General features: G+C 44.4%; 3 protein-coding genes across 9 annotated transcripts in view; 2 read left to right on the forward strand and 1 right to left on the reverse strand.

The window, feature by feature from the left end:
* Nucleotides 1-2802: 2802 nt before the first annotated feature.
* On the reverse strand, nucleotides 2803-31577 carry CDK12 (cyclin dependent kinase 12). 4 transcript variants are annotated; one of them, XM_062595633.1, is made up of 15 exons: nucleotides 30446-31577; nucleotides 23381-24265; nucleotides 19047-19223; nucleotides 17401-17540; nucleotides 16561-16731; nucleotides 15703-15892; nucleotides 14738-14794; nucleotides 14093-14194; nucleotides 12743-12820; nucleotides 12146-12262; nucleotides 11426-11557; nucleotides 10433-10647; nucleotides 8106-8555; nucleotides 4866-5566; nucleotides 2803-3474 (listed from the first exon to the last, which is right to left on the reverse strand). In XM_062595633.1, the coding sequence occupies exons 1-14, from the start codon at nucleotides 31495-31497 to the stop codon at nucleotides 4881-4883; spliced, it is 4452 nt and encodes a 1483-aa protein (XP_062451617.1). In that variant the 5' UTR covers nucleotides 31498-31577; the 3' UTR covers nucleotides 2803-3474; nucleotides 4866-4880. The 4 variants fall into 4 exon arrangements, with proteins under 4 accessions (XP_062451617.1, XP_062451618.1, XP_062451616.1 ...); XM_062595634.1 differs by lacking the exon at nucleotides 2803-3474 and having other exon boundaries at nucleotides 3874-5539; XM_062595632.1 differs by lacking the exon at nucleotides 2803-3474 and having other exon boundaries at nucleotides 3874-5566.
* A 1499-nt stretch (nucleotides 31578-33076) lies between these two features.
* Nucleotides 33077-50099, forward strand: MED1 (mediator complex subunit 1). Of its 2 annotated transcripts, none has more exons than XM_062595755.1 (17): nucleotides 33077-33116; nucleotides 34699-34805; nucleotides 35643-35721; nucleotides 36178-36232; nucleotides 36361-36493; nucleotides 37276-37304; nucleotides 37680-37751; nucleotides 38032-38106; nucleotides 38674-38747; nucleotides 39138-39227; nucleotides 39923-40034; nucleotides 40358-40482; nucleotides 40695-40813; nucleotides 41416-41617; nucleotides 41816-41911; nucleotides 42019-42124; nucleotides 43660-50099. In XM_062595755.1, exons 1-17 carry the CDS (start codon nucleotides 33089-33091, stop codon nucleotides 46904-46906), a joined length of 4749 nt encoding a protein of 1582 aa, XP_062451739.1. In that variant the 5' UTR covers nucleotides 33077-33088; the 3' UTR covers nucleotides 46907-50099. The 2 variants fall into 2 exon arrangements, with proteins under 2 accessions (XP_062451739.1, XP_062451740.1); XM_062595756.1 differs by lacking the exon at nucleotides 33077-33116 and adding an exon at nucleotides 33474-33532.
* A 459-nt stretch (nucleotides 50100-50558) lies between these two features.
* Nucleotides 50559-70250, forward strand: part of FBXL20 (F-box and leucine rich repeat protein 20) — a 46074-nt gene continuing 26382 nt past the window's right edge. For 2 of the 3 annotated variants that reach the window (XM_062595840.1, XM_062595842.1), the window contains exons 1-2: nucleotides 50880-51057; nucleotides 67121-67182. In XM_062595840.1, the coding sequence (XP_062451824.1) occupies nucleotides 51016-51057; nucleotides 67121-67182 (104 nt within the window). In that variant the 5' untranslated portion in view covers nucleotides 50880-51015. Of the gene's footprint in view, nucleotides 50654-50879; nucleotides 51058-67120; nucleotides 67183-70250 lie in introns of those variants that run through there. The other variant, XM_062595841.1, reaches the window with a different exon arrangement.

The raw sequence follows: 70250 nt of genomic DNA on the forward strand, positions 1-70250 counted from the left end.
CGCTCGCCGCCCGGGCTCGCCCCAAGCCGGCAGGACTCCGGGCCGGCCCCGGCCGCCGCCGCCCGACCCTGCGCCTTCTCCAGGCCCTCTTCTCCCCCCGCGCCTCCCCGTCCCTTTACCCCCCCCCAAATGCCAGTGAAAGGTGTTAACGGGTTTTGGAAGGAATCGTCCGAGCTGCGAGCGAACCTTCCCTGCCGGCAGCCGGAGCACCTGGAGGACGGGTAGAGCCGGGAGACGCGGGGAGCGGGAACGGCCGCGCTCGCGGCGTGGGCAGCGGGAGCCGCTGGCTGTGCAGAGAGCGACACCTGGTGACCGGCGCACACGCGTGTGCGCACACGCCGGCACACGCGTGTGCACGCATGCGGCCACGCCTGGGCGCATGGGCGTGGGCACGCACACGCGTTGTGCGCGCTCACCCGCGCCTGCGTGCAGCTCGCACACATGCACACGTGCGCGTACAAGCAGATGTGCCTGTGCGCATGCTCACATGCCTGCACACGCGTGTGCATACGTGCGCCCCTGCCTGCGTGCGTGCTCATGTGCACACGTGCATACGTGCCCCCATGCTTTCGTGCATGCTCACACGCCGCATGCGTGCACGTGTGCGCACACACCTGCATGCATGCTCACGTGCACACGCCTTGGCCGCTGGGGAAACTGAGGCACGAGGGCGTCCGCTGCCCTCCTCGGCCCCGGGCATGCGCGGCCCGGCTGCCGCCAGCGGCCCTGGGGATCGGGATCCGCTGGAGCGGCGGCACCGTCACCGTCACCAGGGCCGGGCCTGGACCGCACGGGCTGCGGGACTGAGCGCAGCCAGGCGCCTGCGGCACCGGGACCGGCGAAACCCCCAAAGCGTCGGCGCGGGCCGGGGCAGGACGGGCCGGGGCCGCGGGGCCGGCGGGCGCCGGCAGCCTCGAGCGCGGCCGAGCGCGGGAACGGGAAGATTTACGGCGCCGGCCCCGCTCTGCCCGCGCCGCACGGCCCCGAGCCGTTCGGCGCGGCAGCTGCCGTGGAGGAAGTTCAATGCAAAAAATAAATTAAATAGAATAAAACGCCGTGGTCACCTTGGGATGAGGCCTGGCGGGCTCGGCCGGCGCGGCGCGCCCGGGCACCGAGCCGGGCCGGCTCCCAGGGGGCAGCGCTGGTTTTTCAGGCTCCCTCCCGCGGCCCGTGCACGTGGCCCGCGTCTCAGCGCCCAACGCCGCGGTGCCCGAGCCGCCCGGACGCCGGCGGCCGTCGTCCGCTCCCCGCCGCCGCTCGGCCCCGCGCGGGCACGGGGGCCGCCGGGCCGGCAGCCTCCCCCGCGCCGGCCCCGGCCACGATCCGCAGGGCGATTCCCGGCTCCCAGCTGCCCCGCTAATAAATCAGGCGGCGGCGGCGGCGGCTCCGGCTGCACACGAGCTCCCTGCGCTCGCGCCGGCGCGGCGCGGCCGCCTCCGCGCTCCCCGCCATCTGCGCGCCCGTGTATTTTAGGACGTGTCGGCGGCGGGGACGCTAAACCGGGTGAAAGCTGAGCAGGGAAGCTGGGCGCAGAGCAGCGGCGCAGCCGGGCCCCCGCCGGGCCGCGAGGCTCCGGGCAGCCGCCCGGGAAGCGGGCCGGAGGCCGGCCGCGCGGGCGCACCGCGGCTCCAGCTCCCCGCTCCGCCGCCAGCCCCCTTTGCTGCCCGAAAGCAGCTCGTTGCCCCAGCTGCCCGTCACCCCCCAGGGCCGGAGCCCTGCGCTTTCCTCCGTTCCCGCCTCTCCGCCCCGGCAGCCTCCGCCGCGGCCCCGGGCTGCTCGGGGGTCCCACAGCCACTGGCCGTGGCCCCGGCTCCCGCGCGGCGCCGCCGGCCCCGGCTTGCGGCGGGGACCCCGGCCGGGGTCGAGCTGCAGCCCGGGGAAGGGACACGGGGGCGGGAGGGGGGAAAACCCATCAGCGCGCCGGGAAGCACAATAACGCAATGGAGCCAAAGGCAATACAGTAACAGGAAATATTTAATTTTCCAATCTCCACTTTCCATTTTTATAAACTGAAAAGAAAAAAAAAATTGAATATATTACAAAATATCTGTACAGAGACAAAGGTACAACCAGAAAAAGCGCGCTCAGTCTCGAAAGGAAACTCGGGAGAGGTACAGCGAGAGCCTGGTCAGACGCTCCTCCGGCGGCAGCAGGGGCTACAGCTCCTTAGACCCCGGCGCTAACCCACACGCGAGCCGTGCTCGGGAAGAAAGGAAGGGTGAATTGCCATCTACCGCTTCATCTGCAACCCGCACCGCGTTTCAGATCTGTTTGATGCATGTGTGCCCCCCCCCAGTAAATCCTTTTGTCTTCTTTGTACAGAGCCCCTTAAAAAGCAAACAAAAAAAAGGGGGAGGAAAAAGGAAGAAAACAAAGGAAAAGGAAGGAAAAGGACACTGGCAGCGACAGGGAGGAGGGGAGCAGGTCCGGCGGCTTCCCCGCCGCGGCGAGGGGCGCGTGCCGGGCAGCTCGGCCCCGCGGCCACCTGCGGCTCCCGCGGCCGGCTCGAGGAGAGGCGCTGCCGGCGGAGCGCCCGGGCCCGGCCATCTGCCGCGCGGCGCGGCGCCTTCCCCCGGGTGCCGCCGGCGCGGGCGAGAGCAGAGCAGAGGAGCGGAGCAGAGCGGAGCGAGCCCCCCGGGCTCCCCCGGCCCCGCGCCGCCCCGGCGAGCTGCCGCCGCAGGAAGGCCGAACAGGAGGCAGCAGCGGGCGACGCGCGGCGGCCGGCGGGGGCCCAAGCCCGCCCGCCGAGCGCCCGCTCCCGCCGAGCGCCCGCTCCCGCCGAGCCCCTCGGCCCGTTGGGGGACGCGCTGCGAGGGGGAAGGCGCCGGCGCAGCCCCGCACGCCCCCTCCTTGCCCGGCTTTTGGGGGCCCCGCCGGGGCCGGGCCAGCCTAGAGGCCGCTACTTTCTCGCCAGCCTTAGCTGCGGCTTTGCCAGTTTGGAAAGATAATAAATAGGCGTCCGCTTCCTACGAGGATTCAGCACGGTAACACAATTCCTCCCTCCAGAGTGGATGGGCTCAGGAAGAAAAGCCAGAATAGCAACAGCAAAAACTCCAACACATACCAGAGCTGGCAGCTGCATGTTGAAAAGAAATTTTTATATATATAAATTAAAAAACTCTGAAGAGGCGACTGGTTTATTTAGTGCACTCTGCATCTTACAGAACTTCTTTTTTTTTTTTTTTTTGTTTTGTTTTTGCACATCAGGCAGGCATGAACTGGCAATTAAAAAAAATTTACACTTGGAATTTTGCAAACTGTGTCACTCGTCTTTGCTGAATCAACAATACCAGAGTTGCTCTTCTTTTTATTCACACAGGGGGCCTTGCACATTACAGGCAATATATATTCCTTCCTCTCCTTCCTCCCTTGGCAAAGCTATTTCTTACGCAGTCACTTGTCTTTCTGTATAAGGCAGATTTTCCCTGTTAGAGAAGCACCACCTACTCAGGTGCATTTTTTGAATTTGTATCTCTGTATAAAAAGAAATAAAATCAAATTCTGTTAGTCTCCCGGCCTCACCCATTCCAATCCGTTTAACACTTCAGAACACTCTCAGCTCTAAAATTAAAAGAACAACTGCATGTTTTCCATAGGAAAGGCCTATGCGGGGAAAAAAGGTCATAAATATGTACCTTTCTTTTACTCATTTCTTTTAAGTCTTATTGAAATGGACAACACTGCAATGCTCTGCAGGAGGGAAAATCCATTGTAAATACTTCCTCGACAACAACAAAAATATATTCGCTTATAGAAACGATGCATTAATGCCTGTTAATCCTCAAAGTACCGAGATGCTGCTTAGAGAACCCGACCGAAAACTGCGTGCGGCAGCATCGGCCCCGAAGCACGAACGGCGCTGACAAGAGACACTCCCAGCTGGTGGAGCTTCCCCACCAGGAACATTTTTCTTTAATTCTTAAGATGTTTTGGAATTTACGAATTACAAAGAGAATACAGGTAAGTGAGGTGTTCTCTTCGGCTCTTAAGCATCTTAAAAAAAAAAAAAAAAAAAAAAGAAAGAAAAAACAGAAAAAAACCATTCCCACTGCAAACGTGCGGTGGAAGAGAGATACAAAACCCAAAGAGACCCTTCACAAAAGCCAATTTACTAAGGCTACCATCAAAACATAAATGATCGGGAGTCTGGGAGCCATCAGGGTGGGATTCGCAGCCTCCCAGGCAGCTCAAAGACTTGACATGGAATGGAGAAAGAGGAAAGGGACGGGGCCAGACGCTCGACGGAAAGAAAGCGCTGTTAAATAAATTCTGAGTACAAGCCAGTGCCACATCCTGGGTCTCCAAATCCAGGACAACTGATCCAGGTACCCCTGCATCAACATTTTCCCATTTCCTTTTTATTTTCTTTTTTTTTTCCTCTCTCTAAAAAGAGGATTGGAAAACAAAAAACAAAACAAAACAAAACCCTGCTTTGGGAAAGACTCTCCCTTAGCCCTACCTGAACACCGCCCCGTGCTCCCCTTTCCGAGGAGCTCTAGTGCCCAGATTGTAAAACATTCTTATTTCCTTCTTCCAATGTGGTCGGTTTGTTTCATTCCTATTTTTAAACAATCCCCCACCATCTGCTGGCTCAGGGCAGAAAGCTCACCGCATTTTTTTTTTTTTTTTTTTTTTTTTGTCACTAACCAAGCGCGAGAGGTTTGGCTAGCGAGACACCCAAGTTGGGACCCTACAGCACTTCACCGGGTGCCGGCCAGCAGCCTAGCGAGCAAGGAGCACAGAGAGCTTTGCAGCAGCTGAAATGCGGACGAGGCCTTGCTCCGGCGAGAGATGGGGGGAGGGAAAAAAAAAAAAAAAAAAAATCATTTCACTAAAGGTTGAGAGGCAAGGGAGGGAAAGATCACCGTGAAACGAGAGTCTTAGTAGGGGACGCCTCTCCCTCTTCCCCCTCTCGGAGGCACTCTGCCAGGCCCGCGATAGGCCTTCCCGTAAGCGGCAGCCTGCGTCGGGGCGCCCCAGCTGGGACCCGTCCCTGCCCCGCTGGAGCCAGCGGTCCCCGGCGCCAGCTCGCTGTAGTTTTGAATTTTGGCCTCTGGATGTACCAGCGTGTTGTTGCTCCCCTCGGCTTTCGTAAAGGATTGCCCAACAGCCGAGTGTATCGCCACGGGGACTCTCGCGAAGCGGAGGTCCTGGTCCCCTGGAAACTGGACAGATCCTGTGCCCTGGTAGCTGCTCGTCTCTCCAAGGTGGCTCACGGAGCCCAAAAAGGTCCTGCTTTTCCCCAGAGTCTGGGCAGAGGGTTCTAGTAGAGTTTGGCCAGAATTCAGCTCCTCGGCACCAAATCCCCCCTCTGAGCCCTCGGTGCTGTAAGTCCTGGACGCGTGGGACCTGACGTAGTCCGCAGGTCTCGAGGCCTGATGCTCGTGCGTCGCGTGGCTCAGCGACTCCGCCTCTTGCTGAGAAAAAAGCTGCAGCAGAGCAGCCGTCACGGCTGGGTTCAACTCCTGTGCTGCACCGGAGAGATCTCCTTCAGACAGAGGAGGCGGTGGCGGTCCGGGGGGCTCAGGGGGTCTCTTCTCTGGTGGGAGAATGCGAGGAGGACATGCTGTGGAAGGGTTACTTCTTTTAAACACCATCGTAAAAATCACGTGAACAGATATAAACACATTTACACAAAAAGAAACCCAAACAGCCTACCGAGACGGTCGGCTCTCTAGGATGCACTGGAAAGGAGGCGGAGAATTTTAAAGGCTGGCATTCCTTGCGAGATCAACGCACGTGTTCATTAACGTCTTCCCTGTACTCGTCCCATCCCCACACTCCCAACTAGTCAGCAACAGCTGTCCTAACACATGGGCATCCGTGGAGAGAATTCCTGCTCCCGGATCAAAGGCTAACGCGGAGAGGGAGACAGATGTGGAGCCACATGACAGAGCGTGTTCCTTGAAAGCGGTGCCTCCTGCCGCAGAGGGACACTGTGCCTTACTGCTCCATTAATACGCTCGCTGGCAGCCACACGGCTCACCGTACCGCTGAAGCGTGGCCCCGATGTATTTGTTTAAAAAACAAAACAAAGACCCACCCTCCCCTGCAGACGTCAGCTCCGGAGCGTACCCAGCCGAGGGCTGGAGGGAATGGGTATACCCTGCTGTGCCCCTTATCTGCTTCTCAGGAAATCCAATTCTTATCGGAGGCTTCCTTGCCTTGCCTGTTTTATGACCTTCTTAAGGAGTACATTTCTAGAGTACGGTCGAAAATAATCTCAACCCACAACTATTTGCATCCTATGTACAGATTGTCCTGAAGCATGTGAAAAATCACTTTTTTTTTTTTTTTTTTTTAATCAGACCTGAAGTAACAAGGATTTCTGTTTCCAAAGGATCTCTCCTAATGAGAACAAAAGCATCCTTCATAGCACACCCTCACAACCACCACGCTGTTACTTCGTATTACTGCTTCTGAGCCAGCAGCCAGAACAAAGCAGTCTGCTTGGGGAGTGTGAAGAGGCAAGAGCAGATCTCTGGCCCTCCCCCGTTAAGGCAGGGTCATCGCTAAAGGCGACAATACGCAGAGCAGAGAATGCAACTTCCTGCAGGACATCATCTGTTCCCTCGTGTCTCGCGTGCGGACTTCGCTAGCCAAACCCGTTCTGACTCCTGCAGAGCAACACACCTGAACTGACTTTGTCTCATTCATCAACAAAAGGATCAGCTACATTGCAATTAAAATTATTACTGGCGATGACGTAAGAGGCCACGAACACCTTAGTTGAATCAGATCCTCAAATCATTTGCAAAACTGGTTATTAAAAAGGTCAAACTTTATTGTGAAAACCAGTAGTCTTCCAGGACCACCCCTCCACCCATATCAGTCAGTCCACTTTAAAACTAGATTGTGTTTAAATCCAGAAAACAATCTTCAGGTAATTTTAAAGCCAAGCTGATTTGGGGACAGTATATCATTTAAAATAATTATAACAGAACAATGTTATTTAATTGAATCTGCTCTACAATAACCTAATTATTTTCCAGTTCTAGGGCAAAAAAGCACGATCACAACTGGCTTGTGGTGGGCGGGTGTGTTGAAGGCACGAGAACACAGCACGTTCAGCTACATTGCAGAGGAGTTGTATATCGGGCCAAAAGAGGCTCCCTGGAGAGTTTGAGACATACTCAGGAGGCGCTTCTAGAATTTGGTGAGGTCGTCACAGGATGTTGCTAATAATTCAAAAAATCAACAGAAACAAAAGACATGGAGACATTTACACTCACCTTTGAAAAGGAAATCCAAGAGTTCACTGATACAATCAGGTCTTTTAAACATGCCTCTTACTTGCCCTACCTGAGCCAATCATCTGGCTCAACTTCAGAAGTTGCTGAGTTTAGGACTCATGAAAATCAACTCTACATAGAGTTTAGGCACACTAAAGCCAGATGAAAAGGTTTCATGTACATATTTGCCACTGTCCCTCCCTTTTAGCACTCTCCATTCGTTCTCATGTTCTTTGCAATCTTGTCTGCACTTTCTTTTTGAGGGGCCAGAATAGGAGGAAGGGAACGGTGAAAAAGGTAATTGTGACAAATAGACTGGAAGAACTGTGTAACTGCAGAGATCATGTCCTGTGCAAAAAAAATCTACCCAAATGTGTAAACCCAACATGACATTAGTTGTGACTAATGACAGGGTGCAGATTACCAATTTTGGGGAATGTCAGAGCAAGAACAGAACCCTGCAAGTTTCCAGCTTATGTCTGGGGAAAAATGGAGCCATTAATCTTCACTGACCCATTCACAATGGAGCATTACAGCATTTTGTATGTTTTAGAGATGTGAAGCAGTTTAGTGTTTTGGCTTTGTTGTACTGGGAAAAGCCTCCTGAGCAGTTCAGCACTTACCACAAGGAGTGGGTCAGTGTTTTTCCCCCATCTTGAAATCTAACGCTTGACCACATTTAGCTCCCAGCTCCTTCCCTCCTCCCATCCACTCCCCTCTGCCCAACTTCACAAGCCTCCCTCTGTTACAATACTCAAATGTCTTAGTTCCTCCTGGCCGCAGTTAAACTAGAGGCACTTGTATGGAAGGCTTTAATTGCTCAAACAGGTGAATGACATCCAAGATATACAAGCAATGGTCACAATTATTTACCTGTACTTTCCTCTGGATGCAATGTAGGGGTTTTCCTTGGCCCCCGTTGCTCAGTGCTCTTCTCCCCATTGCTTTCCTCCAAGGTTATAACAGGCTCCTGGCTTTTCATCAGCTGACTTAGCAGAACGGCCAGCACGTTCTGCATATCTCCCTGAGTGCTGGCTGCTTCTGGAGTCACCTGCTCCTCTGGTGGCTGGGCCTCCGTGGGTGGCTCTTCTATGGCTTCCTCTGCTGCTGCTGCCGCCTGAGACTCATGTTGCTGAGTCGTGGCTTCTGTCAGAGCATTAATGGACTGGTTGAGAGCCTCCAGCTGCTGCTGCATCTCTGGGTTAGAGTGTACATTCAACAGCTGGGCCATCTGTGGGACACTCAGATCAGTCTGGCTCTGCAGCAAGTTCAGTAAAACAGCTAGTTCACTCTGATTCAGCTGCTGGGTGATTTCTCCAAGGCCTGTAGAAAACACAAGAATCATCACAGAAAGGTTAGGGAAAGCTACATCAGACTAGTTTGTAATTATGATCCTAACATACACCAACAAACACCTTCACCATGTTCCAGGGCCTGAAGAAGGCGGGGAGGCTTTAGGAGAAGGATTCCAGGAGAGTTCGCTCAGATTTCAGCTATCAGCTTGCCCCTTCCAGACTATGATCAGATCTAAGCAGCACTGCAGCAGCACCCCGTGGTACTGCTTACACACTGCACTCACCCAAGACTACAGTCAGACACTGCACAGTTAGCAGCAGAGGGAAGCTTTGTCACTGCCCTCTCCAATCTGCCATGGTAACTGCACACGCAGCTGTTCATTAAGTCAGCTCAGTTAAACCCAACGTCTCCACTCTCGGGGCAGTTAACTCATCCAGGGCATCCCAAGAACTGGGGTGGTGAACAACTACACAAGGAGTTATGCCAGCAAGTCTGAGGACGAGTGAGAAAATCAAAACCCTTCAGCCCAGCTCAGTGGTACTGACAGCAGCAGGTCTGACAGCAACTCAGCACCTTTCCAAGGTCTCTGTAGCACTTTGTGGATCAAAAGTCTCCCCTGTGCACTGAAAAACATGTTCCCCAGGATAGATTTAAGCTGCTGCTTGGAATGAAGGAAGTGTTCCACTAATACGGCAAAAGAAATTAGGCCAAGTAGAATGCAGTTCTGTGCTGAAAGCTGGCCTGAGATCACACAGGGCTCTGTCCCAACCTGCAGGTACGCAGGTTAGTCTGAAATACAACCCTTGAATGGCATCATCTCCTCCCGTGCCATGCTGGTGCAAAGTCTCCCTAGTGAGGGTGACAAGGGTGTCACTTTGCACTGACCTTGCCGGTCATGCAAACTCCTTGGGAGTCATGGTGCACAGGTTTGGTTTTGGAAGCTTAAAAATAAGCTCCCCTTGCTAATAGGCAACCAATAAATGTGATATACTCTTTTCTCAGCTGTTTGCTCATCTGACTACCACCTTTTGTCCATCTGCCATGTTTCACTGAACACATGGATTGTGCATTCCCTGGAGCAAGAGCTGTCTTACTTGTTATTTGTCTGTTCAGCATTTGACAAAGGAAGCTTCAGCCTGCATCTGGGTTTTTACAGATCTTCCACAGAACAATTAGCCTGGTCTAGGTAACTTTGTGTACCTCTACGTTACCAGGAAGCAAAATATGTCTCCTCAAGCTATTTCCTAGACACCAGAAGGTTGATCAGAGTGTTGGGAACAATGCACAAGTCCTGGTCCAGCAAGTCATTATGACCAAGTAATTTTTTTCTGCAAGAAGCTTTGTGCAAAGATTTACATTTCTGCCCACTGGTCACTAGTCTGTTACATCACATGCCTTACATGCCTCACCTTTATATAATCTGATCAATAAGATCATGAACTTTTGCTCATTTGCACACCCTTTACATGGCAGTTCCCTTCAGCCTATTATTTGTTACTCTGCTGGTCTAAGTGACTCAAGAATTCCTTTCATCATCATCCTCCATGAAAGCATGTTTAGGAACCAGTAATGTAAATCATACAGTGAATTTATAGTCAGCTATTCAGAGACTCCCAAAGATCATCCAGAATTCTGTGTAGCCACTAATTTTCAGAGTAGAAAGAAAGAAAGAAAGAAAGAAAGAAAGAAAGAAAAAAGGAAATAAAATGGAGGAAAAGAGAAAAATCACCACAAAACAAAACACAACTCCCCCATCCCAAACAGGAAGAGTCTGGTAGGCTGTTTCTGTAGAAGAATCACACTAGCTTAAAAAGAGGCATAAGCTTCTGCACCCAGTTCAGACTGAGACAGCAGAGATGCAAGTTATCAGTAGGACCTTTTTACAGACCAGACTAAGCACTAACCTACTGCATCTCCAACACTAGGCTCTGTTTTGAGCTGGGCAGGCTGTGGGTGCACAGGACTGCTGTTGTTTTTGACAGTGTCTGTGCTTGTAACAGAGGTAGTTTCTTTCCGAGAAACTTTTGATAACGGTGGCTCCTCCACTGGAATTCCACTCTGCCGCTGCCGTCGGCGTTTCTTGCTCCACAGCTCATGACAATCCTGCCAATGAGGAAGGCTGGAAGAGAACAACAACTCTTAATAGCTAAGAAAGCCAGCAAGAATATTAATTTTATCCTTGAAGACCACAGAAAATCATTTGTGCTGTAAAGAGAAGCACAGATATCCCCTGACTGCAATCATAATTTTAAACTCAGAAGGGCTGAGTCCTAGAACCGGGAAGGGTACATCAATGGCATGTGAAGCATTTAATTTGCACTAGGACCTTACTGCTGTAAGGGCTGGTTACTACAATGCACACAACCTGCCATAACTGTAAGCCCGTTAAGCTTTGAAAGTACAGTGGCTTTCAGTCAGCAGCTGCCATCAGGAACTCTGAAGGAAACAGGAATCTTAAAAGCTATCACTGTACTTGCATGCAAGGAACCTGGAGTTTCATGATCTGCTTGAGGCGGGAGAAGAGAGCTATGGTGCAACACTGCTCAACAGTCACTACTCTAGCTGATAAACAACGAGGTCTAGCCAGTCCTCCATGGCACAGCAGACAGGGATTTTCTACAAGTTACTCCTCTGCTCTAACACTGCTGGAAGATGTTGAGCCTTAACAGCATCAAAAAACCTGAGTTTTAGAAAACCACCATTAATTATGAGGCAGTAGGGAAGCACAGGAAGAGCTATTTGCTCAGCCGTATGATAAAATACTGGGGCATACAAGAGAAAAGAGGCCAGAAATCTTGACTCATTTTCTGTCTGAAAACAAAGCCAAATCACGGCTCCTTCCCCAAGCTCACTTAGCAGAGAGCCCACTGTGGTGGCAGATGCCAGCTAGAACTTACTCCGGAGGTGCCATCTTGCTGAGGTCAACATCCTTAAGGAAGTCACTCTGCAGGGCCTGTTCTGCTGTGCAGCGCTTACTGGGGTCCAGCGTCAGCATGTGATCCAGCAGATCAAGAGCAGATAAAGGAATGCTGCACAGAGATTTGGAAACATGGCTGAATTAAGAGGTTATTCTGAACAGATGGAGAAGCCCACTTTCAGAGAGTCCACCTCAGACCTAGAAGTAAATTTTGACTGCATAGGTTTCTGTTAAGTAACGCAGCAGCTCAGAGACATCATCAGAATAGGCATCAGATTTGTAGTATTTTCAGTCTAATTTTTGCCATTTATAAAGAGCAGCACTGCTACAAATCCCAAGAGATTATCACACAATTATACTCTGCCTCCAGAGAACACATCTGTGAAGTCAGACAGCCTCAGCACTGTGCAAATGCCATCCTGTGAAGTTTCTAAGTACAGACTGACAAGGCAGACTCTAGCTAGAAGTGTCACAAGTACAAGAGGCAGGAAACCTCTTCAGGAGGCACCTGTGGCAGACCAGATATTTAGAAAGGTGACAGTAACCACATTCCGGCCTTCCACAGATGGGAGAAGCCTCTTCCTGGAAAGGGCTGCAGGGAAGCAGAAACACTGCTTCATCCTGCCAGGTAGACTAGAGCCAAAAGATGGCATATCAGTCATACAATATCCCTATGCACCTCTCTCCTACTGAAACTCACAAGGAGAACTCCTCACGCAGGCGCCTTCGGTATTGCTTCTTCGGTTTCATAGTGTTGAAGTAGGGCAACTTGATGACATCTGGCCACACTGCTGGACAGGGGCTCCCACAGAGTCGGCTGAGAATCAGAAAAGCAGATTACTATCAGCACGTGAAACGCATCTAGAAGGAGAACAGTCACTAGCCAAGTGAAAACATTTCGTTTTAAGCAACTTAGCATATCAACAGCCTAGGGATGTGCACACTTTTACAAGGATTAGATGAACAAGGAAATATCAAGGACAGAAGAAAAAGCTTATTTCGAGTTTACAGCCACCTAACAAACTGAATGTTCAGTGGTGAGATCTAATTTAAGGTCAGGATTTTTGCATTCAGCTAATAGTACCAGTTTACTGAGGTTGCATACATTAACAGACACATACTTGACTGCAGGCGTGGACATCTAGAGGCCTAACCACTCACATTTGCAGTTCTAGTCATTTACTGGTCCTAATTTGCAGAAAGATTAGAGGAAGAGGACTCTTATAATATACAGAGTATGTGCCTGAGCAGTTTCTGCAGTACCTCTTCTCATAGGCATGCATGTGCAATGCTTTACCTGATTAATTCAAGCTGAGCCAGTTCCAGATTGGCTTGGAAAATAGGCTTCTTTGTAAACAGTTCCCCGAGGATACAGCTGGAAAGAGGAAAAGCAAGAGGTCATGACAGTAAACTCTTGGGATGATTGTTTGAACACTGCAGCATTTCTGTTCAGAAGGAGGTTTGCCTAAGGAGAGTTATTTGCGTCAGAGCTTGCAGTTGAGAAGCGACAAACTAACCTATGTGTAAAGAGCCACCAGTTCTAGGCAGCTGGGAAATAAGATTTACTAGTAGGCTGGTTAACACATCACAGGCTTAACGCTCTAACTCTTTGTGGGGAAAATGGGAAGTGTCAATATCATGATGAGAAGAACAGTCAGTCATCCTCTGCTGCCAGTAGCCTACCATTTATCATTGCCAGGTACACAACACTTACATACATGTCAGTGCACACAGTATTTTTTAATAGTTGGAAGACAATGAGGGAGGGGAGAGCTCTGACTCATTCAGTCCTTAACATCTATGCTTAAGCCTTGACAGGAATGACAATCGGCACCAAATATAGCTGTGGCCTGATACAGGCACCTGTCTGCTGGAACAGGACTAACCCTACTCATTTGGCACAGGACAGTGAACAGCAACTGGACCTTCACAGCCAGAATTTCCACAAGTAATCAGCATGGCCTGCCTTTTACAAAGTCTCTGCGGCTTGTGTACTAAACTTCGCTGAGAGTTTACCCATGGGTATCACAATAGGAAACACACTTTGGACAATCCAGTCCCACTTCTAAACGCTGAATACTCAGAACTCTGGTTCTGAGCTGCTTGGAGAAACATCTATCTTTGCTGCTGAATTGCCCAGAGTCCTCCTGTTCACAAGATTCCCTACACTACTGGGGATCCAAGGTCTCCACTTCAAAATTCTCAGATTTAGCTAAAGAACCCAAATTAACAGAGCTACCAAAGAGGTTACACAAAAAACACTCTATTAGGTCATGAAAATCCCACACCAAAGCTATGACCAGCAGAGTAAGAATGAAACACGGAAACTGTCTGTCCTCCCTCCTGATCTTACTAACATATAAGCATCAAAGATTGGATAGTTAAATTTTTAAAGACTGAGAAACACTAAAATATTAAGTAGATACGTTTTATGCTCGTCTGTGTCAATATTAAAACATATCTTGTTCTAGGAGCTCTCATTAAATGGTTTAGCTTTTGTTAGCTGACAGAAACCTCTCTCTTTAAAGCACAGAATTTGAAAGGATTCCAATACTACTGGAACATTCTTTGTCAATAGCTAAAACAGATACAGTCACAGAAAACAGCAGAAGTCAGATTATGCAAGAGACACAAACCAGGTACTTACCCGCAGCTCCATACATCTATGGCTGGTGTGTAACGCTCCTCACCTAGCAGCAATTCTGGAGGTCGATACCATAATGTAATGACTTTATTTGTGTATGGACGGCTGTAATGCAAGATACATATAAGTAAATTGAAATTAAGAGCCACAGAATGCTTAAAACTTTAATTACTACTTCCAAACTGTAGCGTTAGGCATTTAAGTAGAAGTGGTAGGCTTTCAGGTACCTATACTTCCATCACACCTGCCTTTGCTAACAAAGCAGGAGGTTATATGTGCTCAAGATTGAAAAATCCTGACCTGCAACAGACTGTCACTACTGAACAGTGATTGGTGTCATCCATTTGGAGCAAAATGTGCAAACTCCCCTGCAATACCACAGGAAATTCAGGGAAGGTCCATGGCAAGTAGAGAAGATGTTTCAGTTCCTTATCAGCTGGTTGGTCTAATGAGATGCTATTAACACTAGCCAGGAGGATGTGTTTCCAACAGCTGGAGCAGTGTTATATCTCTTATACTATATTGGAGCTCATTACTCGGGTAGTGCTGGGACTCCCCAAGTAACAGGGCTATGGGGATATTAAGAACAAAGGAGCTCATTCCACTTATGTTAGACTTTCTCCCTTCTTTCATCCCACCATGCCTTACCTCTCCTCGGAACTGTAGAGTCGGGCAAGTCCAAAATCTGCAAGTTTGATTTGCCCACTGAAAGACAAAAGCGATTACTAGTCTGAATCACAGTAGAGATTACACGCTGAAAGCAGTAGAATGTAAGAAAACTCCCCCACACAGTAGGAAGCCCTAGCAAAGCAATGTTTGCAGTAATTATTTTGGCTAAACCAGTCTTAGTTTTCCAGATCCTGCTTAATCCTTCAAAGAAATGAAAATACACGCAACAACTCAGGCTCATCCCTATCATAAAACCTACCTAATGGATCATTGTCCCAGTGAAGTCTTCTACATGTATATCAACATGTGGATGCAATTATGTGCAGTATTATTCTCACTAGCTCAAACTTTTCTTATGGATATTCAGATAAAGACTTGAGAATTAACAGCAAAAGCCAAACTAATTTATCCTATGATGAACTATGTTACAATCAAACAGTGCTATCTAAAAAAGAGTGAGAATTCATGGAGAACTGCTACTTCCTACTTTAACCTTCAATGCTTTCTCTGCATATAAGCACTTAAAATAAACAGTATTTTTGCCAAAATGCCTTGGAGGCAGAGTACACTGAGACCTGTTTAAGTCAACAGGAAAGCAGCACAACTGTAAGGAACTGCAAATCTGAGCAGAGGGTCTCACATGGAGAAACTACTACCAGCAGAAATTTAAACGTTAGAGCATTGTTAGAACTGTTTCCCTTTGCAGCAGGAGCTATGTTCCTAGATAGTGGCAGCACCCAGGAGACCTACTGCTTAATTAGAATCATCTGTCACACCACTGGCAGAAACACGCAAGACTGTATTCCTTCAGTGGATCAAAACCTTCTACTCCTAAGTGTATTCAAGGTGAAGATGACAACTGTAGGCTCTCTACTTAAATTTACTGAACCCCCATGAGCACAGGGAAGTCAGTCTGGACAAAACTGTATCTAGCCCTAAGTTACCTGTTGTTCAGTAAGATGTTGGAGCACTTGATATCTCGATGAAGGAAATTCTTTTTGTGACAATAATCCAGGCCCTCCATTAACTGTTTCATGAAGGACTTGATATGGTCCTCTGAGAAATGTACCAAGCCAGATTCTAGCAGCCCCATTAGGTCATGGTCCATGTACTCAAACACAAGGTAAAAGGCACCTGGCAAAACACAGCAAGAAATCACTTAAAACTAGAAAGACAAGGGAAAGGGAAGAATACAAGTAGATCAACTAATTGTTGAGATATTCTTTTTTTGGCATAGTTAGTTGTGTTCTGTTGGTGCATTTTTTTTAAAATATAGTCTTGTGGTATGTAGGGTTTACTGCACCCCAGAAGGAGTTTTACCCAATGGGAAAACAAACAAAAAGCCCAAGTAGCCCCTCTAATGTATCAGGCTGAATACCTGAAATCAAAGCACATCCCCCCAAAAATGAAAGAAAAACCCCAAACTAAAAAGCTAGTGGGATGCTAGAACACCCTTCTTCCACACTGATGGAAGATCGAAGACTTCTCACGCTATCAGGTATTTTATCAGCACTAATCAGTGCTACAAGTGACTCTGCAAGAATAAATGCAATGCATCCATGTGCACAGGCACAAGCCTGCATCCATCCCTCCCATGCAGCGCAACAACTCATGTTAATTGGAACCTATTATTTGATGAAAGACCAAAACCAGATGACAAAGTTGGCTGGAACTGTTGCATCAAGAAGGAACACAAAAAAGAAAATTTACATAAACCAAAACTTAGATTTCTAGTTTTACACTATGAATAAGTTGTGTCACCTCTTTGGCTAATTGAAACCACACCCTGCAGCAAATAATACCTTTGTCCTTCTTGAAATCCAGTGCATCTTGTTTGTCTGTGACAATTTCCTTCATGTTAACAACACTGCGATGGATCAACTGCCGAAGGATTTTGATCTCACGGATGGCTGTAATGGGGAAGCCTTCCTTTTCATTGTCCAGTCGCACCTTCTTTAGGGCTACCAATTCACCTGCCGGAACAAGCCAGTGTCAAAGCATCCACACATATCACTGCTAACAACTCTGTGGGTTTCCAGGAGGAAGTTAAAAGTACCTATGGGCACAATCAACATCCACTAAGAAAAAGCAGAGTCAACTTGAGTTACCACCCTACTTTTTGTTAACACTGCTCTATCAGAGGTTATGACACATGCAACTCATTACGATAAATGACACCAGCATTCCTGCTCTGCTTCAGCGGAAAATGGCACAGGTAAAACTTCAGCTTACCCTGGAAACCACTCCAGCCCTTTCCACAAGCTCTGCTACTCTAACATCTGACAAAGGCACACTTAAAAAGCAGGGTTCAGGGAAGGTCTGTGGCTGCCATAGCTATGCCTATGATGACTATCTGACCAGGTACCAAGTTGTACCTCAAACTTCAGAATGCAGCTTGGCACCAGTTCACCAGTAACAGGATTTCAGAGCCTCTGTGTTTTGCCCTCTCCTTTTTTTTAAGCCCATTTTGAAAGCACCTGCTGTAAATGTTCATTCCAGGGCTAGAGACATTTCTGGTTCTACAGGTATTTGTCTTTAACTGTCACCACCACTAAGCCAGCAAATGGCTTTAAGTACACCCACAGTAACAGAGCAAGGCCATAAAGAAGCAGAGTCAATCTGAAGTCACTTGGCATCTTTACCTGTATCCTTGTCCTTGGCTTTGTATACCTGCCCGTATGTCCCTTCTCCAATAATCCCAATGATATCAAATTTGTCCACACAACGCTTTCCCCAGTCGCTTTCTGTCTGTCTCCTTTCCCCATATCGAGGGCAACAGATTCTGAAAGAGGGAAGAGGAATGTTAGACTCTTGAGCACTCTATCTTGCCCACAATCATGCAACAAATGCTAATTCCACTGTTTTAAGTTATGCCCCAAGAACAAATGCACAGTTCAGGCACCTTGCCCTTACACTCCTAGCAACTGTGCGCTTATTTAATAGTGTTCAGATAATCTCAGCTACTCCAGATACAAGAACTACTATGTAGAAATGTTATCCTTTACTTCAGTCAGATACTAAACCACCCCAGTAAAAACACTATATCACTATCGGATATTTCCCATCAGTTATGTATTTATAAGCTGTACATGGCTAATGAGCGACAGCTTTCTTCTACTAGGAAAATAAGGAAAACAAATCAGACTGGGGAAGACAAGCAAAGGGATATTATGCCACCTCACATCCACAGGCTTTGATATGGCAAAATCATTTTGTTATAGCCTCTCTGGGGCATGCAAACACCTATATAGATTTCTACAAAGACCTCACTACAACACAAAGTAGTTTGAAGAATTACATTACAGTAGGGCAAAAACACGTGTTTGAAGTCTTTTGCACAAACACAGGACATTTGATCTTTCTGTCTTTAAATAAAGCAAAGTGCAGCTAACAATATCTGTAAAAAAAAATAAAAAACAAAACCCACTACACATGCAAGAGTTTACTAACTCCTGAGAAATGTATGAATTTTGCTATCAAGGGAGGCTGCATATGCCTCGCAACATAACTGATAACATAACTTCAATTGTGCACAAAGAAGAGGGATGACTCCTTTCCTACATAATCTCTTCCTAAAAGCACTAGGCGCTTTATATAGGGACACTCATCAGGAGATTTATTTAGTAGTAGTTTCTAGGCCAAAGAAAAAGATGAAAGAACTCTCAGGGTAGATGTGGCTGAAGACTGAACGTAACACACTCCAGCAATTCCTACCATTGAAAGGATCAAGGAGAAGGACAACAGAATCTGTCACAACTTTGACATTAACTCTGAACTCTAGCTTCCGTTTGATGCACAACCTCTTCTTCCCAAACTGTAGCTACTGTAGTCTTAATTCTCAAAATTGGTGGCAAGTGGTCTTCAACTGTGAGTGGTCCAAATACAAAACACACCACCAGAAATGGATAAACTAAGTTCCTTTTTGTTCTGATAATGGATTATCTAAATACTAATCCACGGACATCAGATTTTCAATAAAACAGAAATGGCTGAAGATTTATAAATAAATGCACATTAAGCGTTATCCTCATCCTAGAAATGGTGGGGAAGATGCTAAGTGCAGGCAAAGCAGCTGCCAGATTCAGTTTTTTTAAAAAATGACTGCATTTTCAACAGTGCCATTTCCACACAAAGCATGGGGGCATACAGTCAGCTCTTGGTCTTTTAAAAGTGATATGGTACACACTGAAAACCTCCTCAAGCTCAAACAAGTCAGACTGACATTCGTGTGAAGAAACAGAAAACCTAACAATTCAAAAAAAGCCAAAAAAAAGTAAACCAGCCTTACTTTGGTCTCTTTTTGAACGGTTGCTGAGGTGGTGTGGCTGCCTTTGGTTCTGGGGAGTCAGGAGGAGATGGATCCCCTCCAGGGAGTTCTGGAGGAAGCGGGAGGTCCGTAAGTAAGTGTCGTGGTCTCTGCTCTCTATCTTTCTTCACAGGTTTCGGAGGAAGAATCTCTTTTGGACTAAACTCCGAAAAGTTAATATGATACAAAGGTCAGACTTAACAGCCAATTAAAAACAAAAACATCACTATTGCAGGCCAGAAGCTCTATGTTTGAGCACAAAGTTAAGAGCCAAGTTTAAGTGGCAAAATTAACATAGCCAAGTATAAAACAAAGAATAGTTAATTTTTTTTTACACAGCTAATAAATCAGTGGAGGAAAGCTAAGTTTGGATGCACTGTCTTCAAACACACTGCTCTTTGCAGCTAGAACTCTCAGTTTACGCAAATAAGTAGTTTTTCTGAAGTTCCTAGAGTGCACAGAATTCGGATTATCATCGGGTTACCACTTGCTGACTCTTACTTCTTCTATCTCATCCATTTATTATAAAGTAATTAAATGCATGACCTGTTAAGGACCACCATAAACACACACACTCAGAATTAAGTCTCTACATAACTTGCTTTTAAATTCTCAGCAAGGACTAAAACATCACTCTGACTTCTGCATATTGCTGAGAAACCAAGAATTTTTTGTTTTGTTTTTAATTTAATTATCAATGGCATCGGAAGCTTGGTTCAGACTAGCAAAAGTCTCATAAGCAGAACCTAATTTCTCCCTTCTTTTTGCATGTGGCAAGGAGAATTCCTAGGTCTGAATAGTCAGTAATTCTTCTCCATGAAAATCTGTTTTAACAGAACAAGAAACTGATTCAGAGATATGAACAACCTTTCAAAGTTCATTCTTAGGGCAGCCAGCAGGGGTTTGCTCTTTGTCAGCATCAGCAAGTCTCACGATCATCAGCACAGAGAAACTCAGCATAAACAAACTGATGGAAGTAGGTCATTTTCCCAATTTTCTTATTAGACACTGCTCAAACTACCTGAAAATCTGTTGTGCAATACAGTTAAGACACAAGCAACACGAAAGAAACACTCTGGAGCCAAGCTGTGACATCTTCTGTACAGAAAGCAGGGAGCAGTCTCGTCCTGCTGCTAGTGGTCACAGGACTAACCCAAAGTCATGCTACTGTAGCAAACACGCTCTGATAGGCACTACCATGAGCAGTATGTATCCTAGAAATAATAAAAGTAAGAGAGCCGCAGGGGCTGAAGCTCAGCCCCCACTAACTGTACATCTTTCATTAAGGTGCAGAATGATATCCAGGCAGCTCACTTTGGCAAAGCAGAAGTCACATCTCAAACCGTCACATAGGACAAATGCCTCACTCTGCTCCAAAAGAGTGCATCAGTTCAGTTTTGCTTTCATTACACCTCTCGTACATATACTTGAAACACTGTGATCCACCATCCAGTTATTACAGACTGTAGTAAATTCATGACAACAAGATTTTTAAACCAACTTGCTGTTCAATCCACTTTTAACCTGCAGATAATTTGTTCCTGATAGTATGTAGATATCTAATAGTATATACTAAACCTTGTCTTCACAGCTCTGTCAAAAAGCCTCTGCCTTCACACATCAAAAGCAGATTTCTTTGAAAGGCTTTCTTGGGAAGTGCAAAGGTGCGTCCATAGCGTTAACGCGCAGATGCCCAGCTTCCCAGGAGTTCCCTTCTCTCCCTCTCAAATAATCCTTCTCTTGCTGGTAACACTGTTACCTTTGTTTAGTTATTTACAGCTGCTTAGTTAATCTATTTGTACGTTAGCATTAGTGCTACTAGATGTTACTCCTATTTTAATTACCGCCAGAACACTCAGACACTTCACTAGGCTTTTTTTTTTAATGGGAAAGCTAAACAAAGACTCCAGAGCTGCCCAAGCATAAAAATGACAAACTGCAATCACGAAGTGTCTGACAAAGACTCCCAGAAGCTACCTGCCTTCTCTCCCTCCCCTAAAATAGAGGGTACACGATCAATCAGCTCGCTATTTTTAAACTGTGTCAGTGCTATGAACTAGCAACCGGATGTTCCCAGAAACCTATGCAAGCTTTGGGATTTCTGAGCACAACATCCATCAAATACGTACAAAGCTTGTACCACTTGACTCTAAACATCTTTTTCCCCTCCCTCCGCTATGCTTCCAGCTAGGGGAAGCAACCACAGCACATCTTGATTTCTGAAATGTCTAAAAGCATTACAGACCAAAGATAACTCAAAAGTTTGGCCAGCATGAAGAAAGGCCAATGAGTGAGTCTCTCTAGTCAAGTGAGATGCTTCGTACTTGGACATTTCAAAGCATATTTTCAAATCTCATGCTTACCATGGTCTTAGACCTCTGCAGGAATGTTTTCCTAGTCTCAGTATAGCAAGGAAAAAAAATCTACTTAAAAAAAAATTTGTTCATAAATATGGAGTCAGTTTGTTAAGAGTGAGCTTCCGTGTATGGTCAGTGCCATTTGAAACTAACACTAGACTCAGCAGATGAAGTGGGATTTCCCCTATTTTTATTGGGAAAACGTCACTGTAAACTCTAGCAACCAGCTGTTCTATTATCCACATTTCCAAGTTTATAGTGATGGCAAAGATGGAACAAAGACTTTTACATAATCAAGCCACACCTACGTGGAAAATAAAAGTTCTAGATGTGACTGGCTGAAAAATACAGTATTTGCAGTACTATTTCTATGGTTGGAGATGGATGAAAATAGAAGAAAGAATCTTGCTTAAACTGGCACTTGAATGGGGGGAAAAAAACCTACAATCTCTTAAAAGCTACTGTTCATCCCAAATACATTAAAACTAAATAGATACTTGCTGAATAACATTAAACAGCTTGAGAAGGACAAAATAAACATGTGCAAGTTTAACTTATATGATGATCACAGTGACAGCATTGCCCTGATTTACATCAATACCAGGGTAACCCATGAAAATCAATTAAGTGAATCAGAGAATATATAACATACTGTTTGTTTAGACAGTAGGGTAATTAAATCATAACTCTCATGTAAAATATTTTGTTAAAAAACATACTTTACTAACAACAGAGACACCTAATACATCTTTAGCGAGGGCTAGAAAGAGACAGAAGTTGTAAGGGAACTACGGCTATTCAGATCAAGTAGGAAAAATACCAGTGATTATCTTATAATAATATACTAACAGCTACAAAGGGGGGGGGAACCCCAACTTTTTCCTCTTTTACACTTCTGCTTCTGATATTCTGTAGTGTGCCCCCTGACAAACACCCCAAAAAGAAGAAAAAAAAACAGTCTATTCCTTCAGAGTTTGTGTTAGAAGTCGAGCAGAAGACCAGCTATGTAAGGTAGATCCAGAGTAGCTGTGAGAACTACAGTTCACAGGAATGCATTAACTCTGCAAGTTCCAATTAGAAATGATAAGAGAAAGGATTTCCTTGCACTTTACGGCTACACAGCAGCACAACTACACCGGCAGTATGCAGTACAAATAAAGGACATGCTGCGTGTGAAAGAGGAAGGCACGTTAGTCACTCATGTAATCATTAGATCTATAACTTCAGGTCTAATCACCTTCTCAGACCAGCTCTTTGACAACAAAAAGAGTAACTTCTATTTTTTAAAGCTCAGAATATTGAAGTAGGTGCACTTTTACTCCCAACATTGATATGTTTCCATTTTCAAAGAAGTAACACCTACTTTTTAAGCAAGAAGTATTATGAATCATTGAATAATTTAATACTAATAATTTAAGTTAATTCAATATTTAACTTAAAATAGTGCCTTTTTCCCCCCCTCCATGTAGGCATGGCTTGCATGCTCAATGATTTTGAAACAGAAATAGCTGTTTTAGGTTCTTGTATTCAAGTTGTTAACTGTTACTTTAAAGATAAATTTAGGAGCATTAAATAATCAATTTCAAAATAAGCTTTTGCAAATGACTGCAATGCAAAGGGTGTAGGATTCTGGATCCTCACGTCATTACTATAACAAACACGAATTAAGTGTGATTTGAAATTTCTAGTAACCAGCATTTAAACAGTACCCAAACTACTCTTCCTTACTGAGACGAGATGAACCTATCAGCACAGGATCATAAAACTCTCCATGTAGAGCTGAAAGGCCAAACCTAGAAATGGCTGTACAACAAGATATTTATTATACAACAGCATGGTCTTCACCATATTCTGCTGGATAAGTTAGCAACTATCAAACTAATCAAAATAAGTTTGCTGTTCCTTTCAGTGTTTTGCTTTCAAATACAAACAAAAAGACGCTGTTTCATGTGATCTTACCTATCCAAGTCATCTTCCCCAACTAAAATAGGGGGAAGTGGGAGCGGAGGCAACGTCGAAGTTTTCAGGTGTGGGATAGCAGCCGTCATGGACACTTGTGTTTTTGTAGCGACTTGGACAGAAGACTGAGAGTTCACCTGAGAGGATAAAGTAGACGTCCTTGGGTGGGAAGAAGATGGCAAAGATGTTGGGACTGAAGTAGGAACCTGAACAGGAGTCAGCTGGGATGGTGGCAAAGGTGGAACAGCAGGTGATGGAGGCAAAGGTGGCAACGGTGGAGTTGGAGGTGGTGGTGTGGTTGTCGGCAGAGGTGGAGGAGGTGATTTTATTGAGGGTAATGGGGGCGGAATCTCCTTCTCTGCTGTATCTGTCTCTTTTGGAGATAGAAGCTCCTCTTTCACTACTACAGGCTTTAAGTCTTTTGTTCCCGTCTGTTTTGAATCTTTAACTGGAACAGGATGTTTCCTTTCAGAGTTCTCGTCCGCCTTGATTTTTGTTGTGTCTGCAGATGCTTTAGTCTCTGCATTAGTATATAGTAAATTAACTAATTCTGTATCTGAAGATGATTTTTCAGATTTAACAGTTTTGGTGATCTTTTTAGACTCTGTTCCAGACTCCTTAAGTTCAGCTGAGCTGTTCTCCTTTCTAGATAGGAAAACAGGTGAGCCCTTTGCCTCTTTTCCATCCACCTTTGCTGCAGCTGCTGCTGCTGCAGCTCTTTCCTTTTTCTTCCTGCTGAGTTCTGCTCCTAGACTAGAATTCAGTGGTAGCCTGGTAGGCGATATACTGGAATGGCGACTACGTGACCCAGACCTCTGCTTCTTACTGTGAGATGATGAGTGTCTTGAATACCCAGGACTTCGACTTCGGGATTTCACAGACTTCCTATGGAGAGGACAGGAAGAAGGTAAGTGACAAGAAGCATCTCAACCTCTGAGCTACTCACCAACATTATTAGCTCTCTCAGAAAATAATTCTAATTCATTATTTGTCAACTAAGATTAAAGAGTCCATAACAACTGTCAGGAGAGATTCCAGTTACTAGAACTGCTTTGAGACCTGAAACTTACTACATTAGTCAAGATCTAGTTTCCAGCATTAAGACTGTCCTTACAATCATACAGTTAAAATAGAAGTGAAGGCTCAAGATTGGACAAGCCTCAAGGTAATGATGAGATCACAGATGCATGCACTAAGCAGATGACTTTAGTTAAGAGAATGAGCCAGCAGTTTACAAATCTTCCACAGTAATTACGTACAGCTTTAGAGAAAGCAACAGATAAAACAGGACTGCCCTGATGGGAATCCCACCTAAGAAAACATCTCACTTCAAGCTAATTTTTCCCCTGGTTCCCTTGCTATCATCAGAACTTAAATTTGCATATTGTGATTCAGGGAAAAAAAAACAGGAATTTTAATTGTGTTGAGGTATATTCAGAAGGTCTCAGTCTTCACCTACAATAAACAGCCTCTAAATTAGTAATACATGCAGGGGGGAAAAATAAATAAATAAAACAGAAAAAGCCACTCTTACTGAAAAACCTGTACTGCAATATGAGCAACAGGCAAGGCAGGAAGCGCCTCACACTATCAGCGTTCGCACCATAAACACAAGATGATCCTAGTCAGAAAACTGCAGTAACTGCAAGTTCACTAGAGACTGATTTGGAAACAAATAAAAAAAAATAGAATTAGAAACTTCTGCTTTGGCATATTTATATTGGCATATAATTTTGATATATATGTTGGAAATAGAAGAGTCCTGTTTCCTCTACTTCAGGAGGAAGCAGGTTACAAGATAGCATACTTTACCTGTATGCATGATAGACTTCACTGGATTATAAAAGCTGTGTTTGCCCACAGAAAAAAGTGAGGGGGGGAAAAATTAAAGATATACCCCATAGAGGCTATAATAGAAACTATGCTCAAAGTTGATTTATTAATGATTAATAAATAAATCATGCCATAACTAATTTTGAAGATGTAGAATTCTTTTAAAACAGTCACACTGTGTTAGAAAAAAAAATGACTAGTTAGAAAAGCCCGCTAACACCAAGTATGTTTGAATGCAGTAGATGCTTGGCTCACTCATAACAGTAACCAGAATGTAGTAAGAGAGAAAGATGTAAGTTTTTTATACTGGTACACAAATTAGTTCTATCCCAAGAGACTATAACCACTTAGAAAATCAACTGGAGAACTGAGACTAATGCAAATTACCTTACCAGTCCCCACTACCTTCAAGGACAGGCACAGTTGTGACTGCATGGGCAGGTGAGGAGTCTCACTGCAACCTGGCATGGAGTTCGAGCTGAACAGAGCCCCATTCCCGCACTCCCCCAGGCACACACATTGTCTCCATCAATAGTAAATACAACCCCAAACTTCATGATAATAGTGGTCAAAGAGCAGGATGAGTGGTCATCTTTAGACATAAAAAAAAAAAAGACGCCAAAAGGAGGAGTCTTCTGAAGTCACTCAACTATTTTTCCCTCTTCAGTAAATTAGTCTTTGATGGGAATGCTACCTCAAGATCCTGCCTTTTTCCAAGGGTTCTAGTTAATGAGTTTATTTCTCAAACAGTTTACCATTCAGATAGCAATTCACTTGCCTCATCCCAGCACAAAGTTGCCAGAAGCTGAAAAAGCCACAGCAGGTTGTAGCTTACTGCCACCACAAATAGTTTAAGAGCTACCATTCCCTATCACAATTCTTTCAAGATAGTATTGGAACATCTGAAACAGAATCTAAGTTCCCTGTCTTCTATCCTTCTTCCTGAAGATAATCTCTTCCCAGTTATATCAATTCAACTGGCTGCACAGCTGCATTCTAAACAAGATCACTCAGCAGATTTGGTGTAAGAAAACTTCTCCAAAACCACATATTTACTTTATTTGTAATAGTGCTAGTTTATAAATACAGCCACAAAAACCACCTGCATGGACACAGTCAAGGAAAAGGTATTGCTGGAGGAAATGGGGGGACGCATGGACATCAGCCTCTCACACAGGGGCTGCTGCAGAAGGAGTTGCATCACAGAGCCACCACTTCAGACCTGTACACGACTCCCTCCCTTTCCACCACCAAATATATGGGCACCTCTGCTCCACCAGGAACAAATCTGCCTCCTGTTTTGTACTAATAGTCTCTTCTGCTCTACAGGCACTACTCACTCTTTTTGTCTTAAGTTGTTTATAGCTATTACATAAAGTGCCATTGTTTCTAAGCCCACTTTTCAGCTTAGTGTTTACGGCTTGTTACACCTGAAGGCACTACATCCAGAAACTTGTCTGCTTTGCCAGCTACATCAACTAAGCCAGTAAGAGAGACTGTTCTACAACAAATTTTACCTCTTATATCATTAGACCATCAAAAGCCTCAACATCAGTGCTCACTGAGGGGCAATCTTCCACAGCACCTGCTTTTATCACTGCTGAAAAACTCAAAAAGATGCAATAAGAGAGAAAATGCACAGGCAGATTTTGCTTTTAAAGAAACTCTTCCCCTCCAGAATGATCCTTTCATGGCTTTACCTGCAGCCAGTCAGTCAGTACTTTTACCCCTTCCTCACCCTTACATGAGCTAACAGCACCCAACAGCTTACTTGATTTGCTTTAATTAACAGGAACTTGGAAGAAGAGAAGACTGTCAGGCCTACTCACCTTTCTTTCTGGATAAAAGTGCCCCGGGTTAAAAAAAAAACAACAACAAAAAACCACCTCATTGTCTAACACTGGCAACTAGAAATCCAAAATATTAACCATGATGTCTGTCAATTAACATGGAGGAAATCAAAGATGATGGCTCATTTAAAAATTCAAATCAAAAAGCATTATTAAATTACCTGATATAATTAGAGAATTAGAATGGTCTTCAGAGGAGGAACTGCTGGAACTCTCCAGACCTCTTCACGCTGAGAAAGAGGCTATTGCCAATAACTGTTGGCAGAGGTGACCCTGAATCAGTCCACACTTATGGACTTCCACATTATCCACTATACAAGCTCTTAAGATCATCTATCAACATTAAAATATTATACCTCAATGGAAGTGAGGGGTAAAGGATAGACTAGTATCTGGGAAGCTTAACTGCACACCCCATGCTGTAATCGCTCAGGGAAAGCCCAAACAGAAGGCTACTGTTTCTTATTTATGAATGCCTGATGACCTTGCATGGATCTGCATAACAGCAGCCACTATTACAGCACGTGCACACTCACTTAGATGCTTTACTTACTACAGAGCACAACACACCTTCAGCAAGTTGAATGACTCTAGAATTTCTTCTAGTTTTAGCTGCAACAACAACATTTGCTACAAGGAATGGCAAGTCACATCTGTTATTTTCCCTACTGACCAAATCATCCCTATTTCCTCCTAAATTGAAAGCAAGTTGCTTGGTACAACCATTTAAAATGCAAGCATTCTGTATTCCCTCTAATCAGCACAGCATGTTGATTTAGTTCCCTAGAACTGTATTATGGACATATAGATTAAAGAAAAAGAAGAATGTACTTGGAAGAAAAAAAAGAAATCAGGCAGTGGAAATAACTTAGTGTCCCAGAAAAGCCTAAATTACCTCCTCCGAAGAATTTAAGCTGTAGTCAGATGTTCATGCAGAATTGAGGGTACCCGTTTAAGATGATTCATCTCCCAAACCGTTTGTTACTGCCCCTCTGCAGGAGCCAGTGGAACATATCATGCAGTCACTCCATGGCTACCCTGGTGCAAAGTCAGCTGCCTCCATTTAATGCTCATCTGCAGCAAGTCAACCAAAGCTGACTTTTCAGTGGAGCAGGTGGAGGAGTGCTCAGCTGATCAGTTCCTTCAGGTGAGTTCTTGGACAGCCTTCAGCAGAGGGGTAGTACCACACAGCTGGGGGACATCTCTGGCCTCTGGAGCAGAGGTTTGACCATAAATGGAAATTGACTTCCACACTGCACCGACTGCAAGCTTAATGAAGCAAAGCCAACATATTAATTACAACTTAAAATTTGCCTAATATATGGAAGACATTAAATTCTCTCCCTCCTCTTAACAAAATCACCTAAGGCAGATGTTTTCTGAAGGCATAATCCACGCTTTATGTTCTGCTCTAAAAAAAATATACATCAAAGCCATTAAGTTATCTTTCAAGAAAGGAGAGAAGAGTGACAGGTTATCAACTGAAGTCACAGATTCAAAGACTCTAGTACAAGCAGAGTGTAAACAATAAGTAACCTTTGAAATCTATTTTGGTTTGGGTCTAGCTTTTTGTCAGTGAGTCAAAGATGCCTTTAAAAAGTTTCCTACGTGGGTATGTAAGTTCAGGGAAGCACAAAATGCTTCAGAGTTGCTCCCATAGTTAGGGGAGAAAGCGCTTGATTCCTCCGGTCAGGAGCAACTGGCTATTCAGAAAGATACAACTTCAGATCTGCTTGGGAAATAAGGCAACAGGGGATGTGCATGCACGGCAAAGACCACCTTTTAGCATACCACTTCACTTCCCAAGTGGTTTCTCCCTGGTTACAGCTGAGCACAGACACTTAGCAGATCTCATGTGCACTCTTACCTCACATAACATACAGAAGTTTCTACCATTTCGTTCTTACTCTTGCACAAAGCATTACCAACTAACCTGTAAGAGCAGAGCCATCAAGGCAAAAAGAATTGAGGGGAGGGCAAAGAAAGCCATCAAGGATTCTCTCTCAACATCTCTCAGGTATACATACAGAAAATAGGGAGGGGGAGAAATAAGCCTGGCGTCAGCTGGGTGAAGACGAGACAGGGTAACTTTTGCTCATTTCTACTACAATTTTACACAGTAGACTTTAAATAACAGCTTCCAGGATAATACACAGTGCATTTCTCTTACAGCGAGGAGAAAGGCGATGTTTCAGCCCCAGAACAGAACAGAGTAGTCTCTGAAGTTGAGAGAGGAGATCTAGTAACAAAAGCCAAATTCCAAAGTCACCAAGTTCTCTGGCAACTACTGATCACATAACTAAGTTCTGGAGGCAGACTCTTCTCTCACAGCTCCTATTTGGACCAAAGGATGCAGCACTGCCAACACAGTACAGAGCATTTCAATAGTTATTACATTCCAGGTCAGATCTTAATTGCCATGGAGCTACAACCAAAGCTCCACAGCACACACAGCAACAACTGGGAACTCGCTCAACCTAAACTGAAGCTAGAAAGAAGAATCAACATTAGACTATGTATTCGTGCACATAACAGAATAGTTAATGAACATCTGAAATAAAACACAGTTAGCACCACTTTCAAGTAATAGTTTTGTTCTGTAGCAGTATTTCTGCCGGGGGTGGAAGGGGGAGGAAAAGGAAAGAGAAAAAATATAATTAAGCCAAAACACAACTGCTTACTACTTGCTCTTCCAGAATGCCCTGATTTCAGAATATAGAAGCAAGTAACTCTATTACTGAGAAAGTTTAGGCTAGAAAGATGCAGTTTACACGTGGTCATCTCTAATTCAAGGAAAGAAAAAAAAAATAGTCAGTTTAGAAAGAGCAAGATACACTCAAAACAAAAGCCACCCTCCTGAAAAGTGCGAGCAAGTTTCCACATCTAGCAAAAAGATAAAGGATTCCAGAAATAGGTGAAAACATTCCTAACTGAAATTCAGGCCAGTGAAGTGCCTCAGGAGCGGAAAGGCTCTGTCTCCCACGGACATGCAGCTCCCTGCTCCCCTTCGCTCTCTTCTGTGAGGGGCCACCTCTAGAGGTGAGTGTAATTTAATCCTGAGAGCTCATTCAGTCCTAGGCCTCTCTGCTGAGAGCCAACATGGACGCTGCATAGTGCCAGTTAGGGAGGTGTTTTCTGAAGTGTGAACACCATATTAAAGAGAACTGCAGTGAACCTCACCAAAGTAATTCCACACAGGTCACCCTGTGGCCAATTAATGCAGCCGTGGGACAGAGTGATCTGGGTCAGATCTAGATTACAAAGGGGGTTAATTTCCACATCCCCAGAGCCACCTCAACCACCCCTAGATACTTCCTCCTTTCCCCTTCCACTTTTCCTTCCCCATTGCCCAGCCAACAAAAGCAACACGGAGGTCACGCACCTGGCTATCGGACTTCGGCTCACAGACCGCTTCGCCACAAAAGGGCTGCTTGAGCGCCTTCGGCCATACGGGCTGGGTGACCTCCCGCTGTATGACCCACTTCCTCTCTCGTAGCTTGAGGAGCGCCTCCTGTTATAGGGGCTTATAGACCTCTGTCTCCGGCTGTAAGGGCTGGGAGACCGAGTGTTCGACTGGTAGGCCACAGGCTCCTTGTAGGGCGGGCTGATCGACTGCCTGCGTGACGAGCCACCAGGGCTCTTCTTGTAAGAATCATAGTTACTGGATGTATGAGACCGGGGAGGGCTGATATCATACTCCTGGATGTAGGAGGCTCCTGAAGGGCTGTCATCCAATTTAGGGCTGTCAGACCATTTTCTGTGGGGACTTCTGGATTTCCGCTTCGGACTGTCAATTGTTTTATAACTTTTTGGAGCATCCCTTTTCCGGTGGCTTTTACTGCGCTCCTTGTGACTGGATTTGAGCTCCCGATCCTTCCTGGATTTCTCCTTGTGCGCTTTGGCTGATCGGGACTCCTTGTTGCTACTCTTTGAGGACAGCGACTTAGGGCGCTCCTCATCACTGAGGAGTCTCTTGGAGGATCCTGATATTCTGTCCTTGGTGGACCCTGACCTGCTAGAAGCCTCCAGGCTTTTTTCTAACTTCCTCTCCTTCTCTGCCTGCTTACTCTTCATCAGCTCACGAATGCGCTTGTGCTGGTGGTGACGGTGCTTCTGTACCCTTTCACTCCTGTCCGTTTTCCTTTCCTCGTTCTCCCTCCTGTCCAGCTTGAGAGCCACATCATCAGAGAAGGTATCCGAATCTGAACTGATGTCGTCGTACTCCACCAGCGGCTTGATCATTGCGCCCAAGGGTGCTGTGGTCTCTTGGGCTGCCAGCGGTGACTCCTTGGAGTGCCTGGACTTATGCCTCTTGTGCCTGGAGGCCAGACGATGCCTCTCCTTGCTGTTCGAACTGCCGCTGCCAGGCGCGTGCTGCGAGGACCCCCCACCGCCCCCATCCTTCTTGCCCCCATGTCTCTCCGGATTTGGCATTCCTCCTCCACTGTGCTTGAAAGAGGGGAGGGGGGGAATCCTCCAAAACCCCCAAACTTTAAACTCCCTCAGCACCCAGTTCCCTCCCCTCCCACCATTCACAGCAGCGTCGCCCCCTGCCTCGACCCTCCCTGCCGCCAACACCCCCCTGTCCTACATGGGGAGCGGGCCGAGGAGCTCGGCCCCGCGGCGGCGGCGGCGGCGGAAGGGAGGCAGGAACCGGCAGGGGCGGCGGAAGGGCACCGGCCTCACCGCCTCATCCGAGGGGCCCAGGCCCGGAGGGCAGCGCCGCCGCCGCGGGGGCGCCCCGGGAAGGCGGGGCCTGGGCCCAGGATCCCTCCTCCCCCGCCCCCACCCTCCCCCCTCAGCCCCGGGCCCCGCCGCGCCGGCCCCTCGCCTCGCCCTGCCGCCGAGGCAGAAGGCCCGCCGGGCGCCGCCGCCGCCGCCCCGCCGCCGCCGCCGCGTGCCCGGCCCGGCCCGCCGCGCCCCCCGCTCACTTCCCAAAGCGAAACGGCACCGCGTCCGAGGGGGGCCCCCGCCAACTCTCGCGAGAGCGCGCCGCCTCTCGCGAGAACGCCGCCGCCCTCCGCCCCGCCGCCGCCGATCCCGCGAGAGCTGCCGGGAGGGGAAGGGGGGGGGCTAAAGGAAGGGAACCGGGGCGCGCGCCTCCTCTCGCGAGAGCTCGGCCCGCCTCCGCGCGAGGCTGCTGATGACGCGTTCGCCGGCGTCGAATGAAACTTTATTCGGGCCCCAGGAGCGGACAATTCCCCCTCCCTTTTCCCGCCGCGCGCCCTCAACAAAACTTTATAAGGGCGCGCAGGGCGGCCAGCCCGCCGCCTCCCGCCGGGCGGCGGCCCCAGGCACCGGCTCGGCCCCGGAACACTCTGATGGTGCAGCAGGCCCCTCCCGGGGCTGGCGCTGAGGCCTGGCCGCCCCGGGGGTGGGGGGGGAGACGGCCGGGCCCTCGCTCTGCAGTTGGCTCGGAACTCAGGGGAGAGGTTTCACAGCAGTCCCGCGGTTTCTTAACACCCGCCCCCGTTTGGCTGGTCACAGGCGGGGGTTTCTTCGCCCGGCACTGAAGTGACCGGGCTTAACGCGGCGCTATCGCCCCGCTTCCCCGCACGGGCAGCCGCTGCCGCGGGAAGATGCGGGCACGGCGGCCACCCGCCGGCCCGGGCGCGCGGAGCCGCCGCGGCCTGGGGGTGAGGCAGCCAGCTCCACCGCCCGGCAGGTAGATCTCCCAGAGGGAGCCGTCAAGGCGGGTCACCGAGCAGGGGACCGCGGCGCCGGGCCCGGCCGGGCAGCGCCGCGGGGGGACGCCGCGCTCCCCGGGCCACCCCTTCCACCCCGCCCTCCGATCTCGCGAGATCTCGGCGGTGCGCGCATACCGTGGCTCTCGCGAGAGGACGCGGCGGCGGTCTCGCGAGAGGTCGGGCAGCGCCGCGCGCCCGCCTCGCAGCTGCGGCCGTTGGGATGGCGGCGGCCGCCGCCGAGTGAGGCCGGCGCGGAGGGCCCGGCCGCCGCCGCCGCCCGCCCAGCCGCCTGCCCGACGCGAGGCCGCCGCCCCGGGCCGCCCGTCCCCGCCCGCGCCATGAAGGCGGCGCCGGGCGGCGCCGAGGGTGAGTGCCGCCTGAGGGGCGCGGCTGCGGCGCCGGGCCGGCCCTGTGAGGAGCCGCGGGGCTCGGCCGCCCGGCGAGGGGCTCCCGGTGTCTCCACGGTGCGGGGGTCGGGGTGGCGGCCCCGCCGTCGTGGATCTAACGCACCGCTCGGGGCTCCCCGTGCCGGGCCGCCTGGGCCTTCGTGCCGGCTGCAGGGCTTGTTCCATTTTTGAAGAAAATAAAGGCAAATACCCAAGTGAAACTCTAACTACGCTGAAGTCTGGCAAAAATCCCCGTCTCTAATGCAGCTGAGATGTATAAAGTGCCGGGAAACATCTAACAAGCATTTAGTTATGTTTTACACTGGGGTGGGTCAGTACTAATTCAGTGGACTGTTCATGCGTCGATCATGAGAACAAGCCCTACAGAGTTTCGAGGTGAGGCCTTGCAGGGTTGCACACCATGGCAGTTAGTTTTGTAGCCTTTGTGTTTGCCTTGGACCCTGCAGTGCCAATGAGAGGTTGATTTTGGCAGTGATGTCTGTTGGGCTTTTCAAAGAATGCAACTGTTGAAACATCTGTCTGCTAGATAGCAAAAGAAATGCAAAATTATAGCACCCTTGAAGCTCCCATTCTTTTTTGTATGTTTTTTATTAGGTATTGGGGAAAAAGACACTATTTCGACTTGGATTTTTTTAGTTAATCTGTCTGATGCTAGTTTTCTGCACAGTCAGTGTCACTGTCTCCCACCTCTTATCAAAGAGAGATTTTTCGTAACAGTGGAACTTTCTAAAATACAGGAAAATGAGCTTATAAAACCGCACCTAATAGAAGGAAATCTCTGGAACATGACAAGCATTTTGTAAGGCTTGACTAGATTCCAGTCTGGTACCAATTTGTGAAGCACTCTTGAAGGCAGAGCAAAGCAGGTCATCAATTGCTTTGTTGCATCACAGTGTATGGAGCCATACACTGGTTCCAGAACAGCACAAAGACACCAGTCCTTGGGTCTTGGGCTAGCAGGGCGTGGATGAGAATATGGCTGGTCAGAGAGTTTTGACCCGCTGAAGCGCTGGTAGTTAGATTGATTTGATTAGGAGATGAAGGGTTTGGGGAAGATCTTTACGATGCAGGAAGTTGGGGAGTTAGAAAAGCCAAAAGATGAAAGCTTAACCTCTGTTCTTTGAAAGTTTGCTGATGCATTGTTTTCTACACTGCCTACTCCTTGTCCTCCCTTAGGTAGCTTCAGCACATCTTTAAGCCATGCTGTGTCCCAAAAGAGTGCCCTGACATATTACTGTTATACCAGAATTTAATCATCTGGAACCATCTCATTTAGAGTCCATGCAGAACTTCTCCCAACAGACCCTTAGACCTTTGATGATCCTCTAGCTTTTAATAATTAGTGATATATCCTTAACGTTATGTACCTGTAAGGTCTAGGTCCCAGTGAAAAATCAGCAGTAGGTAAGTTTTGTGAAATCATGTTTAGCTTAAAAATGGAAAGTGTTTTCATTACGACTGCCCACTTGTTCTATTTGTAAAACTTTAAATATTACCTAGTTCTCTCTTTTCTGAATTTTGTCCTATGATTTGTCTTATAGAGGTGGAGAAGCTGAATAAGATGAGTTCTCTCTTAGAAAGACTTCATGCAAAGTTTAACCAAAACAGACCTTGGACAGAAACCATGAAGCTAGTCCGTCAAGTCATGGTGAGGACTGTTGGAATCTGAGCAGGAGAGTTTTAGGAGTATCTTTAGCAATAATTGTTGGTTTGTTAGATCTCTTCAAAGTGCTTTACTTCTTGTCCAAACCTCGGCTTCCTGTTGGGCCACTGTCATTGAGGCATGCCAGTTCTCAACCCAGCAGTGTGCAGGGGAGTGATGCACATGTCCTGTCTGCCTGGAGTGCCTTTGCCTTCCCTGGTTACAGCCTCTCACTTTACAGCCTAATTGACAGTGGGCAGCTGTTATTTCAAGTCCAGGAAGAGAGTAAAACTTGACAGTTTGAACTGGTGGCGAGAAGCCTTAACCATTCTACCACTTGCTGTTTTGAGGTGTTTTCTTTTGTTAAGCGATTTGCTCCCTTTTCAGTGGTGTTCAGAATTCAGTGTTGGTTTAGTCAAATGTGGTTCTGAAACATTGATTTCTGGGTGGGGGTAGGGAGGAACAGAAGGCAGGAGAGAACTACATCAAAGGTTTCTCTATATATTGTTTTGAGGCGTTAAAAGTTTGCCTGTATGGTTACTTTTCTTGTCTCCTCCTATATAACTCTAAGCTTACACCTATTAAAAAGTTATTACAGTCTGTTCTTCCGGATGAGCAAATTGCTTAAAGAACAAAATCAATTCCAGGTCTGCCTTTGTTACTTGTTTCTAAAATGGATACTGTTGTCATATAAGAATCAAAATGAGGATGTAATTTGGGGATGAAATCTAATCTGCCTTTAATTACCTGAATAAACCTGATCTGACAGAGCAAAAATTGCAGTAATTCCCTCTCAATGAGTGATACATCAAAAGATTTTTTTTTTCCTCCTTTCTGACTAAGGAAAAGCGAGTTGTGATCAACTCTGGGGGGCACCAACATCTGGTGAGCTGTTTGGAGACTTTGCAGAAGGCATTAAAAGGTTGGTATGTTCTGTGCATGCACTTTATGTACTGCTTAGCAATGATACGCTGTGGAAACATTCGGCATCATAAAAGCAAGCAAGGTTGTTGCTAACATGCATCTCAGTGTTCTTAATGTATGTGTAGTCACATTTACATAAGCATGCTTATCTGTTACCATTCAGTATCATTCAAGATTGCCTGTTATTTTTATTGTAAATGCCCATACCTGAATTCCCTTGTCTGGAATGCAGAAGAAAATCCATTCTATCTTTGTATTTCTGAGAATGTCTATTTTTCTCTTCACAAATTGTTCTGCCTGAAATTTGGATGTTGATAGTATGTATAACTGCATGTTTGAAGGTATGAGAACACCTGGGAGTAAGTTGTTGAGATTGCTTTTAATGCTGATGTCTCATTCCTGGGGAAATGTTGAATCATTTCACTAAGCTTTCCTTTTTGCTTTCTCCATCTAGTATCTTCTCTGCCTGCTATGACAGATCGCTTAGAGTCTATAGCTAGACAAAATGGGTAGGTTGTCTTCTTTATTTTATGGCAAAGATATTTCTTGTTTATCTGTACACATCATAATCTCACTGCTGGTTTGATTGTTTTTTGTGTGCATCTCATAGCAATTTTTGTTTTGTTTTGTATGTAAGCCTTGGATCTCACCTTAGTGCAAATGGCACTGAATGTTACATCACTTCAGACATGTTCTATGTGGAAGTCCAGTTAGATCCTACAGGGCTGCTGTGTGATGTCAAAGTGGCTCACCATGGAGAAAATCCTGTGGTATGTATTACTGAAAAAGATGAGAGTGATACCTTTTTGTCTTTGGAACTGCTGTTTTAGTTCCCTTCTGTATGAACAGAGGAAATGGATTATACTGAACATTCATCTAGGCCTAACAACTTTACTGCTTGTTCTAGTGGAAAGTCAAAACCTCCGTGGAGTAGTCCGTTCTTATGCTTTTATCTGATGATCAATGCAGTGCATGTGTGCGAGGACTGTTCTGCTGAGAGTCCTTATTTTCTTATGAGTAGCATCATTACTGGCAAAATTGCTTAGGAAGTTACTTGTTTTGTTTGTGAGGAATTTTATTTCTTGGAGAAGGAGAGGGAAATTAATCTTATAAGACTTAGCTCTGTGAATGGAAAACACTAAAACCTAGAAGCATACAGCTAAGGTCCTGAAAGAAAATAGCATTGTTTTTTTCCTCCGCATACATGGCAGTTTGCACTTGGATTTTGTATTGCCATAGCTCCTCTTCTGCAAATGAGGCCATTCTTATTGCATTTATAAAAGATCAGAGGTTTTCAAACTAAGGCTTCACTATTTTGAAACTTTATTCCAAGTTATTTATTTAATAGGATATGATATTGTTTGAATTTCTCCCAGAGGAGGTTGTCAAGCAGAACTAGAACCATACCAATGCGTAGTTGTAAGTGTTTCTTCTCATCAGAAGCTGATCCTTAGAAATGTCACTGTCCTAATATTTTGCAGTCACAGTGCTGCACAAAGGCTGAGATTACTACATTTGATATTGATACAGTTCTATATTTTTCCCTTTTTAGAGCTGTCCAGAATTGGTGCAACATTTGAGGTGAGTAGCAATAGTTGTATTTTCAGACGGGTTTGTCTTTGCATTATTCAGCTGGTGCTATTTCATGCCTGGAAATGCCAAGCAGTTTGCTAACTGTGCCTTCCTCCCAAAGTCTTTGTACTTCTCCAGGGGGATTTCTGGCTTAGGTTCAGATATGCCAGATTCAGACTGCGATGCATGTGGACTTGGAAGCCATAGTGTGATATCTTGCAGAAACATTAAACCTGGATCATTTAAAGAACGTGTTTTTACAGCTTTCTTGTAACAAAAGTCTGTTCTTTTGTGACTTCATTTTTGTATTAATGTAACTTTTAAAAATAAAATGTCATCTGCTATGAATATGAATTCATATTACCTTTTTCCCTCTCCTTTTAGAGAGAAAAATTTTGATGAATTTTCTAAACATCTAAGGGGGCTTGTGAACCTGTATAAGTTGCCAGGAGACAAGTAAGTCTAGACTGTTGTATTTTATTACATGCACATATATAAAATCTACAAGCTTTTATTTCTGTGCTTAATTTTCCATTGTGTGTGATCTTCCTGACTCCATCAACATGATTTGTGTGTGCATGCAGTGGGTAGCGAGGATTTAGTTTGAAGTGGGAATGAAAAGTTAAAACTTCTAAATGCTTGATCTGATGGAAAGTATTGCAGCTTGTCAGTCAGTATTTCTGTAATTGGATTTCATTGCACAACTCATTTTAATTTTTAATTTTTCTTTTTCCAGCAAACTTAAAACCAAAATGTACTTAGCTCTCCAGTCCTTGGAGCTGGATCTCTCAAAAATGGCAGGGATGTATTGGTAAGAACATCTGTATGTCTTGTTGATGTTTGTTTTTTCTTAATAGTACCACATCATATTGACTGGTTCTAACCATAGGGAAGTATCCATGAGCTGATGGCTCATCAGTGCCTATGTATTCTGACATTATTGCTAACTTCAGTGCCGAGGTTTCAGAAGGCCTGTGCAAGCCAGGGAGTGATACAGAGTGATAGAAAAATTGCTCAGAGCTTCTTGGAATTTACCAGGAATTTACCTTTTTAACTACAAAATTCAGTTTAAAAAGGGGGGGAAAAAAAGCAGTTTGCAACTAGATAGATTAGTGGTAACAAGTTGTTCTACAGTAAGAAACTGAAAAACACTTGGTCATCTTTTACTACTGTAGATTCAGAGGATAAATCATCCATGCTTTACAAAGTAAAGTAGCTTCTATTTTGCCCATTGCAGTGTGAGATTTAAGATAGCTAGATCTGTTTACTGAGCAGCGTGTATGTGTTGAGCTAAAATCTTAGATTGTCATCAACCCATGATTTTTGGCTTCAACTATGGCTCTGGCTTGTTACAGACCTGTGACTGCCTCTCTTGCAGGCAAGCCACCAATGCAAATCCCCTCGACAAGATTCTTCGTGGCAGTGTTGGCTATCTCACCCCCAGGAGTGGAGGTATCTTTGATAAACATTTTAAAAAGGAAAAAAAAATGTGGATTTTCTATGTGAAATTGGCTTTGTTCAGTATCTCCTTTATGGATGGTAGTTTTACGTTAACTGATGCTAATAATGGAAGAAACTAATCAAAGTAAAAGAGGCTTAATATGTGCAAGTTCCTTATGATCCAGAAAGACAGCTTTTATTTATGAAGCCACCACAGATAGTAATCCTATAGGAGATGGCAGTATCTGTGCCTTTGGCAGAGGCGAATAACTCTTTCAAGGTGTGCTGGCAACTCTGCCCAACATGTTCTTTGTTACATTGCAAATTTAATGTTACAAGAGTTAATAATAGTTGGGTAACTTGTGTCACCAGGATGCTTATTTATAAGCCTTTCCCCCACAGGTCTCCTGATGAATCTCAAGTATTATGTCTCGCCATATGATTTATTTGAAGAAGGCACTGGAGCCCCCATTGTTTTGCATGAGAACAATGGTAGGTCACCTTTAGAAGCTAGTATGACTACTTCTGCTTGAAGGAGAGCAGAAAGCAGATTTCTAGCAGTCTAGCTCCCCTCTGCTGTCACCTCGAATACAGGAAAATCATAAGCTGAGTACAGAAAATATGGGTTTAATAAGCATGTCTGTAAATGCTGGCTCAGCTGACCCTCTTGAACCTCATGGCTCTTCTGGAATTTGACAGGGACTAGTACCAGTGAACCTGGATGACTCAGCCTGCAGTTGAATCCTTTTGCCTGGGGTTTCATGGTACACATGAGATCTGTTCTATTGTGAGAATACTTGTGCTTGTGCCATCTTACTGAAGGATCAGTTTCCTTGTGTGTATGCAGACATCTCATTTGCTAAAATGACAAAACCAAGCACCTATTAAAAAGGAGATTGCTCTGGAGAAAGGATAGGGTGAAATTGTTCAAATTCATTAATTATTTTGCTTTGTAAAGAGCATAATACAAACTTACAAATCTATTTGAAACATATTTTAAGATTTATGCTGTAGACATTCTGTGTAAGGAGTGAAAAAAGCCGGTAGTGTAACTGGTATGATTGTAGTCCATTTAGGTGTTAATGGTGAACACTGAAAACTGTACTGTATGGAGGAAGTAATATATTTCTACTAGTTTAATTTAACTCATAAAGCCTGTGGTATTTTTTTCTTGCTTCCTTTTGCAGTTCCTCGGGCTTTGGGTATGAATGCCTCAGTAACAGTTGAGGGAACTATGGCAATGTACAAACTTCCAATTGCACCACTGATTATGGGGTCTCATCCTGTTGACAGCAAAGGGTAAGCAAAGGACATATCTGCTAGGCCTTTCTCAGTGACCTTGTTTAAATGCAAATTCAATATTCAGTTCTCTTTTGAAGTCAGAGTGGAGAGATGACTGCATGATGTTATAGCATTATAAAGTGACTTTTATGCTATTTTTAGGCTGAGAAGCATGTATTTCAGGCATGTTTTAATGCTTTTGATGAGTGCCATTATTTTCCAGAAGGCATAAACAATCTGTTTGTATTTGAGCAAACAGTAAAACGCATGTCTGACACTCAAAGCAGAAGCCAAAGTCATGTTCTGCGCCTAATAAATATTTGTATGAACTCAATCTTTAGGACACCGTCTTTCTCGTCAATCACCAGTGCCAACAGTGTGGACCTGCCAGCTTGTTTCTTCTTGAAGTTCCCACAACCCATTCCAGTATCTCGAGCTTTCATTCAGAAACTTCAGGGCTGCACAGGTGGGTTGCACATCTGTTAGAAAGATGCTTTCTAGAATTTTCCTAATAAGCTGATGTTTATAAAGCATGACAGAATAGCTACTCAAGTTTTTGTGTCCTGGTTTCAGTAAGAACTGGATAAGTTTCCTTAACTAGGTGGTAACTCATTTCATGGCTCATCAGCTCTTTCCAGGTCCCAGGTGCAATCAGTCTGTGCCATTTTGTTTCCTCAGGTATTCCATTGTTTGATACATCACCAACATTTGTACCCTTGTATGAACTGATCACACAATTTGAGTTATCCAAGGAGGCTGATCCTCTACCTTTAAACCACAATATGCGCTTCTATGCAGTAAGTATATTGTACAGCCAGGGAGTTAGACTTGCAGATGAGCAGTTTAGGGGCTTTACGTGTTTTTGGGATCATTCAGGTAGAAGCTATTATAAATAATGAGATTGTCCTCCTGGATGGATGGAATTAGCAATTAAGATCTGGCTATGGACTCTGCTGCAGTAGTGACAGCAGAGATATGGAATTTAGCCTTCCCAGGTTCTGTTCCTTCTTCTAGCTTTGATTTTTGATATGTGACTGAATAAATCATAACACTTTGGGAGAAAACTTGTTTTTTTAATGTTAGTCAATGACAGATCTCCTATTGACTTCAGTGGATTTTTATTTTCTCAAAAGAGATTCTATACTGTATGAAACTCATTTAGTTGGGGGAAGTGAATACTGTTTGGCAGTACTGCTTCTGAGGAGCCTGAGTGCTGTTTTGCTTGTTCAGATCTGCTTGTCATTTAGTAAAAGGAAAGTATCTTCATTCAATCTTGTCATTTCCAGCCAGAAAGATGGCTTGACATTGCTTGGATTTGGAGCCTGTTCTTTCCTTCCTAGATGTCTGGTTTTGCCTTGTATCCAGCATTAGTTGGAGTAAAGCAGGAATTGTTTGTCAGGCTCTTCCAGGACAGCAGCACTGTTACTTTCTGAACAAAGATGCTCCTCTCCCAGATGGAAGAAGTCTTCAAGGAACTCTGATTAGCAAAATTGCCTTCCAGCACCCTGGACGGGTTCCTCTCATCCTTAATTTGATCAGACATCAGGTGGCTTACAACACACTGATAGGCAGCTGTGTCAAGCGAACAGTTTTAAAAGAAGGTAGGTACCACATCAGGTGGAATCTAATGTGTAATTGATAGGGAACCCTGGGTAATTTTCTCAGATTTGGGAATAAGAAATAGGATGCTGATACTGCTTTTCTCTTACCATTTTATTTTTCTCTATATGGGAGTATTGAGCATGTGCCTCTGGTTCATTTCCTGTGATCTTTAATTTAATAATTCCCTTGTCTTCCAGATTCCCCTGGGATCCTGCAGTTTGAAGTTTGTCCTCTCTCTGACTCCTGTTTTAGTGTGTCTTTTCAGCACCCTGTGAATGACTCTCTTGTGTGTGGTAAGTGGACTCAATAAAAGCATACATATAATTACAAAGAGAATGGCAGGGTTTTCTCCCTCTGTAACCAGAATTTTCATCTATTCCAAATGCCTTCTGTCTTTCAGTTGTAATGGATGTGCAAGATTCTACTCATGTGAATTGTAAGCTGTACAAAGGGCTGTCTGATGCTCTTATCTGTACAGATGATTTCATTGCCAAAGTTGTTCAAAGGTAAGCCAGATCTTTCTGTGATGCCATGTAGTTTTGTTTAGAGTATTGTTTATAAGCCAAAACGCAGTAGCTCACATGTGCTGTTGTTACTTGTACATGCCTACAGTAATATTTCACCAGGCCTTTCGTCCTGCGGAAAACTCAACTTTGGGGAGGAGAACTGGCAGTACCAAAACAGGCTCCAAAAGTACCCCAGAAGCAATATAGTGTGTCAGCTAAAATCAGTATCTGAATATCTGGAAATTAGTAGTTTTCCCTTATTAAATGTAAGGGCCCTTGTAAAACTGAATTAACAAATCCAGGATCTCTGTTTAACTATCTAGATAGGTGATTTTTATCCAGAACATTTTTTGAATGAGTTGTCATTATCCTTATTTCACTGGGGCCAGGCAGATTGAATGGTGCATTTGTGGTCACTTAGCAGACCAGTGCCAGAATGAAAGAGGTGGTTCAGACCTTCTGAGTCTGTCTGGTGCCATGCCTGTGGGACCAGGTACTCAGGTTAACTCTCCTTTCTGCTTTTTGAGTTCTAAGAGAAAATCCTGGTGAGTACCATGGGATTAGTATGGGATACTTCTAGCATTTATTGCTTAATGTACCCCGAAACACATAGATGAACTCTGTGTCCATTTCATAAGTATCCTACTGATTTTTGGAACTGCTCTTTATTTGAGTGAATTTTTGTAGTGATTCTTCATAAGGGAGGAAAACTTGGAGCCCTACTGAAAATCATATTGTCGACTTCGAATCTTAACCTCTGATATTATGTGCGTGTCCGAGGTACCTGCCTTTTTATGCCTTTTCATGCAGTTGATAGCTTTCAAGGTCTTGTAAGGTGGAAAAGAGCTTCCTGCAGCTTGCCTTTTACACAGGCCTTTTATCAGAATTCCTCAACACCAGCCACCACTGTACGCATTCAGAATACAGCAGAATGTTAACAGTACACAACACAGACCTCTTGAGTGAGAATACATATTTTTCTTTCTAAACATAGGCTTGCTGACCTTGAGTGGGATGTGGCTTTATCATTGCACTTTACAAGGTTTCAGGAACTGAGGTTGCCTAAGCTTAGACAAAGGTGTTCCTTAACAGAATGAGTGTAACAACCCAGATTGCATGTTTCCATCCTGTGCTTTAATACAAGGTCATCATCTGTCAGTTACTAATAATTGAATAAATTGTTTGATTAATTCTCTCTGTATTTGTGTTTGCAAGGTAGTTTAGAAAGGCACCGTTTTCTTATGGCTAGATGAGTGTGACAGGATAAGTATAAGTACAAATAGAATAGCAAAGTTTTTACAGTGCCTGGACATGTTGCTCTCTTGTGGCCAAGACCCGTAGCATTTCTTTTAGTTGAAGACCCGTAGCATTTCTTTCAGTTGTCATTTCCTTTAGTTTTCCCTCCCCAGAATGAGAAATACCATCTTATCTCATTTGGCTGCTGCTTTTCTGAGGAAGTTGTTAAAACTACTTTAATGAACGTTGCTTAGGGCAGTAAAATGCATTCTAAACTATTTGTGTCTTATGTTTTGCAGATGTATGTCCATTCCTGTGACCATGAGAGCAATTCGTAGAAAAGCAGAAACGATTCAGGCAGACACACCAGCCTTGTCACTCATTGCAGAGACAGTAGAAGATATGGTGAAGAAAAATCTTCCCCCAGCCAGCAGCCCAGGGTATGGCATGACCACAGGCAGCAACCCAATGAGTGGTACCACTACCCCAACAAACACTTTTCCTGGGGGGCCCATCACTACTTTGTTTAATATGAGCATAAGCATGAAAGAGAGGCATGACTCGGTGGGCCATGGGGAGGACTTCAGCAAAGTGTCTCAGAACCCTATTCTCACTAGTTTGTTGCAGATCACAGGGAATGTGGGGTCTACCATTGGCTCAAGTCCAACCCCTCCCCATCACACACCACCACCAGTATCCTCACCAGCAAGCAACACCAAGAACCACCCCATGCTCATGAACCTTCTTAAAGAGAATCCCCCTCAGGATTTCTCCACTCTGTATGGGAGCAGCCCTCTCGAAAGGCAGAACTCTTCCTCTGGCTCCCCTAGAATGGAAATGGGCCCTGGGGGGAGTAAGCAAAAGAAAAAAAAATCCCGCATCCCAGCAGACAAGCCCAAGCATCAGACTGAGGACGATTTCCAGAGGGAGCTCTTTTCAATGGATGTTGACTCCCAGAATCCTATTTTTGATGTCAACATGACTGCAGATACCCTGGACACCCCTCATATTACTCCAGCACCTAGCCAATGCAGCACTCCTCCTACTACATACCCACAGCCTATACCTCACTCGCAGCCCAGTATTCAGAGAATGGTTCGACTTTCTAGTTCAGACAGCATTGGAGCCGATGTTACTGATATCCTTTCGGATATAGCAGAGGAGGCTTCCAAACTACCCACCACCAATGAGGACTGTCCACCCATTGGTACTCCAGTAAGAGACTCTTCTAGTTCAGGACATTCACAAAGTGCCCTCTTTGACCCAGATGTTTTTCAGACGAACAATAGTGAGAACCCATACACAGATCCAGCAGACCTGATAGCAGATGCTGCTGTGAGCCCCAACAGTGATTCTTCAAACCATTTTTTTCCAGATGGGGTAGATTTCAATCCTGACTTGCTGAACAGTCAAAGTCAAAGTGGTTTTGGGGAGGAGTACTTTGATGAGAGTAGTCAGAGTGCAGACACTGATGATTTCAAAGGCTATACTCCCCAGGCTCTAAGTACGTTGGGGGTGCAAGTGTTAGGGGGTGATGGGGGAGAAAATAAATTTAAGGGGAGTAATCAGTCTGATACGGTGGATTTTAGTATTATTGCAGCTGCAAGCAAAGCACTGGGGTCCTCTGACATCATGGAACATCACAGTGGTGGTCAGAGCCCTTTATTAAATACAGGGGATTTGGGGAAAGAAAAGTCTCAGAAACGGGTAAAGGAAGGCAATGGTTCTGGAAGTAATATGGCAGGTCCTGGGCTAGATGGGAAGCCAGGGAAGCGCAGCCGGACTCCATCCAGTGATGGTAAAAGTAAAGAGAAACTTCCAAAGCGTAAGAAGCAGGAAACAGATGGAAAATCTCCATCTCATAGTTCATCAAACAGGCCTTTCACCCCACCTGCAAGCACAGGTGGGTCCAAATCTCCTGGGAGTTCAGGCAGATCTCAGACTCCTCCTGGTGTAGCTACTCCTCCTATTCCAAAAATCACAATTCAGATTCCAAAAGGAACAGTGACTGTTGGCAAACCATCTTCACATGGCCAGTATACGAGTAGTGGCTCTGTCACCTCCTCCAGCAGCAAAAGCCATCATAGCCATTCTTCCTCCTCCTCCTCTTCCTCTTCCTCTTCAACCTCAGGCAAAATTAAAAGCAAATCAGAAGGGTCTTCTGGTTCAAAGATGAGCAGCAGCCTATACTCGAGCCAAGGTGGCTCAGGTTCAGGTCAGTCCAAAAGCTCAGCTCAGTCTATGGGAAAGCCTGGATCCTCCCCCATCACCAAACATGGCCTCAGCAGCGGTTCTGGAAGTACCAAGATGAAACCTCAAGGAAAGCCATCATCACTTATGAACCCCTCTATGAGTAAACCAAACATCTCTCCATCTCATTCTAGACCCTCAGGAGGTTCTGACAAGCTTGCTTCTCCCATGAAACCTGTTCCAGGTACTCCCCCATCATCTAAAGCAAAGTCACCTATAAGTTCAGGTTCTGGAGGCTCCCATATGTCTGGGACTGGATCAAGCTCAAGTATGAAATCCTCTTCAGGAATGGGATCCTCTGGGTCTATGTCTCAGAAACCACCTCCTTCATCAAACTCTTCTACAGCATCTTCATCTTCCTTTTCATCTAGTGGGTCTTCCATGTCTTCATCCCAAAATCAGCATGGAAGTTCCAAAGGCAAGTCTCCTAGCAGAAACAAGAAGCCATCTCTAACTGCAGTCATAGACAAACTTAAACATGGGGTTGTCACTAGCGGGCCTGGTGGTGAAGACCCAATGGATGGGCAAATGGGGCCAAGTTCCAATTCCTCGAGCCATACTATGTCCTCCAAACACAGTATGTCAGGAGGTGAGTTCCAGGGCAAACGTGAGAAGAGTGACAAAGAGAAATCTAAAGTTTCTGTTTCTGGAGGATCTGTCGACTCTTCCAAGAAGACTTCAGATTCCAAAAATGTTGGAAGCACTGGAGTGGCCAAAATTATCATCAGCAAGCATGATGGTGGTTCTCCTAGTATTAAAGCCAAAGTAACTTTGCAGAAACCTGGGGAAGGAGGTGGGGATAGCTTAAGGCCTCAGATGGCTTCTTCCAAAAGCTATGGATCCCCTCTAATCAGTGGGTCTACTCCAAAACATGAACGCTGCTCTCCCAGCCACAGTAAGTCACCAGCATACACTCCCCAAAACATAGACAGTGAGAGTGAGTCGGGCTCTTCCATAGCTGAGAAATCCTATCAGAACAGCCCCAGCTCTGATGATGGCATTAGGCCTTTGCCTGAATATAGCTCAGAAAAACATAAGAAGCACAAAAAAGAGAAGAAAAAAGTGAAAGACAAAGACAGGGATAGAGATCGGGATCGTGATAAAGACAGAGACAAGAAGAAATCTCACAGCATTAAGCCAGAGAGTTGGTCTAAATCCCCAATTTCAGCTGATCAATCTCTCTCCATGACAAGCAGTGCTATCATTTCAGCTGAGCGACCATCTCGAGCTAGCCCTGAGTTTTTGATTGGAGAAGAAGACGACGATCTCATGGATGTTGCTCTAATTGGAAATTAATTTTCTTAGTATCTTTAAAAGATACTGAAATATTTTAAAAGATGAGCTGAATGCAGGACCTGCAGGTTTTAGAGATGAAAAGAACCATTTATTGCATAACTGCCACACTGATTCTTAAGAGATGTGTCTTAAGAGAAGTATTTCCAAGGATCTCAAAAGTCTGAATGGAACACGTGTGAGTGCCGATCTCTGGCTGTGTCCAGAAGCTCCATATGGCAAGCCAGGTTCCTGACTGTGGCCTTGGTTCTGTGGATACTTACACTCTTTTTTAATTTAGAAGTATTAATAGTCCTGTTAAAAATAACAGGCATAAAGCTAAATATGCGTGTCAGTGTGTGAGCAGACCCCAAACTGGTGCAAACAAACTAGGCTATTCTGGGAGAATCTGACTTCCTCTGCCCCCTCTTCCCCTTCAGAATAAGTTAATCTTGTTTTTAGGAATTTTTAAGCTAATTATTTTAGGGCATGTTTTGGGGTTGGATTTTACTCTTTTTAAAAGGGTGGTTGGAAGAAAAAGATGCTTTTTAATTGTTTTTATTTTTGTGGCACTTCTTCATTCAGTGCCTGATTTGGAGTGTTGCTGAGGAACTTGATCTTCCTCTGATGGGGCCACTCAGCAAAATCAGGCACTGTGTTCTGATGAGTATCAGCATTTTATTCTAGGTCAAAATGATGAAGGGTAGCTGTCTTATGTTTGACTTTTCTTTCATTTTAGCTATTTACTTATGTCCGTATTTGAACGCCTTATGCTGCTTGTTTTCAAACAGTCTCTGTTTTAATTGTATGATGGCAGAGCCCAAAGGAACTTGGCAATTTGGGTAGAACCTATGGTTTTGGAAGGCTCTGCACATGTGCAGCCACTGTAGCTTTGATGAAGTTAGTAAAATTCCAGCATGCATTGGAACAAAACTAAATTTAAAAAGGGCCACCACTGTCTTAATCTGAGCATTGCTTCCTTGAAAGCCTAGCAAACAATTTCCCCGGAATTCCCTGATGCTGCATTTGTAAAGAGACAGAGTTTATAAGCTGCGCACAAGACCCAATTCTGCAAACACTTTAGAACTATGCTTAATTTATCTACTATGAATAATTTCATTAATATTGATAGGACAACTAGTGTGCATTCATGGTTAAAAAATTGGACCTTATTTTCTCAATCTGTTTCTGTTGCTGAAATGCTTACAGGTTTTTTGTTTTTTTTTTTTTCTTCCCCCTTTTAACTTGCAGTACACTTCTCAAATAGTAATTCTGGTAATGCACACAAGCATTCCCTTCTCTCTCTGGGAGGTGTTAGTCTAGCAGTGTGAGTCATTCATGTCCTGGTGTTAGCATGCACTTTCGCTGCTGGAAAAACAGACCCTAACTGGTTCATCTGGATAAAGATTGCAGCAGAAGCAGTGTTTTCCTTAAATGACGGATTTTCCCTTTTTGGCCGGACTTAAGAACATGATTCTGCTGTCCTCTATGATTTTATCTTGATCCCTGAAAGGAAAGAGACTGAGGAGGAAGATATTCTATTTTTAAAAGCAATTAAAGCTGTTTTGCCCAAGAGGAAAAGTGGGAAATCAAGAAAGAGTTCTGTGAACCCATCTCCTTTGAGTTTTGTACCAGGCAGAATCCTGCTCCCATTGAGTTTTGCCATTGATTTCTGGAGGCCAGGATTTCACCCATGGGGAAGAGATTATACTTTGTATATGGGGATGTGGTCTGAAAACATGTCAAGGCTTTAAGTTTCTTCTAAACCACTGAAATTTCCAATCATGCTTACAATCTGACCCCAGTAATACTCCAGACAAGCATTTTCTTCTCTGGCTTGTTAAAAGCCATAGCAAGTCAGATGTCTTTTCAGCAGAACAGCAACTATTCAATAAATTGTAGGGATTTTTCACCTCTTTTTTCCAGTCTTCAGCTTAATTCCAGGGTTCCTGTCCAGTGCAGGAGCCATGAATTTCTCCAAATCCACCCCAAACTTTGGAGACATCTCCATTCTTGTATTTTCCAACCTTCAGCCTATGCTCCTAGTGATCTGCATACAATAGTTTCCTTCTCACAAATGTTCCCATATTCATGTGCAGAGATGATAAAAAAAGTAGTAAATAAAGTCTAAACCTGGAGCAAATGACATCTTATGCAGCATCAGAATTATATGACTGTGGGGTGTCTATGAAGAGGATGTAAGGAATACAACACCAGATGACTTACATCTTTGAGACCCTGCTACAGCAGCTGCATCTTGGAAATAATACCTGTTCAGACTCCAACAGGTTGTCATCTCTTTAAATTCTGTTCCTGTCATTTTAAGTTGCTTTGTTTTAAAAGAGCCCTTTGAACTGCTCTGGGTTGTGTGAAGGTATAAGCAGCCTTCAAAAGCAGCACTCTTACAAAGTTGAATCAGGACTGGGGATTTCAAGGAATGGTTTGCTGGACACTTGTCATTAATTGGAGTGATGTTTTACCAATATGAAACAGACATTAAAAGTTAAATACTGTTCAGCTTCATAATTAATACATAAATGTATTTTAAATGAAAGAGCTGAACATGTTTCCTTCTCTGCTTGCCCAAGACCAAAGTTCAATATTCTAAATTTCTCCTGCAAAAGGTGGGCATCACGAACACCTACAGAAGTACAGGGAACAAAGTCTCATCCTCTCTAAGCCTCTGTGACACCAAGTGCTGCAAGAGAAACAGAGTCCTGAACTGTGGTCATAGCAGGTAATAAGCTTTTTGATCCGTTTTGATGCACTGTACCCTTTCCCCTTTGTTACCCCATTCATTTTATATCATGTGAGAAAAAGATATACTGGAGTCAGGCAACAGTTGCATGATGCTTCTATTGCATTGATTAGAGATGAGGTACACCTGTTGATATTATACAGACATTTTACATGTAAATGCTTGGTCTCTTACAAATGTTTTATTTTAAAAATATTTTTGCTTATTCTCTACGATATTTTACATCTTTCAGTATTGGAAAGATAAATGTGTAAACAGAGTAAAAACCAAACCTTTTAATCTCAATTTCTCTATCTGAGATTAAAAGAAAATGGTTCTTTCCTAAATGGTCATTATGTAAATATGTGTCTTGAAATTTGCTTTTTTTTTTTTTTTTGTGGGCAACCATGTAAATAATTCTGGCTACTTTTTCATTCTTTTTTGATGTAGAGTGTACTTTCAACTTTTTTGGAAATATTGCAAAGAACATGTTTATTTACATGCAAATAAATCTCTTTGATAAAGAGGTCGTATGTTTTGTGGGAACCGTTGCGCACCCCTGGGGGCGCGCCTGCCGCAGAGCCCGTTGCAGCGGTACACGCCCTGGCGGGCCGCTCACGAGTGACGGAAAGCTGTCGGGGGCGCCCAGCTCCACGCTCGATTTTCCCGCGGGAGTGACCTCACCGTGACGTCACGGCAGCGGCCTGTGATTGGCCGGCGTCGGCGCCCAGCTTGCTCCTCCCGGAAAGGGGGCGGGGAGGGGAGCGGGACGCGCCCCCCCCCCCCCCCCCCCCCGCCCCGGGCCGCGCTGGCTGCGGGGGGGGGGGGGGGGGGAGGAGAGCAGGGCTCCGGCAGCCCCTCCCGCAGCACCACCGCGGGGGGGGGGGGGTGTTACCACCCTCGCATCCCCCCCCCCCCCGGATATACCGCGGACGGGGAGGACTCTCATCCCCCCCCCTTACCTGCGGGTGCGCGTTGCGGCGTCGCTTCCCCGCCCGCCCCCCCCCGGCGCGATGGGCGCGGCGGCCTGCGGGGTAGGTGCGTGCGGCGGGGGGGGGGGGAGGGGGGAGCCACAGGCGGCGCGCGGCACCGGGGGGGGGGGCAGAGGCACCGCCCCCTCCCCCCCCCCCCCCGCCCCGAGCCGCCGCTGCGGCGCGCGCGCCCCCGCCGAGCGCAGCCCCCCCCCCCCCCCCCCCCCCGCGCCTCGCGCCGTGCCCGGCGCCGGCCAATGAGCGCGCGCGTTGCTGGCAGGTGCGGAGTGTTTTTGTTTTGGGTTGAAGTTGAGGCCGGAGGAGACGCCGCGGCGGCGGGCGGAGGCCGCGGAGCCCCGGCGCCCCCTTCCCCCCCCCCTCCCCCTGCCGAGCCGGCCCCGCCCGCCCGCTGCCTCGGCCCCGCCATGCGGAGGGAGATGAACGGGGTCACTAAGAGCCGCTTTGAGGTGAGGCCGTAGCCGGCCGCGGGGCGTGAGGGCCGCCCGGCCTGGCTGAGGCGGCGGCGGGCGGGGGGAAGAGACCAGGCCGCAGCCCCCTTCCCCCCTCCGGCTTCGGGCTGTGCAGCGACACCCCTCCCCCCCCCCCCAACCCGCCGGGCACCGCGGCCCCGAGGCAAAGCCGAGTCGGGGGGGGGAGGTGAGGGCTGGCGGCGGGGGGTTGTGTGTGTGTGTGTGTTGGGGGGGCCTTGCAGCCGCTTCTGCGTGCGTGCGTGTGGCCTGCGCGCGGGGGGCTGTCAGTGCCCCCCTCCCCCGGGTTCGGTGCGTGTCCGTCTTTACTCGTTATGTATAAACTTCCTTTTAGGGCCGTGTGGCGGGGGAGGGCTGCGCTGCTGCTAACGTGTTGCTGGCTGGTCGTGTGCACGCTTCGGCCAAAGTTGATGATCGAGCAAGAGACATGCAAACGCTGCCTAAAAAAGACCCCCCCCCCAAAAAAAAAAAAAAAAAAAAAACAGCTAGTTTAGATCGCCGTGGGGTTGAGGAAGGGGGTGACGGGGTGACGGCGGCCTGAGAAGGGGAAGGTGGCCCGGCACGTATTTTTAGAGCAGTAGCCGGGAAAGCCATGATTGCGGGGAGGTGGGGGATGGAGAGGACGGAAGGAGCAGGGATAAACAATAAGATCTATTCAAAGAACATGGCACAAAGCACCCGATGAAGCCAGGGTTGCTTCCAGCTCTTCATTGTTGTAACAGCTGTCTTCCCGAAGTGGGGGAGGAGGTTGGTATCAAAAATGAGAACAACAGCAGGGTTTACTTCTCGTTGTTTTAAGAGGCTGTTGTGCAGGATGAAAAATTCTACCTGGTTATTCTCTCGACTGCATAGCTTGTGTCGTATGTGAAAACAACACAGGAGGGAAAGAGTGCCCTGTAAAGAGACAGCAAAAAAAAAAAAAAAAAAAAAAAAGTATGGCTACATACCTGTTCCTTAGAGAGGGGATGTAAATACTGTGAAAGAGAAAAAGAGAAATACTGGCTAATGGTAAGCTAAAGACTGCCTGATTCCCTAGTGCACAGAGGGGAACAGCATTGAATTCGCCAAGAAATTGACTGTGGAGCTGAGAAAACTGCAGGAAGTAATGATTTTCCAATATTGCACATGAAATTATTTCATCTCTGTATCAAATCCATTGTCAGCCATTATAAATGAGCAGCAGAGTGTCTGCTTGTGGTTTCAGCTTTTAACAATACTATAAAATTCATGTTTCTGCAGTATCTAAATGATTACAATTTTGAATTAAAGCTAGGAACTCAGAAATAGAAGGCTCCATACAGAAGGTGTTTTATCTGTGGTTGCTGTTTTTAATATTCTAGTCCATTCTTGGATGCACAGGTTTTTTTGGAGCATGGTGGTGTTTTGTTTTGCCTTTTTTATTACTGCAGAGTGGCTTGTTATTGAGGAGAGTGGAGAATAAAAACACATTGGTAGCAGTCTTCTGTAGGGAAATTTCTTCTGATCCTGCGGTGACCTTTTTTGCTTGCTTACGCTTTGTTTTGGAATATGAGAATTCTTTCCAGTGTTGGTGAACTGTTGATCAGGGTTATACCGGAACAAGATTAACCCAATTCATTGAAAAGCGCTGTGGGGAAGTTTTGTGTTTTTGTTTTGTTCTTTTTTTCCTAGAATTGTGTGTTACTTTTTTCCTATGGCTAAAAATGGATGAGTTGAAAATAAACTCAAAGAGTATTTGAGATCTAAATTAACACTTATCATCGAAAAAAGCTCTCTTCTGTTGTGATTTTTTTTCCTATATATATATATATATTTGTATAGGAAGTCAGTGTTATAGAAAGGCTTGCTTTGAACTACAAAAAGTACCTTTAAACATTAGTCTGTGTGGATATATTTTTGTTAGTAAGTTGAGGACATGGATATACTGGCATAGTTTTGTTAGCCCTAATGCTGAGTAGCTCTGACTCACTCACCTGTATATCTTCGAAGAGACAAGTTTTGTTTCAATACACTGTCTGTTTTTGCTTTTAATATCCTATTTTCTAGTGAAAATCTTTTGGTCTGAAAAGTGTTAGTATATTCGCATTATAAACAGAACCCTTTTGGGAAGGGGAAATAAGGGTAAAAGTTTAGTGATGCTTTTTAGAAAATCATTTGTAACGTGGTGCCTTAAAAGTAAAATTTCTATTCATTGACAAGAACATACTTTGTAGTGTAATGGTTCATATCTAATGTGACATAAGGACAATTATGCAAAAATATGTTGAGACTGGAAGCTGCTATTCAAAGTTGTTGAATATCTAAGATCAACGAAGACAGCACTAGATTGAATGCTTGGTGATTAGTCCTCTTCCCACATAGCCCTGTACGTTACCTTCAGATCAGATGCAGAATTGACTGCTGTGGTAGTTTGCCTGACTAACGAGTGGTAAGTAGGGCTTTTAAATGTCTAGTCTTATCTTGAGCAAAAAAAAAAAAAAAAAAATGTGATGCAGAATTATGACTAATATATATTATGTCTCTTGCAGGTTTTAAATAACAAGTGAATTATTGAGGGGAGGTTTGGTTCAGTTATTCAGGCTTAGTTTATTGTCTTTCATTAAGCTACGTAAACAGATTTCTGATCTATTACTGGGTGAATTTTTTATTTTTAAGTCCAATTGAGGTTGTGTTTAATAATCACTTCTTTTGTAATAAAATATGGAAATAGAATATGGGTTATGCTTCTTATATTTGACTTTCCTATGGATTTTCAGTATGTATGTATAGCTAGCCATTCATTCCAGAAAGAATGGAACTCTTCATTTAAAATAAAAGAATGAACGCTCTGGCATGCCCAGCCAAACAAGAACATATTCTAAATAGGTCCCTTTGTAGGAAGTGTGGCCACCACAGAGAAAATAACCTCTTACCATAGCAAAGCAAACAAAATAGGGAAACACTACCCAGACTACCTCCTAATTTTCTGCAGTACTGGGTTAGTATGAAACATGCCCTGACAGATCGCAATCCTGAGTTGTATTTGGGGTTTCTTTGCTTCCTGTAATACGTGATACGTGATGAACTACAACTAAATAAAAAAGAGGAGGAGGTGCCATTTCTTGATGCTTTTGATTGACTTGTACTGTATGCTTTAAGAGTTTGTGTACCTTCTAGAGCTCCAGTTTCTCATCATTTCTTTAATGTCTGGCCCAGGCCCTCATCTGGAGGCAAAGTCTTAGGCTCTTCCATTGCTTCAGTTTCTCTTTTGACTTATTGTGAAACCCACATCAGCAAAATACTTACTAACTCATCAACAAAACATCATATAAGAAGGTCTTCTAGGGAGAGTGCTCCTCTGAGCTTTCTGGTTTTCAGAGCGGGATGGATGTGGTTAGGCAGCATCGCTCTGGGATTGTTAGCACTTACACAGGTGCAAGCACAGAGCTCGTTGACATGATCTAGCACAGAATTACCTGTATGATCAGCAACAGCATTTTGTAGAAATTGTGACCTGTCGATTATGAGACCAGTTGTGGAGCAAGTTTTGAGTATCTTCAGCACAAACAAATTCTTGGGTTTTAAGCTTTCTCTGTGCAGGGATCTTTTGCTCTAAGTTTTGTATTTCACTGAGCCACGTTGTCAGACTTAAATAATTATAGTTGTCTTTTTTTCCAGGCTATGAGCAATACATGTAGTCTCCACTGTATCCTTAAAAAAAGAAACAGCCTTTCCAGCTTCCTCAGGGAGTCTCCAAAACCTCCAATTAGGAGGCGTTGGTTTTGGCTGTAAAGCTTTCCTTTATGGGACAGTTTGTCCTGTCAAAGAAAAAAAAAATCTGAACACTGGAGATGTATTTGAGGAGTGTGTGTGTGTGCTAGGCATGCAAAACCCTTCATCCTGCAGCAGGACTAATGTATCAACTCAGTGCATTTCACAACATTTGGTATCTCGGTATTTAGTATCCTGAATAGGAGGGAATTCTGACTCCTCTAAAGTATGCTGATAACCTGCATAGTTCTTAAATCTTGCTTGAATTTAGATCTACCATGAAATGAGGTAAGCGGAAAGCAAAATGGTATACTTAAAATGTGTCAAAATCTAGTTGCCTTCTAGTAATTAATCCTGTGTTCAGGAAACTGAATTGAATAATCTCAATTACTCTAGTCCCATTTTTTTTAATCTGCTTGGTTCCTCTCTCAAATATTGTTTCCATATTTCAAGATTGCTTGGCTTTGTGATACAGAGTTGATTCTTTTGGGTTTGTCTTTGTTCATTTTGCATGGCTGCTCTTGTGCTCCTTTCTATCATTAGGTCTTTGTTATTTCAAGTAATGGAGGTTGTGTAAACAGACGGACACAAAGTGGACAGGGAGTATTGATAACTCTTTGCATCCCAGCTGCTGCTCTGTCAGAAACTTGCCTGATGCTATACTTACCATGACATTTCATTTTATAGCAGTAGAAGAAAAGAAACTGCTCCGTTGCACCAGAAAGGAGCACTGATGCAACAGAGTGAAGACACTACATGGTACAGTTGAATCAAAACAATCTTCTTTTGGCAGGTATATAACAACATGGCTCATAAGTAATAAGAAACAATGCCAAAGTCGTCTTTTTTTCCTGAAACGCATTTCTTTACCATACAGTTGTTTTCTCTCCTTACTTGCTATTTTATTTTGGTTTCATTTCATGCCACACTTCTGTGAACAGTGACATTTTGTTGACAGATGCATAATATAATCTTACTTTATTGTGTATCAATTGATTGTTTAAACTTTAATGTAATAGGAGAGGTAAACTGTAACCTGTTTCATGCAGCCACTGTGAAGGTCCTGTGCTCCGTACCCTAGTAATGGAAAGAAAAAATTAGCTAGATTTGGAAGGAAAAGTCAGTTTAGTTGAGCTAAAAATACCTGAGCCAAGCTGTAGGAAGACTAGGAGGGATTAAATGGGAAGACAACTTTTTGTTAGAGGAGGGGGCAAAACGGAGGAGAGGTGTAAATTGTTCCTAATTTGTCTCCTTTGCACTGTGTGCTGTGTTTTGCAATAGTGGGTGCCCTATAGGCAAGTTGCCAAAAGCTGAAGAAGGCGTAATATGGAGGAACAAGCTCATAAAATTCATTGGTAAACAAAGGCTATTTCCAAAACCACTTATAGGGACTTTTTATTTGAATCTCTCCTCTAAACTGGAGGGGGGGGGGGGGAAGTGAATTCAGTCTCCCAGCTCTGTCACCCTGTGGCCTTTGTACTGGATGGCTGCCAGCTCATCCCTACCATAGCTGGAGAGGCAGAACAACAGCTTTGCAGGTGGTGGATTTAAACAAATGTGTGCTTTGAACTTAACTCATGTCACCTGAGAGGCTAAACTTGGATGCTGCAAATTCTTTTGTTTTTTCTGCCCAAACAGGATTCTATTCTTGCTCCTTCCTCTGCAAGGAAGTGTACTTGCAAGCTGGGCAACAGTGTAAATCCTGGCCCTATCAGCATGAAATACAAGCAGAAATGCCATAAAGGGGATATTTGCCACACCTGCTCTTTGACACATGTTCAGTGGAGGCATTTGGGGTTAGCATGGGATTATAATTCTTGTCCTTAATTTGGCTTGAGGTGTGTTAAAGGCGGTCATGTTAGTCGCAGTGTGTTTTCTTGTGTTCGGGTTGTGAGGGCTTTTCTTGCATGCTGCTGAAATCAATGCTCCTTCTGTGCTGAAACAGGGGTTCCCCAAAGTGGTTTTACTTGGTACTGCTAGTTGTAGCAGCCACAGCAAATGATAGCTCATGGACATACGCACCCTCAAGAAGAGGCATTTGACTGGGCAGTGTTCGTCTCTTGTATAGAAGCTTGCATAACAGGGAGAGAGCTAGAGAGCCCTTATGCAAGGACATGTCTCATTTTATTTTAGATACCATTATTAATTGGAGACCCAGGATAGATTACATAATTATTGTTTTTACTACTGGGTTACCTTGCTCTTTATTTCATTTGACTCATGCCATTATGAAAGTCAACTTGATGAATGTTTTAGCCATATTGATATAGTGTGAAATACTTAACTATGCAACTATTTGCAGGGGCCTAAGTTTTCTGTGTGGCTGGTAGCGGTATATGTCTACCTTGCTGATCTGCAAGTTATGCTTTCAGGTAGATAAATCTATTATTTATGGCAAAATTCCTTGGTGCTCTTTTCTCAAGTTCCATTGCAAATAAGATTATTTAGACACACAATCACTTGACTTTCTTTCCAAGTATATGTGTGAATAATACCATCAGATCCTGAGTAACAGCAGAATACAAACTTGGTAGTGAAAAACTTCATCACTAACATAGAGTTACAGGCTTTGGAGATGGGGCAGAACTAGAAGTAATTTGTTTATCAAATAGGCTTATGCGAGTGGTGATAAACTGCTGTATGTACTTGAATAACAGGAGTTTCACTTTTGGCCTGAAAGTACTGAAGCATGTCTCTATTTTAAAGAGAATAGTCTGTTCAAAGAATGTTTGTAGTGAACAATTACCCTGCTGAAGTAAACTTTTAAAAAGACTGAAGGAAAAAAAATGAACATGATGAAAGTAGATGTCTTGGGGCATGGTTTGTGGTCATAGCTGTATCCCTGCGAAGTCAAGAAGTCTTTGTCTTATTTATACTCTTCCTATATGTTGATCTTGGATATTGTCTTTTGAGCAGTGGTCTATTTTTAAAACTTTGAAGGGTGTGTGTGTGAGAAAGCAGTATCATTTTAAATCAAATATATGTAAGAGGTCATAAAATACCCAGATGACCACTCATAGGATGTTGAGGTTTTTAATGGAGCTTAAAAAAAGTAGTCTCCCAAAAACAGCTTTGATGATGTCATATGTGGTTACTTTCTCCATTGTATTTAAAATACGACGGCAGCTAACTTTGACCTCTACAATTCTCGGATGTGTTAGCTATCTTTGACGTTTTCAAGGAGTGTTTTTCATTCAGCATCAGATACAACTTCTGGTAAAGACAAAGCCGATTAACTGTGAGCTTCTGCCTCCCCAATCTGTCACCAAGCTGCTTCAGATTCCAGCCTGCATCTCTGCCAGGACTGTCCAGTGGAAACTATTCAAATGTGCGTCTCTGCAGCCTGTGTCAGCTGGGAAAGGTCGGGTAACTAAAAATGCTGAGAATGGCTAGTGTTGGTGTTGTCTTTTAACGTGGAATTTAAAAATGAACCCACTGAGGTTTTTCAGTACAGTTGTGAGATGCTTTCTGGAAAATTGTCTCAAAGCCAAAACTGGGATAGGAAGAGCAAAACAGATGAGCAGAAAAACATACGAAGCACCCTTTTGGTATCTCACAGCAGTTTCTAGTTTTTTAAAAAACAGGATCTAGTTAAAGCACCCATGTGCTTTCAGATGAAATTTTATTTCTTAAGTCAGAAGCAGTCTTCTAGTATTTCACCTCCACTGTATATCTGCCTTCGGAATTTTAGCTTTCTGAATGCGATGATGTGATCTTGTAAATTTACTTATTAAACACTTGATGAATTTCTTCCTCTGTGGTATTTTCTGCCTTACGCTGGTATGTAAGAGGTGCATGCAGCAGGAAGAACTCTACCATGGGGTGGATTTCTGCAGGGCTTTGCCAATTTCTTGATCACTTTCATGCTTTTAGCATTACTGGTTCAAAAAAAAACATTGGCAAAGAAGTTGTTTTTTTAACTTCACTGCTGACTGCAGAGCACAGTCAGGCAGCACAGAAAGACGGCTTATCCATCCCCAGGTATTCTTTATCACCAGCAGAAATTCAAGCTTTTCTAAAGCAATGACAAGCAGATGAAGAAGGAGTGATGACAGTATATGTTGACTAACTTGCATATTGAGCTATTTTTAGGAATATTAAGCCTATAATAAGCCTTGCTGGCCAGGATCTATTTTGTATCGTTTTTGTACTGCTTAGTCATGGTTTTGTTTGGCATTTCAGTCTGGCTCTGGTTCTGAGCCAGGCTGCACTCTGGGTGAAGGAGTCTGTGAATATAGTATGTGGAATGAGGGCGGTTGTCTGTGTAACTGGCAGTTGGTTGATTCTCATTCCCTGGTTCTACTGACACAAATGCTTAGAGAGGATACAAGAGCACTGAGACTGCTAATGATAGAGCTCATCACAGCAGCGGCTTTATTCAATAGACAGCCATTTTCCTAGGAGACTTAATGCAGATTAAACTGAAGGGATTAAAAAAAAAAAAAAAAAGTCCCTGTATAACTGAAGGCTAAAAGGAAAATTCACCCAATCTGAACTGCTCATATGTGTTAACAACTTTATGGTATATATCACATGCTCCTAAGAGCTTTGTATTTAGCTGTTGCTTTTATGTGTCTTCTCTTTGCAGTATAATTATTTTCATCACCTCCTAAAAGGCAGTAGTGCAGCCTGTTTAAACTTCTGCTTTGCTTAAATCGTGTATTGGGAAGGGAGAACCTCAGAACAGATACTCCAAGTGCATCATTTACATTTGAGTTACTTTATCCCTGTACTGCACTTAAGAAATGCAGAAGCCTATTCCAAAATGAACAGAACTAGAGGCAAGGTGTTAGTATATGTTGAGTGTTTGTAAGAAGTCACATCAAAGTTTCACTGAGCTTTTACTGCAAAGGAAATGCATTCTTCATTTGGTATTTACTGTGTTTTTTTTTTTTTTTTTTTTTTAATTGACTAGAGTTGCATGCCTAGAGCTAAACTTGGTGTATGACTTGTCTTGTTTCAGTGACTCTGTGCTGGGCTTGTTCATTAATTCCGTGTGGACCATAACAGATAAAGGTGGTATGAATACTGCTAGTAATACTAGAGTTTTGGATGTAAGCCAGCTGCTGAAAAGCTGAACACCTCCTCACCGGGCATCTCCGTCTCATCAGGATTTAAATTCTGTGCCTTGAATGAATTTGCAGAGATATGTTTCATTTCTGCATGGATATGTTTCATTTTTTTCCTTTCAGAATAGCACAAAGTTTTATTAATAGGTCTGAAAGTTAATTTGTAAAGTGTCTCTGTGATACAGACTGGGTGGGGATGTAAACTGACAAAATATGCTGGTTACATATAGGAGCCTCAACTTATGATGGCAACTATTGATTTCCCCATCTTTCCTAGCTTAAAAGCAACAATTTCCACATGCATTACTTACTGTGTAATATTGCAGTCTGTTTTCTGTGTGGATTTTAATTTCTTAATTTCCTGTGATTATAAACAGTTGTGAAGAATCTGGCCAGCATTTGCTTGTGGACCAAGAATAGTGGGCACCTGGTCTAAACAACAGCCAAAATTTTATCCTTAGCTAATGATGTGGCTTTGTCTCTGACAAAGATGTCTCATGACATCTTTTATTTCATGTTTTATTTCGTGTTTGAGTTTATTTTACTCAGTTTCTGTTATGCAAGTAAACAAAGTATTTTAAAACTATTAATCAATTAAAATATTAAGTATATACTTAAGAGAATACTTTTTAGATTTGCATTGGCTATTTTGCATTAGGTTTGCTTTATATTAAGACAGTACTGAGAAATGTAGATGGTGTATATACTTACAGAAATTTATAGTTATTCCACACTTCCTGTTGGCCACCAGTATGCATGCCTCTAGTTTCCTGCAGTCATGATGATGGTGATTATTGTTTTGTTTTTTTAATTGAAAATTTACGTTTGTCTTTTCTCACTCTGTCTATGTTGACATGGTCTTACACTTGACCATTGCAGTATGCAGTTTTGTCAATGCTTTTTTGGTTGTTTTGAGATTTTTGTGTCATGCTGGAGAGGCTGTTAGGTGGTTGGGATTTTGCAGGCATACAGTGTGCAATGCTATTTCTCACTTGGATGAACATTAAGATGAATAACCATGGGTCTCAGTGTGACAACTGACACAAGTTCTTTTGCTGGCCTTTTAGCTGTTAACTCTGTAAAGCTCCAGATAAACTTTGTCCTCTTTCTCCTTTGAGCTTTGAATTTTCTGCGTTAGAAGAAAAATGTTTGGGTTTAAAGTCCACATCAAGGCTAACACTTCACGTTCATTCTGGGGGTTTGACACTGATTCTTTTAATCTTAAGGCTTGTGTGTTTTTTTTTTTTAATTATTATTATTTTTTAAAGACCAGTTATACCCCCTATGCTAAAAGTGGATGCAGTCACAGTTGAAAACCTGTTGTATTTGTTAGTAGTGCAGTAAATACTTCAAGTTACTATATGCAACAGCTGTATTGCACTGTCAGCTACCCAGTGTTTAACTTGCATCAAGTATAAACATGGACAATTACTTGATGTCCATTTAGTGTTAATGGTAACACGCTGCTTATCCAACTAAATATACTGCTATTAATTTAACACTTTAGGTTCTGCAGCACTCCTGGATGATACAGGCTTTGAAAACCACTGCCGCCTTCCCTCTGTGCATGGCAGTGCGTTTGTCTGCTTAAAGAGCGCACCAAGGATGCTGTTCCTTAACTCGTTGGTGTCTATAAGAATATACTTTTTTATGTAAAAAGTAGTTCTGCAGAAAGGGAGTGAAATGATTGGTATGTGGACATGGATCTTTCTGGGAAGTCTCTTCAGTCAGATTGAAAATGAATGAATCCTTTTTGTGGTTAACCTTGAAAGGTTATGCCAGTAAATTCTCTTGTTTGTGTTGACAAAGTAGAATTTTAGTTGTGCTGTGAGATAACGCCTTATATTTGTTAATTCAGGTTCCTAAGTTCCAGCCTCTGAGCTGCTCTGGGTATGTGAATCTCCATATCCTATGGAGATATGGATATATATCAGTTGTAGACTGCCTGTGTTACATTGAAGACCAGCTCTGTCTTTTTTCTGTTCCTCCTCTTCTAGAGGACAAAACTGTGCGTGTAGGAGGGGGAATATGAGGAATAATGTTGTTGTTCAGTATCTTCTGTCATATAGACAAGGCATTCTGATGTGTCTTTGTATCTAAACTGCACTTGGAGAAAAAAGAAGTCTGTGCTGTTGTTCTAGTGGAAAGTCTTTTTGGTATGCCAGACTAGTAAACTATTGTTCACTTAAATGCAGCTAATAACTTCAGAACTGCTAGAAGAGAACTGTTTTGAATATTTAATGTATAATTAAGTGTGTCATTTGTATTCTGTATGTTAATGTTTCTAGTTATTTCCAATAAACTGTAAATTTTGAAATAACTCATTAAGAAACTTCCCAACTCTATTTTTCACAAACACAGAAAAGTGAAAAACAAAACTCTTTTGTTTCTCGTAGGAATACCCCTCCAACCCTTGTTCAACAATAAAACTAAAACCATTACCAGATGTGACATTTACAGGAAAGAATTGCCCCCTCCCTCTGCCACCTCAAACCATGGAGGAGCTCTATAACCAAGAGTCTGTTCAGAGCTGGGGTACTCAGGAGCTTCTATTGCTTTGCTCAGACTATCCATAAGCTTGGAAAGACAGTTTTGTGCCAGTGTGTATTTGGAGACTGTGTGTGGAATTTGGTGTACCTAGAAGGTAACTGTTCTGTAAGAAAAGATTTAAATTCTGCGAAAACCAACGAGTAAACACTCGGTAAAGAAACTTTTACTTGCTACTGTGGAGTAAGTAAATCAAAGTGATATCAACACCTCCATGTTAAAACAGCATCTTTTTCGGATGGAAACTTCATTTTAAGATACGACAAAATGCTCAGTAGGCTATGTGTGGCTTTACCGAGGGGAGCTGTAGGTGCTGGCTGTACCACCTTCTGGTATTAACACTGGCCAGTGTGACATACACTTGTGTCATCCAGTGAGGGAAGTTGCACAGTCATTGCATGAATCTGTCCAGCACACGCCAAATATTGAACCTGTCAGGGCTGGGCAAAACAGCCTGGTACCAGACAACATACAAACCTGAAGGAAAGAACTGAGACAAGTCTCCACACTTGTGTGGCTTTTGAAGCCTGGTTGGTCCATGACAGCACAAGGCTAACTCAGAGGGCTTTAAATGAGTGGCTGCAATAGTGACATGACATTCTACTTTGTTTTAACTCAAATAATGCATGTTTATTGAGAGTTGCTTCACTTAGCTTGCATCAGCTGTTGTTCACGTCCCTCTTTGCATGTATGACAAGTACTGTACATATGTAGGTGTTCCTTGTGGAGGGACACTCATAATTATACGCTGTGATCCAGTCGTGATCCATTGCATGCTCAGCTGCAAGTGCTGCCATCTGCATCCTGGGTTGATGTCATAAAACATGACCCAGTTCAGATTACTGTGCCCTGTAACGAATGGCCGATGCATCCAACGCCTGAATAGCAACTGTATCTTCTAAACTGTTAGTGGTGATTAGCAGTAGATAAATATGTTAATATTAGTGCTGCACAGGACACTTGCAAACTGTTTTTGGTCTCTCAGAGCAGCTGTATCGAGCTAGTTTGCAAAATTTAGTATTCTGAAAGCCAAGGAAAGAGTTATTAAATAAACAATACATGTTTTACTAAGTGACTTCAATGTGAAAACAATGTGTGGGTTCTTTTTTTTTTTTTCTTTTGGGCTATAAGAACTAAGATGATTAAGGGATTGGAACATCTCTCATATGGTGAAAGGCTGAGAGAGCTGGGATTCTTCAGCCTGGAGAAGAGAAGACTGAGGGGGGGTGGATCTTATCAGTATGTATAAGTATCTGAAGGGAAGATGTCAAGAAGATGGGGCCAGACTCTTTTCAGTAGTGCCCAAGGACAGGACAGGAGGCAGTGGGCACAAACTGAAACACAGGAAGTTCTGTCTGAACTTGAGAAAGAACTTTGCTCTGAAAGTAACAGAGCTCTGGAGCAGGCTGCCTAGAGGGGTTGTGGAGTCTCCATCCTTGGAGATACTCAAAAGCTGTCTGGACATGATCCTGGTCAGTATGCTCTAGGTGACCCAACTTGAGCAGAGGAGTTGGACTAGATGATTTCATGGGATCCCTTCCAACCTCAACCATTCTGTGATTCTGTGACTAGAAGTCTAGAATAGCCTTTACTTTTTTTTTTTTTTTTTTTTTTTTTAATTAGATTTGTTCCTGTATGGACTTGCCAAAAAGCCTCCAACTTATTGGTATATTTAAATCATTGTGTGTTGCTGTGACTTAACACTAGGAAAGAAAGTCTATGAGTTCCAGATTTGCTCTGTTGCATGTGTTGTTGCTGGGTATTTCCTCCTTTGAATTTCAGCTGGGGAGAATAGGCAAGGATTCCTTGCTCTAACAACTTTGTATTTGGGTTTTTCTACTTGTCACGTATCGCACTGCTCCCAAACTGAGTTTCAAATATCTCCTAATTCCAGCCTGTTTTTTGCCCAGCATCTATCATCTGAGCACCAAATTTTGGAGGAAATCTTGTGAAAATATTTAGGTCTGGTGATGTATCCTGGCACTCCTCGGTTAAGGGTGAATTCCAGAGCTGAGGTTCTTTCACTGGGCATGTCCTGCCTCTACCCTGTTGCATTTAAGTCCAAGGACTTTAAGAAGATAAAGAAAACAAACCTTCTGTTAGTGTAGTACTAGTCAAAGGGTAGTTTCTATAGAAAACAAGGCTTTGGTTTGCACTGAAAGCAAGATAAGCTTGTCTACTGAGCAATGTAATGGGTGGACCATGGGGAAAACTTGAAGTCAAGAAGTTATCTGCATTTTGCTCCTAGTTGTTTCTAAGTGTCCTTCATGTAGAATTTCAGGTAACAGCAGATCGGGTCTATTGCTTGGATTTTCCCAGTAAAACTTCAGTTTGGAAAAAGTCTGACTAATACAGAGGAATCAGAAGCAGCCAGGCAGCCTTCTCTAGAACCTGTATTTTACTACTTTGTGTACCTTGCCTGCTCTCTTCCAGTCTAGTTCCTTTTCAGAGAGATGCTATTAGTATGTGACTTGCTTCTTTAATTTCTCTCCTCCCTTTAAGTGAAGGTGTTGGAGGATGTTGGTTCAGATGCAAAGCTGTCTGGATGATAATGGAAAAGAATGGGTAGATAGCATGTTTACTGTTCTGTTAATTGGGAGAAGAAATTTGTGTTCCCATTTTCCCATGAATAATTCCTCTGCCTGTGTATTTTTCTTTAATTACAACTTTATCCAAAATGTCCTTTATTTCCCAAATGATCAAGGAAGCCATCTGGTCAGGTGACAGTCCCAGAATACTGCAAGTGCATTTGTTCCTTTTACAGCCTAGGCCATGTCTGCCCTGATCCGGGGTGGCAAACTTGGGCTTCTGTAAGGCATCGGGGAGCATTCAAGCTCAAGCGTGAATGCAGTTTGTGACTTGAGGAAGTGTTTTTGTGCCCTCGCCCCAGAGGGAATGGACTTTATATAACTGCCTGTGCTAGCTTTGCAAATGGCAAAACTTGCATTTAATTATCTGCAGAATGGGCTGAGTAGTGCCTGTCTAGTGGACCGTTTAGGACTTGCTAACTTGCGATATCATCTAGGGGAAAGTGATAAATGTGTGTGGGGAGGGGAAACAGCACTTGTGTGACGTTTTTGAAAAGAACAGCAGAGTGACTTGAGAGCTCATGTCCTGCTTTGACAGCATGCTTCAGTATCTTGAGGTAAAGAAGCCAGTTGTGATTTAAGTTGATTTTTTTTTTAATGCAGCTTTTAAATTTTATACTCTCTAAAGACATTGTTTTTAGCATTCTCTGTTCTCTTACAATGTATGACTGTATTGTAGATTTGTTATCGCTGGTTGGAGCGCATTAAAAGGCAGGCATGCTTAAGGCAGCACAGTAGTCTTTCACGTTAAGCTATGATAGTTTCCCTGATATGTGATGGGGCTGGATCGATGTTCGGATGGGGAATGTGTGTTGCCTGGTGAGGCGCTCGTCCCTCAGAATGAGGCCCAGCATACATCTTCATAAGCCACTAAGATCTTACTTTCCTTTTTTAACTCTTAATCTGATCCTCTGCCACCTAAGTGACCTAGCTGATGCTGATTTTCTTTGCTTTGTGTACGTACAACTAAATTGGTTCAGACCACTTAATCAACCGATAGGAATCGACCTTTTTAGACTGCAATTTCAGTTAGTAGCTTTCACCAGGTGTGTAACTCAGGAAGATCAACTTCTGATTGTTCCAAGAGGTTAGGAAGAAACTTTATAAATTAAACTAAATCTCCTTCTACTTATTCACAATATCATATTTGGAAATGTTAAAAGTATGCTTCTAACTGGAGAGAGGTATCACAACTCGGCAGTTGGTTAGTGCACGGATAGATTGCTCTTCTCCAATCATTCCTCCCACAGGCGTAAGTGTGTGGAGGTTTTTTGTTTTCTCACCATGGCAAGACAATACTAAGTCTTTTAAATATATGTAGATATTCCTCAAAAGTTAATGCAGATTTGTAAACTCTTTGGTCAATATGATAATGATTGTCATATCCTCTAAGCTTTTTTATGCAAAACTGCTCCAGGATCCTCTCTCCTCCTGGTGCAGCCCCAAAGATCACACCTCCCTTTTAAGCAATGCTTCATGGTTTCTGAAAGCAGTGCTTGTCCTTTCCCTCAAAGCTCCTCAGAGCCGTTCTCAAGCAATTTGTTTGAAGAATGGTGTGGGCACTGTAGTACCTTTTTTGTTAGGCTCCTGTTTATCGGCACTCTTTACTTTCCTTTTCTGTTACAGAAACCAGTCCTGGAATGCCCGCGTCCTCCGTTTGTTGGACATTAGGGTTGCTTGATCGTTCTTGTCGTAGCCTTTCTCTCCGGCCCTTTTTGCCATATGCTTGGTTGGTGCATTGTCATGCTTTCCCGTTTAAAAATGCCTGTGCTTTGGTGCTGTCATGCACCTTTGCAGAACCGCAACACAGACCGAGGCCTGAAGTAATGCAGCAGGTGATACCTTCCTACAGTTGTTGCGAGCCCATAAACACCTGCTGACTGCTGTTTACTTTGATAAATAAACATCCCAGTTTATATTCCATCCACCTATGGTCCAGTGCAGGAGTTTGAAAAATGTAAGCACAAAATTTATCTTTTGATTTTATTGGACCAGATGTCTCTCTTGAAATGGCCTTACTAACCAGCAGTTTCTTCCCTAGAGTAAACTAAGTTTGGTTTTCCTAATGAATATATAAGGCTAAATGGTTTAAATTGTTTCTGTTTACAGATGTTCTCAAACAATGATGAAGCTGTGATCAACAAAAAACTTCCAAAAGAGCTGCTGCTTCGGTAAGCTGCCTTTGAGTTTGTGAGCGTGGAGACTGTGTGTGTGTTGTCTATTGTTACTTGCAGCCAGCAGCTGACTTTGCTAGTATGCTCGTAGATCATGAGCTTGGATTGTTTCACTTATGAAACCATAAAAAAAAAGCAAATCAATTACTATTTTTCAGTTTTTTAAATGTTAAATTAATTTGCTGGTTGCCTGTCCCATAGATGGAAGAACTGTATGACTAAGCAAGTCCTTAATGAAAACAAAGGGTAAGTATAGGCTAGTATGTAGAATAAGATTGTGCCTGTTTCTGTAAAGTGTTCCATTAAAAAAAAAAAAAATCCATGTGAATTCTCTTGTTCTGGTTAAGCCTGAGCAAACTTTGTCCTGCTTCTTGTGAACAGGAACGAGACGCTCAGCACTTGACAGGATGGTCCTGTTGGCTATGATCAAATGGATCAGACTTTTTGGATGTTGGTATACAACTCTGCCCTCTCCCTATGCTGCCCTTACACACGCACGTTTTGAAGTTTGTCTTTCCCAGTGCCGGAATAGAGCAATTGTGTGTGATTGTACCTCAGTCATCAGTTTGATGTCTTTTAATTTCATGATCATCAGTGATTTAAGCTGAGATGCTAGACTGTAAACAGTGAGAGGCAATTGTAGGTGGTAGCTTGAATTATTAAAACTAACAAAGTTCTTACACTGCAACTGCAAGAAACTGTGTAATACTAGCAGCATTTAACGACAATAAAAAGACTGGGGAGAGAAGGTCTGATACAGGAAATGACTCCTAGCTGACTTGTGAAATAAAGTGAATAGGAAAAAAAAAAACATTTGAGAATGACTCTTTTTCTTTTCTTTGATTGTACTGTCTCCTCTGTTCTCTGTAATAGCATCTTCAATTTCGTTCAGTTTCTTTTACTCCAGTGCTATTCAGCTGAGAGCAATCTTCAATTGAAATAACTTTCTTCAAAATGTATGGCTTCTGAAGTCCTCCTTGCTAATGCCATACTGTTTGCTTTTTGATCCTAGTATATGCAAATAATCATCCATGCAATGCAGAGCTTGCTGTGCAAAAGAGGTCAGCATTCAGTAGCTGGGAGAGACTAGCAACCTGTGGGAGGATCAGGATGGAGTAGCAAACAAATAGCCCAGATTGGTTTATGTTTGCAGTTTTTTTGCAGATGATGGCAATTGTCTTCACCTAGCACTTGCCCAGAACTATTGATATGGATGTGTTACAGCAAAGGGGAATTCGAAGAGTGAGAAAGCACTTCTGGATTTTCGGAAAGAGACTATTTTTTTTAAAGCTCAAAGGGCAGGCTAACGTGGGGGACACTGTTGTGGGTGTCTAGTACAGGCCACCTGATCCGGAGGAGAAAGTTGATGAGGCCTTCTATAGACAGCTGGAAGTAGCCTCAAGATCACAGGCCTTGGTTCTCATGGGGGACTTCAACCACCCTGACATCTGCTGGAGGGACAACACAGCTAGGCACAAACAGTCCAGGAGGCTCCTACAATGCATTGATGACAACTTCTTGTCGCAAATGGTGGAGGAGCCTACGAGGAAGGATGTCCTGCTGGATCTTGTCCTTACCAATAGAGATGGACTGGTTAGAGATGTGAAGGTTGGGAGTAGCCTTGGCTGCAGTGACCATGAGACGGTGGAGTTCAGGAACTGCAGGAAAGAAGTAAGGCAACAAGCAGGATTGCAACCCTGGACTTCGGGAGAGTGGACTTTGGGCTCTTCAGAGACCCCATTGGTGGAATCTCATGGGTTAAGGCTCTAGAAAGAAGGGGGGCCCAGGAGAACTGGCTAGTATTCAAACATCACTTCCTCCAAGCTCAAGAGCGGTGCATTCCTATGAGTAAGAAATGCAGCAAAAGGGGCAGGAGACCTGCATGGGTGAGCAAGGAGCTCTTGGCCAAATTCAGACAGAAAATACACAGAATGTGGAAGAGGGGACAGGCTACTTGGGAGAACTGTACGAATGCAGTCGAAGTATGTAGAGAAGCAGCGAGGAAGGCTAAGGCCCATTTAGAATTGAATCTGGCAAGGGATGTCAAGGACAGCAGGAAGGGCTTCTTCAAATACATCAGCAGCAAGAGGAGAACTAGGGAAAATGTGGACCTGCTACTGAATGGGGCGGGGGCCCTGCTGACAAGGGATACAGAGAAGGCAGAATTACTGAATGCCTGCTTTGCTTCAGTCTTTTTGCAGCCCTCATGAATCCCGGAGCCTGGACACGAGGGAGAAAGTCTGGGGAAGGGAAGACTTTCCTTTGGTTGAGGAGGATAGGATTAGAGACCTTCTGGGCAGGCTAGACATCCACAAATCCATGGGCCCAGATGGGATGCACCCACAGGTACTGAGGAAGCTGGCAGATGTTGTTGCCAGGCCACTCTCCATCATCTTTGAAAGGTCCTGGAGAACTGGAGAGGAGCCTGAGGACTGGAAGAAAGCCAGTGTCACTTCAGTCTTCCAAAAGGTCAAGGAGGAGGACCCAGGTAACTATAGGCCAGTCAGCCTCACCTCCATCCCTGGAAAGGTGATGGAACAGCTCATTCTGGATGTCATCTCCAGAGAGATGGAGGAAAAGGTGATCAGGAGTAGCCAGCATGGATTCACCAAGGGGACCTCCTGCTTAACCAATCTGATAGCCTTCTCTGATGGAATGACTGGCTGGGTAGATGAGGGGAGAGCAGTGGACACTGTGTACCTTGACTTCAGCAAGGCTTTTGACACTGTCTCCCATAACATCTTGCTAGGCAAGCTCAGCAAGTGTGGGTTAGATGAGTGGACAGTGAGGTGGATTGAGACCTGGCTGAAAGGCAGAGCTCAGAGGGTTGTCATCAGTGGCGTGGAGTCTAGTTGGAGGCCTGTGGCTAGTGGCGTCCCTAAGGGCTCAGTATTGGGTCCCGTCCTGTTCAACTTCTTCATCAATGACCTGGATGAGGTGACAGAGTGCCTCCTCAGCAAGTTTGCTGATGATACCAAGCTGGGAGGAGTGGCTGATATACCAGAGGGCTGTGCTGCCATTCAGAGAGACCTGGACAGGCTGGAGAACTGGGTGGAGAGGAACCT

Source organism: Rhea pennata, chromosome 26, assembly GCF_028389875.1.
Source record: "Rhea pennata isolate bPtePen1 chromosome 26, bPtePen1.pri, whole genome shotgun sequence".
NCBI lineage: Eukaryota > Metazoa > Chordata > Aves > Rheiformes > Rheidae > Rhea > Rhea pennata.

Bases quoted from the DNA above. Each gene is read 5' to 3' on its own strand.
- CDK12 (XM_062595633.1), bottom strand. From the start codon at position 31,497: ATGCCAAATCCGGAGAGACATGGGGGCAAGAAGGATGGGGGCGGTGGG. The intron at 12,821-14,092 runs GTAAGTACCTGG...TCCTCTTTCCAG, and splicing joins ATAGATGTATGGAGCTGCGG to CTGTATCCTCGGGGAACTGT. The intron at 11,558-12,145 runs GTGAGTTTCAGT...ATCTCTGTGCAG, and splicing joins CTGCGTGAGGAGTTCTCCTT to CATTCCTTTATCTGCTCTTG.
- MED1 (XM_062595755.1), top strand. From the start codon at position 33,089: ATGAAGGCGGCGCCGGGCGGCGCCGAGG. The intron at 37,305-37,679 runs GTGAGTAGCAAT...CTCTCCTTTTAG, and splicing joins GAATTGGTGCAACATTTGAG to AGAGAAAAATTTTGATGAAT. The intron at 38,107-38,673 runs GTAAGAACATCT...CCTCTCTTGCAG, and splicing joins AAAATGGCAGGGATGTATTG to GCAAGCCACCAATGCAAATC.